Raw genomic sequence first — 72089 nt, 5'->3', positions numbered from 1 at the left:
TCTGTGCTCTGACCTTCATATCTTTTTGGTAGCCCAACTACACAAAGAATATTTTGGCAAGATCGCCCGTCTGTGCCTTTCACCTTATCCTGCAACTCATGCAATGTTCTTGGAAGCTCTATCAGTTGGTTTTGTAGTTTCTTTATGGTTGACCTTACAGTTTCCATCCAGGGGCGTAGCTTAGTCAGTAAGATTGGGGGAGTGTGAGCTTCAGATTTTACAACAATCATGCTGGCATATAATGTTTAAATACACTATACACCAAGCAGGGTGCATGAGAAAGGCCCAAGAGGCAGTAGAAAGGGAAAATATTTTGTATTGGTAGAGGTACTAAGAGAGACAACACAATATTTTGTAAAATGACCAATATTTTTGAGGACTTTCAAAACAGAGAGGGAGAGTGTGTGTGCGTTTTTGACTGTGTGTATGTAAAAAATTCTGGTGCAATCTAACAGACATCTCACAATACCCGACTGAAAGCACATGTACCCAACTATTTATTGAAAAATACATTTATTAGGGGGGTGTAACACCCCAAACATCCTCCCTGAAGCTACACCCCTGTTTCCAGCATGGCCTATGTAACCCTATCTGTCAACTTTTTATGGTCAATTCTCAGGAGCCCTACATCAATGATCACAGTGCCTAGCTTGCTTTCAAGTGTGGTTCTCATATTCATAATTGTTTGTAAGATCTGTTCAAATCTTTTGTGTGTTGTCAAAATCTTATCCATGCATTTCCAAGGGTTTCAGTCTGTCACTCTCTTTATCTGAGACGGTATCGTGACCTCACTCAAATTTGCATCTTGGTTGTCTTTACATTAACTATCTTGATTTGGAGAGTACCATCTTATGGCGCACCTCCTGAAACAGCAACAGCACTTGCACCACATAATTAGGCTTTTTTTTTTTTACTGTTGGTAATAATTTATTGCAAGAGAAATAATATTCTTTTAACTGTGGACATATAATAATGTTGTTTTGTTTTAATGTATCTTGTATTAAATTCATACATGACAGTGGAAATCATGAAGGCTCATATAACATGCTGATATGAGTTTAGATATTTTGTCTCACTGTGAATGCTCTTGAAAATTGCTTTAATGGTTCCTTTCAGAATTTATTAAAACATTTTTGAAGTTATTGAGTTGGGACATGTTGAATAATGTCAGCAATTTCTTTCTTGAAGTAATCTGACTTCATGGTAAATTAAGGTATTGTATTTACCATTGTTTTGAGGTAACCAACCCTCATTTTCTTTAAAGGGCCCAGCTCCATTTTGTGTGAATTTATAATTTCTATGGGCTTTCAAGACAAACATAAGGGGTTGTTTATGATTATATTAAAATAGTTTTGCGTTTAAGCCATATTTCTGTCTTAGACCATAAAAGTCAAGCATCAGAAAGAAAAGTACAGTACATGAGCCCACTAAGAGCACAATTAATAATAAAACACAGCAACATAAACAGATAACCATACAATATGAAAATCATACAGACAAAACAAAATTGCAAGAACATTAAAAAGTGTCCATGAAATTACACCAATCGATACTGGACATATTTATATCACGTTAAGAACATAAACACAAACCAAGTTTTTTTTTTTTTTTTTTTTTTTTTTTTTTTTTTAGAAGGACGAAAGTATAATGTAAAAGCTGTCTGTAAATTTATCTGGCTCTTAGATACTTGAGCGAAACAAATAAGTGAACTTAATCAGGATTTATGGACACTGGAAAGTAAAAGAGAGAAAAAACAGAGAAATAAAAAGAAAATACATTATGAAAAATAGATAGATACAGAGTCATGTAAGTGTTTAAAAGGAAGAAAAAAGGGAAGAAGAGCAATCCAATCTCTTAAAGTGAGCATACCTTGAATCAATATGTAAACTTCCGTAAGAGGACAAGTTTAAAAATATCCACGAAGTCAAGTACTTCAAGTTTCTGAAAGGAAGCATAGTGACCCAGTTCATATTATCTGGCAGTCCAAGACAGATGAGAATAATAATAACTATAATTAGACTCTATACGAACACTCCAGGTTCCCAACAGACATATCTCCAGGTAAGATCACTATATGTCGTCCGTGTGACAACCTAGAGGCTATTTGAGCAATAATTAACACGATATATATGTCAGTTCAAAAAGCGCTGGTGGATTGGGTGTACATGACAAGAATCGGGGACCCTTCTATCTACTGGGCGCATACCCGTTCTAGAAACAACAGTAGCACATTCCAAAGGAATGAGCGGTGCCCTAATTACCGAGCATTAACAATACCAAGTCTGAGCTGCCACAGCCGTGTTGGACATTAGGAATGGAGGGATATGGGCCTGATCAGTGAACAGGAATACAGATATCTCAAGACGGAGAATCCCAGATTCCCTTGTATTTACATCCTCCCCAAAGTACACAAAAAGGGTAACTTCCCTCCAGGGAGACCGATTATTTCAGGCATTGGGTCTGTCACTGAGAAAATATCTGAATTCATTGACCTCAGAATTAACAAACATGTTTTAGATCTCCCATCCTATGTCCAGGACAGTAAGGACATTTTGAACAAATTCCAAGATTTTGAGTGGTCCGATGAACTCCTATTTGTCACCTTCGATGTCATCAGTCTCTACACGTGCATCCAACATGAATATGGCCTAAAGGCTGTTGAATTCTACTTGGACAGGGAGAATGCTGATCAGTTTGACCAAAATCAAATGATCATGGAGATGCTGAGGTTGGTCCTAAACAGGAACTACTTTCTCTATGACAGCGTCTGGTACCATCAGAGGAGAGGTACGGCCATGGGGTCCAGGTTTGCCCCCTCTTATGCCTGTCTTTTTATGGGATGGTATGAGAGGGGGCATGCATGGGGTAGATGTGCCTCCCCCTGGACCGAACACATCGTGTTCTGGGGGAGGTACATCGATGATATCATCTGCCTCTGGTCGGGTTCCATCTTACAACTTCAGGAGTATTTTGAGTTTCTTAATGCAAATCCATTTAATGTTAAATTGACAATGGAATTTAGTAGTGAGAAAATCAATTTTTTGGACTTACAATTCTACATACGAGATGGGCACATTCATAGCACCTTATATCGCAAAGACACTGCGTGTAATGCTGTTTTACACCCAGAAAGTGCACATGCCAGCTCTACTATTAAAAATATTCCTTACGGGGAGATGGTACGTGTCAGACGTAATTGTAGTGAGGAATCCAATTTTGACATGAATCTCCAACAAGTAAAGAGAAGATTTCTATCTAGGGGATACCAAAAAGAGACTGTGGAAAAGGCAGAAAAGAGAGCACGTGTATTAACTAGAGAGGCTACTTTAACATCAACAAAAAAACGGAACAGGAGTACAAACAAGAACTTTGACACTAACATTAGGTTCGTGACTCAATATACCTCACACAGCAGTGCGATTTTTAAGTTGCTGAAGAAACATTGGAATCTCCTATGTGAGGTACCAGGCCTACAAAAAGCGGTCCACTCGAATCCATCAGTAACGTACAGGCGTGGAAAAACGTTAAGGAATGAGTTATGCCCCAGTTATATCAGTAAAGGTAGTAACAATCAATTAACTTGGTTACCACCTAAGCCTGAAGGTTTTTTTACATGTACAATGTGTAACATTTGTGAACTAGGGATCAACAAAATTAAGAACTTCTCCTATAATGGCTCCCGTAATTATAACATCTACAATTTTATTAACTGCAACACTGAGTTTGTTGTCTACGTGATTGGATGCCCCTGTGGAACCATTTACGTAGGCAGCACTAAACGTAGCCTAAAAATCAGAATTCAAGAACATAGGAGGGCTATACTTAAACGTGATTCCAGATATCCTATGATGGAGCACTTTGTTAACAAACATGAGGGTCTTGCAAACTTTTGGTTCCATGCTATTGAACATGTGAAAAATGCAGTAAGAGGAGGTGAACGTGAACTGCAGCTAAGGCAATGTGAAGCAAAATGGATTTGCAGATTACGCAGTGCTATCCAAGGATTTAATAGTGACAATGAAATGCATTATTTTCTGGAGAATGACTAAAGTCCAGCTCCGAATGGTCAGGGATTATTTACATTTTGTTCGTATTGGTCAGGAATGGTACAAATATGATCAGTTACTAATCAGATATGGGGTCAGCGATAGGATTGATGTGACCAAATCGGTGACTATAGCCACCACCTGTTACCTATCTTCCTCTTGCTTTCCACTATATATATTTTTATCTTTGTTTCCTTATGAACACGCAGTGATGGTCTGTGAATCATGGGGTATACATCTTCAATGTTAGCCCCTTAACTCTTATCCTCAGCACACTTACTCGTGCCAGCTATGATCTCATCATGACAGGTATAAGTGTGGATTGTTGGTGTTGTTAATTCGTTTGGATAAATGAATTTACCATTTTTTAACTTGCATATGAATACTTGATGTGAAGTGGCATTTTTCTCCTTTCATGCCACACCGGGTATGACTTAGTCTTCATGTGCATATACATTCGAACCCTCTACATTTGAGAGAGAACATTTTATCATTTCTCCGGGTTGTCTGAATAAATTATGAGCTATATTTTTTTTCTTCTTATCATTTCTTCTCACCCTCTCTGTTTTGTGTCTGTCATTGCACTTTAGGGCTATATATTATTAATTGGGTATTTGTTTGTATCTTTTCAACAAAGTTTTTAGACACTGTGAACATTCTGTCCAATCCAAAATGGTGCTCATTTTCCGGTTTCCGTGCTCACACGCACAGTCCGATTGTAACTTACGACTTCTCGCATTCTTAAAACATTTCAGGACAGATGTACATTTCCTGTACACTATCATCCCTTGCGAGGTGTGATTTAATTCATTCATATATTGCTAATAGCACTTTGAACATTCTGCCCAATTCAAAATGGTGCTCACTTTCCGGTTTCCGTGCTTACAAGCAAAGTCCGATTTTAACTTATGACTTCCCGCAATTTTAAAAAAACATTTCAGGACAGATGCAACATTGCCTGTACACTATTATCCCTTGCTAGGTGCGATTCAATTTATTTATATATTGCTAATGGCACATGTTCCTCTTAGTTACTTATATGTTCTGGCAATCTCGGAATACACACATTTTCAAGTATTTATGTTGCTCTAATAATATTGGTGGACTCGAACAAAGTGTATTACTAGTTCGCTAGTATGCCCTTCACCTCTTAATAATGGCCGCCGATTTAGATCAGGAACTTAGGGGCCACCATTCTGACCTCCCCGCAACTCAATTGGCCGGATACTACCTCGCGGGAGGAGTTACGTATATTTAATTATAATGGCGGGCTGTGTAGCTGACAACGAGGAAGACGCCGCCGTACGGATCACTACGCTGAGGTTACTGCCGGTGAGTGTGCTTGGGGTGTTACGTTGGTATGCCCGTGATAATGGATCACAGTCTGTATTTGTAGGTGTTAGCTATTGTTCACCTATTAAGTTCTCACCACGGAAAAGTTAATTACCGATGTGTGTACACGACCCACACACGGTCATGCTCGCGGCATTGGATTATAGCCTATACTTGTAACTGTTAGACATTATCTATGCCTGTGTTACAACAGTTCTCGTGATAGGGAGAAGCAATTTACTTTCTTGTCCGCTGTGGTTGTAGTTTCGAAATTGGGGGGCGGAGTCACGTGTTTTTGTCCGCCAACACTTGATGGGGAGGTTTCCGCCGTATTAGTTACTCGGACCTGACGATTGCCGATTAAACTCGATGCTTAGAATGATTAAATTAATTGTATAAGCTTACTACTATTTTCACCAATGGCAATATAATATTACTTGTCCTGGGTTTAGAAATGCCAGATTTGAAATGACTGTACACTTGATGCCGGGTCAGGAGCACCTAATGTCCAACACGATAAGCTTACTATTTTTTTCACCAATGGCAATACAATATTACTTGTCCTGGATTTAGAAATACAAGATTTGAAATGACTGTACACTTGATGCCGGGTCAGGAGCGCCTAATGTCCAACACGGCTGTGGCAGCTCAGACTTGGTATTGTTAATGCTCGGTAATTAGGGCACCGCTCATTCCTTTGGAATGTGCTACTGTTGTTTCTAGAACGGGTATGCGCCCAGTAGATAGAAGGGTCCCCGATTCTTGTCATGTACACCCAATCCACCAGCGCTTTTTGAACTGACATATATATCGTGTTAATTATTGCTCAAATAGCCTCTAGGTTGTCACACGGACGACATATAGTGATCTTACCTGGAGATATGTCTGTTGGGAACCTGGAGTGTTCGTATAGAGTCTAATTATAGTTATTATTATTCTCATCTGTCTTGGACTGCCAGATAATATGAACTGGGTCACTATGCTTCCTTTCAGAAACTTGAAGTACTTGACTTCGTGGATATTTTTAAACTTGTCCTCTTACGGAAGTTTACATATTGATTCAAGGTATGCTCACTTTAAGAGATTGGATTGCTCTTCTTCCCTTTTTTCTTCCTTTTAAACACTTACATGACTCTGTATCTATCTATTTTTCATAATGTATTTTCTTTTTATTTCTCTGTTTTTTCTCTCTTTTACTTTCCAGTGTCCATAAATCCTGATTAAGTTCACTTATTTGTTTCGCTAAAGTATCTAAGAGCCAGATAAATTTACAGACAGCTTTTACATTATACTTTCGTCCTTCTAAAAAAAAAAAAAAAAAAAAAAAAAAAATTTGTGTTTATGTTCTTAACGTGATATAAATATGTCCAGTATCGATTGGTGTAATTTCATGGACACTTTTTAATGTTGTTGCAATTTTGTTTTGTCTGTATGATTTTCATATTGTATGGTTATCTGTTTATGTTGTAAGTCCTGTGCCTTTTGATTTATTGGTAATATCTATGTCACTTTTATCATGTTACAGCCCTGATGAAGTTCCCGTTGAGGGAATGAAACGCGTTGGCTGACCAACCTTTTAAATACAAAACTTAAATGAAAATTAAAGTGGACACCTAACTTAAAGAATCCTTTTCGGACTTATCTTTTTCGTGCACCCCCGTTTCTCATTTTCTATTTGACATTTGATCTGGAGCACAGTAGCGCCACACAGCGGCTGGCGTTTTGGGGTAGTTTGCACGATAACCACTACAATTATCGCAGGAACTGGTGTGAGGTGCGGCAAGAGGGGCCCGCCGCTGTTTTCAGTTCGAACACAATAAAACACAGCAGTTTTCTTTTTTTTTTAAAAGGAGATAAGAAAATTACATGGCTCACTTGTGACAGCAGGACAAATACCATGAATTTATTTTGTAACCACAATATAAAAATAGTAATAAAAAACAATAAAAGAGAAGATTTCTCATTACTTATAATCACAGAAAACATTAGCACATATACTACCATTAAACCATTCTACATACAAGAGGAATGGTTCAATTAAGCATAGTTTTGCAACAAAAAAGATTTCTCAGCCCTGGTGATTGGTGTGAGGTGATCTTGCTCCAGATCGGCCAAACACTCTCTAAAAACTTGGCGATTGAAAACACGATAATGGACCAGGTGTCAGCTCTACAGATTCTCAGGACAACCCTATACTGACAAACTCCTAGCGAATGTAGAAGGGGTACAATCCAGCGTTTGCACTGCTTCAAGTAAAAGGGGCAGAAGAACAACAGATGTCGTCAGTTTCATCACGCCCATTGTATGCTGGGCAGGGACTTCTCCCCCCACCCCGGAACTGCATTTTCTATTTAGATTTAAATGAACTGAGGGGGGGTGCCCTATCTAAACCTTATAGAAAGTGCTTTGGTAGGGGGAGGGTCAATCTGGTTCATATAGGCCTCAAGAGCCGAAAAGGGCAGAAACCCTGTAAATGGATCGCTAAGGGACCACAGAATTGGCTGATTGATGAGCTTCATCTCCTCATGTTCCCAATAAAAAGATTTACATTTTTTAATTGAGGAAGATGTGATGGCGGAAGTGTTTATCTAGAGCTCTTGCATCCCCAAAAAGTTGAAGGCCTGCTTAATATAGCTCAGCCATGGTATCAAAGTCCTACTTTTTTGTTTACCCAAGATGTCGCTCAAACCCGCCATGTAGTGAGACAGCTCGTAAATATATAAAAACAGTTTTCTTTCTACATAGAATGGCCACTTTTCCCTCCAACATATCACAGCTGTGCATTCCATCCAAAGTAGAGTAATGCTCCCAGCAGACATATTTTTTCATATATCTGGGTGGTGTAAATACACGCTGCAGCTCCACATGACACTTAACTTTCCTGCCATAGTTGCATTTTCTATGCCACCTTCAATGGTATTACATGACAATCTAATTGACCAATTAGACAAAATCAATGGTACCAATCCTAGGTTAAGGCCTAAGCACACACATTGAGTCACCAAATAGCAGTGTTAATGTGCACAGAATTCTTGTGCCTACACAAATCGGGTCCAGAAAAAAAGAGAAAATCTAGAGTGAACATGCAGAAAAGGCAAATTTGGTTGAGGCAGACTTTTTGTTCCTGAGAATTAATCATACTAATATTACAAATAAATCTAGCAACAGTCCCTCTGATCATTACATAACTGGGTGAGCTTTTCAGACTTCTTGTTCCTAATGTAGCTTTAATTATCATTCACTATTGTAAAGCACTCTTAACATGAAGGTATCAGCGTGTTGTGCATAATATAAGGCGAAGTCAGGCTTCAACATTACAGAGAGAGAGTAACAGCCCAACACTAACCTAAATAACAAGTTTGTAGGATAAGTTACAAACCAGGGACACACAGTGGTGATTTTGGAAAAAGAGTTAGGGTGAAAGTACAAATAATTGGCAAGAAATAAAGGACTAGAAAGTGAAGTGAAAATCTTGTTGGTGTAGATCTTTAGAATGACGACATTGTCAAGTTTAATAGAAAATGTTGGGTATAGATAAGTGGAAGATGAATAAGTGTAGTTAAGAATGATGGCTGAGAAAAGAGAATAATTGTAAGGAGGAGTCAAATGTGGGTGCAGGGCAGGAGAGGTGGAAGGGAAGTTATGCAAGGAGTAGAGCGAAGGAAGTAAGCATGAGAAGTGGAAGGGTCATCCATCTGTATGGTACTGATAAGTGGAAAGGTTCAGATCGCATTGTTTAGATGTAGATCACATAATACATTTTCCATTTCTTTCTGAAAGGTAAGTAAGGATTCGGATAGTCTGAGTCTGCAAGTGAGTTCAAAATAAATGCCACACATCAGAGAAGTTTTGTATGGCCACGTTTTGAGTACTGAATTTCTTAGACTCTAGAGTTTAATTCTATAAGTTTTTCAAGCTATTGGTAAATTCACAGCTTTTGATGGTTGAGAGTGGGTTAACCAGTTTGTAATGAAGGTGGTCTTCAAGGTATCAAATGTGAGTTCATATTTTATTATGGCTTCAAGCAGGGACCCTGTATAAGTTTTTTAATACAGGGGCGATACATCCAAATTATTTGTGGCAGAAATAAGGCTGGATGCTGAGTGAATGACTGCTGTGATAGGGCTTAAATGAGATGTAGGAGTGCCAGTAAGGTTAGAGACGGGAGAGAACTAATGATTGAATTAGAAATCTGAATTAATTTTCCCGGAGAAAGAGTTTACGCTTCTTCAGTGCAAACAAGATTGTTCAGGCCATAGAAAATTTGAGTCAAGCTAAAGTCCACAACATTTCACCACAGTGGCCATGACTGGGAGAAATCACATTGCATTTTTAATTCAGAAAGTCACTCTTAAGTTGTTTTAGAATCTTATTTGAGAATACCAACAAATATTCAACTTTTTACTTTCTAAATGCAAATGTTGATTCTGTTCCTTTAAGTGTTTCATTTTCTATTTGTGGAATGTCCTTAATGGAACAAGGTGGCTATGAGATTCTTCCTGCCCTCAATAAAGCTATTCTTGATGGAAACAACCTGGAACATCAGACACGTTTCCAACTCCCCTGTTTAGACTCTTGCCTTGCCCACTTCCCCATACCTGCATGAATGAGGCTTTCTGTAGATTCCATAGTGGTCTAAAATATTCAGGAGTTTAAGAGTAATTCTTTATGAAAAAATAAATGCTTTAGTTGTTCACAGAATGGTATCTCCATGTCAACTGTGTTCTTATAGTTGGTGACTGGTTGAATGGGTATGGGTGAGTTTTAGTACAATCAAATAAAGGACTGTGACCCTGCACTTGCTTAACTCCCATAACCAGAGCGATCTTTGCTGGCCTCAAAAATACACCAAAAAGAAAGATGAAAACTGATTTGGAAAATGTTACTCCCAGGTCTGGGTGATGGATAGAGGCACACACTTTCAGATTTGCCAGACGCTGCTTTTCATTTTTCTTGGGCATAAAAATCTGGCAAATGTAGGAAAACTGGTTAACATAACATTGGACTATATCGGTGCACTGAGAGTTCAGATGATTTTGTTTTGAGTCCTGGGAGATTAAATGATTTGCCTCGAATCACAGGATGTTAAGTAACACCAAGACTCAAACCTTATTCCTCAGCTCCAAAGTCAGCAGCTCTAACGATTGGGCCACACCTCCTTACACAGATTGTTCTGGAACACCAAATGAATCTTTATTTTGTGGCATGCCCTATTGGTATAGCTCTCTTTGCAAAATCAAAGTTCTTCTGGTCGCAAAATGCCAGTGTGCAATTTTAGACAACTTTTTCTAAATGTTCATACCGCTACAGCATCGCCCCACAGGAAAAATAAAATGATAATAAAACCATGCTATCATAATTTTATTTTTCGATACTGTCTCTGTGGTGTTTCTTTTAGGTGCAGGGCAGGGCTGGGCTGCCTGCAGAGCAGGGGGAGGAGTGATGGGCACTTTCTAAATGTGCATTACTCTTTGGCTGGCCATCTTCGGCCAGCCAGACATGCAGACTTAGCATGTAAATGTAAATGTGCAGATATTTATATAGCGCAAATCACAAACCGTTCTCTAAGCGCTTGCTTAGGGAACCCATCCTGGTATTCCCCTGTGAGATAACCCAGCAGGGCATCCACAAGGTGAAAGCCAGGCATCCCGCCGTGAGGGGCCATTGTGGAGATTAAGCAAGCTATTGCCCAGAGTCGCAGAGTGTGAACCCATGAATCGAGTATGCACTGGAGCGAGAATTATCAAGTCCATGGACAATTTTTATGGACTCAAGACCCAGCCGAGCCGGGAATTGAACCCTGGTCCCGGGCTGACCTCTGCTTCCAGGTCTGCCTACTCTAACCAGTGAACCACACTTCTCCACACCTGGCTGTATTGCACAGCTGGGTGGAGAACGTGCACAGGTTTCAACTACCTGTCTGAGTGCCGAACCAGGCTGCTCAGACCAATCACAATGCTGCTGTCATGCTGATGACAGTAGAGCCGTGATTGACTTAGGGGAGTCTTCGAGCTTGTGCGCTTCCGGCATCGACCGAAGAGGACGGAAGAGAGGCGACGGCCGGCAGGTAAGTGACATTTTATTTTTTTACTTTTTTTTAACCCCCGCCGCACCACTACTGCCCCGTAGCTGCTGCTACTGCAAAGTACTTCTGACTCATGGTCCCATCATGGGAATCTGACGCAGGTGTTGATTTGGACCTGCCATATCTATTACAATTTCAAAAGATGTTAAACACCGTTCTTTTTCATTAAATATCTTGTCTTTCAAAGCACTTCCTGGTAGATAGAGATTATTTTCTAACATATGAATTAAGTATAATTACAAAAGAAAAAAAAAACAACGAGCAAGAAAAACTTGGTCAGGCAAGCAAGGATGTTGGTTTCTGTTCTGGGCCAAAATGAGTTATTCCAGCAAACTAGATAACATTTTCTTAATTGGCAATCGTGCATTCGTTTGCGACTAAATATAGTTAATGTTTCTCAGCATGTTCCCTTCTTACATTTCTGTTTGCGGGCAGATGGAGCCTCTCTGATCATTAGAAATCGCCCTGAGTTATGCGCTCTCCAGTTTCCACTGCACTATATATTTAGGAACTTGAAACACATTTTAAACACAGTTGACAATTTCCTTCTCTGAACCCGTATCATTCTCTCGCATTTGAAACTTTAGCTCTACATGGAAGCCGGCCAGTCTTTTATTAAGCGACAGACGTTAGGTAAGCTGGACGCACGTTTTTTTATCTGCCCATAAAACATGTTCTGAAATGATGGTTTTTTAATTGCTAAATCAATAGGCTATGGGGTAATTGATCAAGAGATTGATCAGTTCATATTTTTTGATCACCCTTCCATTAGGCTGATATTATCCGTGCCTTTCCAAGCAGCGCCGGGTGAAGGATGCCGCATGCATTCATCACCGCTAAAACGACGAGTGCATAAAATCCCATTTAAAACCTTTTTTAAAGAGTAGGTTGCTGGATCTACTAGTCCCCCCCCCCCCCCCCCCCTTGCTGTTTCCTGGGATTGACAGACGAGAGGATCAGACGGAGGTCAGATCGTTTCTTTTTTTTTTTGCCGTCTTGGTAAAAGCACATAAGTAATACATTAAAAGGCTACCCTGGACAAGATCTAGAAATAAAAGCTGTCTCATTTCGAACCCCGGCACCCTCTCGGATTGCTGAGTGCATCCAGCGCCTCGGGAGCAGGCGCTAGATTGCATTCGAGCGCTGCAAGCCAACTTCACCCCATCCGGGCTCGGAAAGCGAGAGTCTGACACGAAGTCGGAGCACAAATTGCCTGGAATAAATCTTTGTATCCAATTCAATGGGTAATAATAACAATTTGCTCCCAATGTGCTGTCTGTTTTTCGGAATCCTGTTTTGAACAACAGCAGGAAGCTGGCAGCCTCCCCTGCAATTTCTCATTGTTATCATGGGCTGGAGAAGACCAGTGACAGGTCTTGGGCAGGGGGGTGTGTCCTCCTGTTGAAAGAAATTAGCAAGCACTAAGGGTGCGCCTCATTGTTGGGGAGCGGGTGTAGGGCGCACATAGCTGATGGATGTTTGCCTCATATGTCGGAGGCCTCTTAAGAAATGCTGCTTATTAAAATATGAGAGGAACTGGGCAGTGCAAACACCAGCAATGGTGTTACCATGACATTGCCACTCTAGCACTCTTCATTTGGGAAAATATATCAGGGAAATATAAGTTATTAAAATGAACATTTCCATCACTTTATAGACAGGGTTCAGCAATCATTTGAAAATAGATTGTACACACAAAAAATATGGATTGAAATAGTCAAGGTTAGGCCCAGGTAGAAATAATCTGTCAAAATGTGAAATGTGTAAAATTGCAAAGGGCAACATTCACCAGGAAAGGAAATTAACTTAGTGCATGGAACGGAATAGTTGCAGATTTCACGAAACGTCTGCATGGCAAATTTTCTCAAAATTCCATGCTTTCATTATTATGGAGTCTTTCCAGGAAACTTTTGGCTGTTTGTTGTGTTTCAAGTGGTTCACGAACTACCATAAAGCACCGAAAAATACATAAAATTGTATATTTCAGGGTTTTCCTTTTGCATTTTTCACTTATGCTTCACATTATGTTCCCTGGCACAAATAAATTAATTCGCAGCAGCCTTGCCAAGGTATTTGCACAAGCTGTTTTTGTTTCATAATTCATCTTCACATTTACCGTGGGAAACAGATTAAATTAGATGTAATTGAATACATTAATTAGGAAGGGAGTTTCAGCCACTGACCCAAATGGCTGTTAATGTCTTTTTTTTCCCCATGTGCCCAATTACGAGTTGCCCGGTGCGGCATTCCCATGACAAATATTGTTCTGGGCAACTATGTAGTGCCTGGTGTGTCTGGGCCTGAATCCTCGAGTCCACAAACCACAGACCAGATAATTCTGGGCACAGAGACATTGGGACTGAACTTCCCTGTAGAGCTAGATGAGCTCTGGTAAGCTGTTGTGTTTGGCCCCAACCCACGTGCATCCTTCACGAAGGGAGCAGAAGAAGCCCCTTCTATCCACCTCTTGGGCTAAAAAGCCCCTGCAACATTTAACACTTGTAAGAAGCAGATGGTAAATGTTGCAGATATGGGACCATTATTTCCCCCGGAAGGATGAAAATCATGTAGAACTGAACCCAGTATACTAAGTTCCACATGTTATTCTCCATACAGGGTCAAAGAGCATGTAAGTCACATTTACTTGCAGTGATAATGTTAATCCTAGCCCCGTATCTCCCTATGCATATAGTGTGGAGCTCATAATGGAGCCCTACGTGTGATCGATTTGTCCACCATAACCATCTCCTTGTCAATCTTACAGCTCTGAGAATGGGGTTATTAGGTCACTGAAGGTCGCCTGAATAAACTGATGTGATATTGCTACTGTTGATATTATTCCGTAGATATTCATTGTATTATTGTCACAATACTCTAGCCATCCCAACCTCCCTGTGGCCCAACTCCAATATCCATATACATACATAAACCCCTCATCCTGATTCCAAGCATCTAAAGTGTAAATATCAGTGTGATCCCAGCAGTCAAGAAACTAGCAAGACAATTAAAATACCCCCTACTTTGAACCAAAGCTCTTATGGCATCAAGCAATAAAAGCATGGCATTGTAAACCCCCCCTTCCGAGAAGAGCTCTCTTGTCTCTTCCATCCAGGCATCTATCCTTCATACTTTCATCCTTCAACCCAGCCATTAAAATCCACTATTTCACCTTTACATTTTGTTATCCATTCATTATTTCATCCATCATTCAGTCTTGAGCATTCCATCCATCCATCTTTCTGCCCATTGCATATACAAACCTATCCATCTCCAACCCTATCCATTCACATTTACTCATCCAGGCCCCATTCTATCCACCTATCCACCCTTGTACTCATACATCCATCATATCCACCTTTTCTCTCATCCATCCACCCTTTCACTCATCCATCTGTTCTTTCTCTCATCCCTCCATCCAACCTTTTACTCCACCCCTCCAACCTTTTAATCCATCCATCCATCCATCCATCCATCCATCCATCCATCCATCCATCCATCCATCCATCCATCCATCCATCCATCCATCCATCCTTCCACTCATCCATCCATCTATCCTTCCCTCATTCATCCAACCACCCTTTCACTCATCAGCCATCCTTTCCCTCATCCATCCACCCTTCCACCATTTATCTATCCATACATCCAATCATCAATACATCAATTTACACTTTCACTCATCCATCTATCCTTTCACTCACTCATCCATCCCTCCTTTCTCTCAACATCTGTCCACCGTTTCACTCATTCTCCATCCGCCCTTTCATTTGTCCATCCATTCACCCTTTCACTCATCCATCCATACACTCTTCTTTCCTCCATCCTTTCACGCTTCCTTTCACTCATCCTTCTTTACATCCATACTTTCACTCATCCATCCATCCATTTATCCATCCATCCATCATTTCACTCACCCGCCCACCCACCCTTTCATCCAGACCAATCCAGACACATCCATCCATTCCCTAACTCACCCACCCTTCCTTTCTCGTTAATTATGAGCCTTTGTCTGCCAAGTTGCAGATAGAAGAGGCCCATCAAGAATTCCACTCCGCTGTAGCTGTTAGGAGGGATCACAACAACCGTGCCCATAGCTTCAGCTAGCTGAAACATAGAAATTCTTTGAACAATGCTGCATCACAGCACAACAGGCACTTAATATAGCAGCATCTCTGTCACAAAATTTGGCACATAGAAGTTCGAGCAAACATCCATTCAGACCCCATTTTGCAAGACCTGTAACAAGGAGGAACAATGAGGTGGTAAAGAAATGACTACGAGGATTATCTAAACAGGTAAATGATGCTGCTCTAAGCGAAAGTACTATCCTCTTAACTAGGTCCACTTGAAAGCTCCCTCATGGTTAGTTCGTCATCAGAACACGCACATGGAAGGCCTTCCTCACATCCTGTAGCATTCCCCTTTTCCCATGAAGTTCCAATAGGGGCAAATCAGTGTGTAGGTAAAAAGAGATTGCACAAACAATTTAGGAATCAAGGCTCTCACGAAGTTTTAGTTTGACAAATAGAGTTCCACACAAAATTAGTTCTACAAACAATCCTAGAGCGATACTTTATTCTTTACTTTTTATTTTGCACTTGGGACCAACATCGTCTTGCACTCGAGTGTCCAGTGTAAGGGCTATTTCAAGCCTTTTATAAGTAAAGAAAACAAGCATCTACGTGACATTTGTGGACTATTTACCCATAAGGGGACATCATTGTTGTAACACAGATTTGATTCCTTGTTTGACTGGGTTTTTAATAACAACCTATGGCTTTAAATTTGTGGCATTTGCATGGAAGGAATGGCTGTCAGTGAGGGAAGTAGATGATGATGGGTGTTTTAGTGGCTGGTGTTAGATCTGGCCCTTTCTGCAGGGTTATCGTCAAAATTTTTGCCCTCTGTCGCATTTTTTTATGACCTTTTGTTTGTGGGCTTTAGGACTCTGGGCATTGTACCACTGCTAATCAGTACTAAAGCGCATGTGCTCTCGCCTCTAAGCATTGTATGCTTGGTTTACACCCATTTGGCATATTTGATTTATTTATAAGTCCCTTGTAAAGTGGTATACCATATACCCAGGGCTTGTAAATGAAATGCTACAAGTGGGCCTGCAGCTCTGACTGTACCACCCACAGAAGTAGCCTTTCAAACCAGCACACAGACCTGCCACTGCAAGACTTATGTGTGCAGTTTGCTGCCTCTTTGAATTGGCATTTAAAACTACTTGCCAAGCCTTAAACTCCCCTTTTATTACACATAGATAACCCCTAAGGTAGGCCCTTCATAAGTGTAAGTAAGAACTTGTACCTTTATGTTTTACATGTCCTGCTACTGACAGTCTATTTCGTTTTCACCTGTTGTGAGGCCTACTCCTCTCATAGGCTAACATTGGGAATTCCCTTTTATACTTTTAAGTGGTAATTCCTGATCCAAAAGGAGTGGCATTGCCATACCTGGTATGTATAGAATAGTAGTGGGAAATCCTACTTACTAGTGAAGTTGGATTTCACATTATTATTTTAGAAATGCCATTTTTAGAAGTGAGCATGTCTCTGTGCTGATATCTCTTTGTGCTGAGCAGCCTGTCTCCAATACACATCTGGGCTGAGTGACAGCTACACTTTGTGCGTTCTCTCCAGAAAGCCACAACACCGGAAGTGGTGTGACAGTGGATACATCTACATTCATCTGCAGACTGCTTGTCTCCCTGGGCAGGGAAAGGTGGTTTACACTTACATCTGAATAAGTTGTGTCCTGCCCTCATACAAAGGGCTGATTTACCCCCTATTGATCGTCTGGAGCTAAGGCTGGGCTTAAAGGGATTGTTGTGCACTTCTAAGGGTTCCTTTGGAGTCACCCCCTACATCAAAGCCATTTTTAGTACTGGGTCTCTGACCCCATATCTTTGGATACTGCTTGTGGTTGTAACCAGATGCTGCTGGCTCTACATCTGCACATTGCCAGTAGAATTTCTGTGCTGCCAGGAGGAACTGTCATTTTGCTAACTGCTTTGCTATGTTGGCTGACTGCTGGGCTGCAGGAGGGACTGCCACTTTGCAACCAGACTTTATGTGCTGGCCTGCTGCCTGCCACCTTCCTTTGTGCCCCCGAAATTTTCTCCAAGGGCTTGCTGGTTTGCCCCCTGTTTTTGCAATCTAAGGCCATCTAAGATTGTGTTTAAGCACCTCTGTTGTGGGACTCTGTCTCTTGTGAATCTGGCAGCAGCGTGCTGATTAAGGAGCCATGATTGATTGCTCCTTGTTTTACTTTTCACACCCCGTGCATGTTGAGCACTTCATGTTTACCCTAGGTCACCAGGATCAGTGTATGTGGACATTGTTGTCACACCAGCACATGTTGAGCGCTTTGCTCCTGTGAAGAGCAGCACATGTGGAGCGCTTTGCTCTGCTCAAGCCTAAAGTGTGGGCACATTCATCAGGACTAAGCCCCTTGAGCTGTGAACCCAGCACCACAAGTGGAAGTGCTGCACTCAGGATATAGTACCTACTTCCCAGACTGACCTGAGTGGTCGGTTGCCATACTGCCCTCCAGCGGGAGAGCCCAGGGAGACAGGCTTACCCTGCAGCAAAAGGTACTGTACTTTTGCAGCTGCACCGCATGCTCGCAGGCAGCTGAATTTGTGAGCAGAAGCAAGGGACCAAGCGAAGTCTTTTGCATGCCCCTTGAGTTTGTGTCCCCCTTCTCCTTTGGAACTGACCTTAGGGGCACTGTTTTCGCTCTACTTGGTGGGGTGAAATCTCTGTGGAGGGCCCCAAGAACAGCGTAGAGCCACTGCTAGAGACAGAGCTACTAGATGACTCTAGCTCCCAGAAATTATCGTATAAAGTTCAGGAGGCGCGCAGGTACCCCTTTGCACTATGATTTAAAGATGCGTCTCATGTTCTACTTTAAAAATGGCATACCTTGGAAAGTACTGGGGTGTTTCTTGCCTTTAAAGCAATAATTTTATACCTTGGAACTACGTAGGTGTTTCATGCAGTGCAAGTGATATTAGCATATCTCTGCAAGTATTTATTAATACATGGCTTTTTGGTCTTCTTGTGCTATTTACAATATAGAACCCCTATTTATATAAGCCTGTGTGGAGTCTTTTTTGTGGTGTATTCAGTGTGTTACTGTGTGAGTGTGTTGCACGAATGCTTTATACATTGTCTCTGATGATAAGCCTTCCTGCTCTGCACCAAGATATCAGAGGGTGAGCACAAGTTATCTTGGTGAGCATCTGACCTACCCTGACTACAGTGGTGGGTTCTGACTGTCTTAGGTGTATACCCTAGCCAACCAGAAACCCAATTTTTAACAGATTGCTGTCACATAAAGGACACATATTACAGAATACATATATGTTTGTTTTCTTTTCAATCAAAGTGGCTGTGTTATACTTTTAACATCTGTTCCTTGTCTTGTTCCCAAAGACGTCCTTCCTTGCAGACATTGGAGCTGTTAGACCTGGCTTTTTCAGTGGGTTTCCCCAGACATTTTGCTTCTTGGCCTCCTGTGGTGGACCCTGTTTTGTTGGTTTTAGGACTCTGGGCACTTTACTACTGCTATTCAGTGCTAAAGTGAATATGCTCTTCATGTAAATTGTTTTATGGATTGGTGTTTCGATGATTGGCTTATCTGGTGTACTACAAAGTCCCTAGTATAGTGCACTGTGTGTGCCCAGGGCCTGTAAATCTAATGCTGTTAGTGGGCCTGCAGCACTGATTATGCCACCCAAACAAGCAGCCTTTCAGAGGGTTCTCAGACCTGCCACTGCATTGTCTGTGCACAGTTTTAACTGCCATGTCGACCTAGCAAGTCCTAACCTTCCATTTTCTTACATGTAAGACAGACCTCTGGTAGGCCTAAGGTACCCCAATGGGCAGGGTGCAGTTTATTTGAAAGGTAGGAAATGTACTGGTGTGTGTGACAAGTCCTGATGGTGAAATACTGTGTATTTCATTTTTCACTATTAAAAGGCTATCTGTCCCATAGAGTAACATTGGAGTTTATTTGGAACATTTTACAGGTATAATCTTCCATTGGGACAAGATAAATGAATGAAGTTTAGGCTCTTTAAACTCAGAATTTAATAACACATCATTTATTAAAGATTGTTTTTAAATTGTGTGTTTGAAAATGCTACTTTTTGAAAGTAGGCATTTTCTTGTTTAACCTTTCTGTGTGCCTCTGGTGAGTTGTGTATTGACTGTCTGGTGTTTGAGAGACAGGGGTGGGGATGTGCATTCACTGAAAACAGCCACTGGGGGGGGGGGGGGTTTGATGTGTGTCCTGCCTTTCCTGGATGAGTCAGGGCTGAGCTGAATAGACCTGGGTTGCATTTGGTGGGAGGAGATTTCCTTGCACCTGAATAGGCCCTGTCTGCCTTACACAAGGCTGTTTCCACCTCTTTCCAGGAAGCTGGACCAGAGAGGACAGAACTGGTTTGGACTGAGCTACGAGACTCTCTGCCACAAGCGAACAAAGGAAAATGTGGTTTAAATTGGGGCCAAGACCTACAATTTATTTGATTCATTATGCACTGTTCTCTTGGCCAAGGGATCCGGATAGATGTATGTTGTTTGTTCTTCCTATTCTTTGACTTTATGCTCCAGGATGATTTGATGTGTCAACCTCCTGCATGGCCTAGCTCAGTGGTTCCCAAACTTTTGACTCCTGAGGACCCCACTGAGTCACCACTGGAAGTCGGGGACCCCCAAGCAATTTGCATGATTTAAATTTCAAACGTGGAAACAGTAATTCGAAAAAAATAAACACATGTGTGCACACAAAACAAATACTCTAATTACTAAGGATTTTAGGAGCATATTTACAAACCCCTACCACCATGGAAACATCACTTTTTGCAACGTTCTTACAAGGCAGCGGTAAGCCACTTAACATGACTTAACGCTGCCTTGTAAATAAGGCCCCCTTTCGCGCAATGCTTAGCGTGAAAGGGGTGGGTTGTGGGTTTTGCAGTGGGTGTTCCACCGCAAAACCCATTGATTTTGATGCTGCCCCCTATTCACAGGGGCAGCGTAAATAGAAGGCAGCGAAAAAATTAACACCAGGGAAAACCAGATCTTAACTTCGCGAAACGAGGAGGAATGCTTTATCTCTCCTCATGTTTGCTTTTTCCATGTGTGCTGCCTTGTGCAGCACACATGGAAAAACCAAAACGCCTCGCATTATTTATGTTCAGGAAGGTGACCCTTCCTGCACAAAACAATCATTTAAAAAAATGGCATTTTGTAACTTCCATGTGTGCTGCATTAAGCAGCACACATACAAGTGACAAACCCCATTTCAAGATTGTTTATGTGCAGGAAGGGGGGACCTTCCTTTATATAAACAATCTTCCCCTTCACGCAGACACCCTTGCACTGTGTTGCAAGGGTGCCTGCATTGGCGCTACACTGCTAAGTGTAGCACCAGCACAGGGCGAAATGTAGGGCTGCACTATATTCTTGTAAATATGGTGCAGCACAGCGTTTCTGAAGTGGCGGCACGTGTTGTTAAGCCACAGAGGCTAACGACACGCTCCACCACTTCTTTTGTAAATATCCCCCTTAGTATTTTATATTGAAAGAATTTGCAAAAAACTAATATTTTAATGGGAAGGTTGGTGCTGCATCTCTGTGACTAACTTTTAAATGGTTGGTTTTATTTCACAGTACGAGGCTCCTACTCCTGCCAGGGCCAGACTGGGATCCCAAAGCAGCCCTGGCAAATGTTTTCAGACCAGTCCCCATACGGTGCACACCAAGTGCATTGAGTGTGCCTGACCACTACAAAGGGGGCTTTGGGAGGCTCTACCCCCAAAGAAATTTAGGAAACAATGCTGCAGTCTACAACACGTTTATCACTTTACATCACACACATATAGAGACAATTAATCATAAGTGTAACTCAGTGTATAGAAAATGTTACATAAGGCAAAGGGGACTACAAGGTGAGGATTCACATGTCATTTATACTGGTAGGCATTTTTAAAGAGTGCTTGGTATGGAGAAGCACAAAAAACCTGGGATTCAGAACATAAGACAGTGGTTAGCATTGACTTTAACAATAAAAATGTATTTCCACCCTGGTAAACCTTTTAAGCAGCATCGGGATAATGAAAGACAGGGAAAAAACATAAATTACTAACTTGTACCATGCAGTTTGCAAGCAGCTCTTTGATGACAGTTTATAGGTCACTGTGCTAGATTATGATTGTCACTTGTGTACTGCACAGTAACAAAATAATCTTTGTGACAAAAGCCGTAACCCACTCACCTATGCACATAAAATACTGTATTTAAAATGCATGGTACACATTCTTTGCAATAGGCATATTAACCCTCTGTGCTACATTAGATAACTCAAAGCTGCCACAGGACAAAACTCATCTCTCTCAACATGATGTTATCTTGACACTTTTATTGTTGCTGGAAAACTGCTAATTATACAAGTGCAGTGCTTTTTAAACTGCTGCCTGCGGACCCCCTGGGAAAGTGTCAGGGACCCCTGGGGGTCCCCGGACCACAGTTTGGGAAACACTGGTGCCCTAGCTCAAGGGAATTCTTTATTTGTCTCTTCCCAATCTTTTTGTTTTGTGTTTGTTTTTTATGCACACTTCTGTCACTGCTTTCTTAGAATTGCCATGGCCCAAAAGCATCCTCCCTGAGCTCACTATTGGGAAAGGTGGTCTTCAGGGCCCTATGGGGCGAGTCAAGATATAGTGTTTTTTTGTTTATCAGGTTTAGTGTATGTCTTATGGGATGATTCACAACAAATGTGTGTCCTTTGCTGTATTTTGCCAGTCTATGATGTGGTTAGCAACAAGTATATTCCTTGATCTTTGGGTTGGGAACTTAACTCTCATAGTGAGGTCATTTGGAGTCAGAGGTTAGTATACTTCTTGACATATCCTCAACTTATAAAGACTCTAACAAGGAAGGAGGACGAGGTGGTAATGTCCTAGTTACTTACTGTCAAACTTCATTACTCTGAGTCCAAGTTCTTTCATTCCAAAAAAAAACAATCTGGCCATAAAAGGACTTTGTCTGTTTTGGTTCCTCCTCTTCCTGTTCCAATGGACTGACCAGATATCTTGTTCAATGAAATCTTGAAGATTTTGAAACTTGTCCTTAAGTAAGGGATGGAGCTCAAGGACTTTGGCAAGTAAAATGTAAACTCATAATTATAAAGATTACTGGTAGGTAATCGGGACATTATGCAAAAGTCATTTACCATATGCAGCAGGTTTCACCTTGTCCAAACCTTTTCTAAAACATAGGCATTGGCAAGTCCTAGACTGCTGAGAGAGTGTTGTCTAGGGATCCACATCAGCATGCAAATTGCATATGTTCGCTGTAAGAAATTGGGGTTATTGGTTCGGAGGGGTGTATAAGCCCAACTCAGAAAAAACCGCAGTCCTTGTCGAAGTGAACCACAAAAGCCACTAACGTAACCTGTGCTTAACCCTCTGATAGCTTAAAAAGTAAAAAAAATGCAGTCAGGCTTAACTTGAAGGCAATATGTAAAGTATTTATGCAGAATACACACAGTAATGCAAAGAAAAACACAACACAGGAAGAATCCCAATTCAGAAAAAAGGTAGTGCATTTTAATGAATAAAATGATACCAGAGTGACAGAAATCCAGTTAGTAGAACCAGAGATATTCAATTTTAAAGTTTTAAAGTGAAAATAGTATCTGAAAGCACAAAGCGCCACTCGCGGTCAGCTGGTCACACTAGAGTGGGAGAAAGTCAGAAGTTCAGGCTGACCGCAATGAAGCGTGGGTCGGATACAAGGACTAGTTTAGTTCTGCTGAAGTGTTACCTTCAAAGTTTGACACAAAGAGTTTTGTTTGCGGTGGAGAGGGCCACCAAGAGCATGCTGAGTGTCACGGAGAGCACTTTGGCGATTGTCACAAGTTGTTGTAGCTGTAGCGCAAATTGCGGGTCTCAGGTTGCCAGTTGCAGCTAGCAGTTGTTGGTAACACAAAGAGCAGGTCTCACCGGAGCTTTGCATTGATGGCCATCGGTGGCGGTAGAGTCTTGGCATGAACTAGCCCATTCATGGTCAAGAGGAGCTCGATCTTCAGGACTTTCCCATTTTATTGAGCTGCACTCTTAAGCCCACTAACGGTCCAAGGCCAAGGGGAAGCACCTCTTGGGGACAAGGGGTTCACTACAGCAAAGACCCGCAGGGCTCAGGCAGGTCCAGTTGCTGGTCCATGTATAGGGCCTACCTTAGGGGTGGATGATAAGTATTAAAAAGAAAGGTTTAGACCTCATAAAAGGTTTATTTTGCCAGGTTGAAATGGCTGTTTAATTCTGCACTACAATCTGCAGTGGCAGGCCTGAGACATGTTTTATTAGGCTACTTAAATGGAGGGCGCAATGAGTGCTGCATGCCCTCAGTACATGTCGTACCATCTAGTATTGGGACTTAAAACCAACAATCTTTTGTTAAGCAAAAAGGGGGAGTTAAGGCAAACAGTTTGGAGGAATATCATGCCACGGTGCCAGCTCAAACATTCACCTAAATTGGCTCCTCTCTTTTTTGAGACTTCTTAACATTTTATGTGTTCCAAATTATTAAAAATTTTCATTTGGCACCACATACAATGGCTGACCAGAACGACCTAGGTGATTTCTTTAAATGCTTTTGTATCTCGTGTAAATCAAACCTTTGTGAAATTTTTAACATCTAAAGATCTTACCATTTCCTTTTTTGTGATTTTTACCTACAGGGGACTGGAGTGAGTAGAAAATATCTCAGTCAGAGAGTGTTTCCTCAAAAGAGATATTTTCTAGGCCTGGGCCAAAATTCCGTTCCGTTCGCGGAAATTGCGATAATTTGGCATTTTTGCGTTCCGCGGAAAGCGCGAGAATGTCAAAATTTCCACATTCCGCAGCTTAGCGATAATTTGTTTCTTGCTCACGCTGTAAAATAATACATTCTCATGTGCGCGCGATCGCCTTACCTGAATCCCCGCGTTTGCCGACAAGTTTTCCCGATCCGGTCGCGTTCTCCACGAGATGTTGGATTGTTGGTAGTCATTTGCGCTGTCTCGCGACAGTTCGCGCCCGCAGTAACGTCATGCGTCGTGCAATCACGTCTTTCTTCTCGCGATCATGCACCGCGAGACAAGTGAAAACAAGATGGCCGCGCCCACGAGCAACCGCATGGGTAAGTTGGCGAGCCGCGACCATGCAGAAAATACCGCGAACGGGCGGGAAAAAAACTTCCGCATCTTCACGATATTTCCGCGTGTTTGCGGAAATTTTTAACATTTTCGCGATAATTTGCGAAAGTGAATTTCGCAAATTTCGGCCACCCCTAATATTTTCTCCTCCAACCAGTCTCCTGTCTGTGCTTCGTTGTGCTGATTTTTGTGTGAAAGATTTACCCTAACAGAGAAGACTAACTTGAGACATAAATGAACTGTATTTTGCTCTATAAGTGTAATTCCTCAAGAATTATGCTTATTTAATGAAGACTATGCAAATTTTGCACACTTCAATTAAGCCAGTACTACCATTATACAAGGTCAACATTTTGCCACACATGGCCATAGTGTTTCGTTAATAAAACTATTAATCAGTGTTCAGCTATATAAAAGGTGTGGTTATCATGGATTCCTGCAATATAACATTATTTACCATAATACTGATAGAGCCTTGCTGATGCGAAAATTGTAGGGGTGCACCACATTCATTGTTAGTCAGCACCCGCATATAACTGAGCATGTTATCCAAGTATAATGGAAATGTATTCATTGAAATAGAAAAGTAGAAAAGTAAACAGGCCTCGAGAGAAGAGAAAGGCCACCTGTTATTCTGAAATGCATTGGTATATTTGTAATGCTTAGTATAAAATGTCGTGCATTAAGAGACATTAAGTCATGTTAGAAGAATGAAGAAGGTAGTTCTCTTACGTATGAGACGAATAATTAGAATTGGTAATTGTAGTGTGTTTAGTTTTAGGCCTAACCACATATGTAAAGTGAAGGCCTTCGTTTATATTAGCCATGCTTTATTAAGACGACAGGATGTTCGCAAAGCTTAAATTGCAGAGAGTTGTGAAACCTCATGATGTTAGGGTTTTTTCGTTCAGCATTTGGCTGCAGGTACAAGGCCATGTAGCTCGTTAGTTAGAATGAGTCTTTGTTTGAAAGGAATGGAGACAGAAGGAGTAAACATGAAGGGAGTGGATTGGAATGTAAAGTTGCAACTCCTGGTACAGAAAAGGCCTGGGACCCAAGGTCGAATTCGTGGAAAGGAAGATGAAAGGATCCAAATGGAAATCTACAGAAGGAAGAAGCTGCCTGGAGGGGAGTGATGAAGGGCGTATACAGCTGTTTGGGGTTTTGTATTAGGGTCAGAGCCCCGTGGGTTGAGCAGACGAGACTTAGGGGAGGGACGGAAAGGAGCATCACGGATCGAGCTCTCATGGTGGAGATTTCTTAGGAAGTTTCACTGCTGACACCTTTTATGCGATCCTCACCTGGAAGGGAATGTTGAGTAGGGATGTCACCATAGAATAGAGTAGGGACAGAATGATTTGATTCATGACTTTGAACTTTGATATCACAATTGCTATAGGGTACTTGATGCTTTTGGAAGCTGTAATCCTGTTTATCTTTAGTCGTATGCGGATACTTCGTAGACTGGCATTTGTATTAGTCCCCATTTGTCTTTTGTGCCTTGTATTGAGGTGCCTATATATTCAGATGTTTTTGCTGATAATAAAAGGTCAACCTCCGAGATCATGAGTCTTCCTTTCTGAAATGTCAAATTGCGGTAAATACGATCTGATAATTATCTTTCTTCACCCTACGCTATTAGGCAAGTAAAAAGATCCTGGCGACCTGAGTGGGTTCTTGTAGGTAATTAGATGAGAACAAGAACCGGCGTTCCCAGTTGGTAGCAGAGGATGGTTTCTTTCTGATAGCGAGGGAAGATTGAGATTAGGATAAGTGATCCTTGAGGCCCATCAATGATAAGTGAGGTTGAATCATCGGAGGGTGAACGGCAGACGACCAGGCGGACGGACATAGATGGCGAATAGCAGTGCGGCAGCAAGCAGAAGCTCGAAGAGTGAGTATGAACAAGATACGATGTTGTAGATTGCGGTGTTGTGTTATGTGAGATGTTTTGCGGAGTTAGTGTGAATGTTGTGTGATTGTGAGATCAGGCTGTGAGCGCGCGCAGCCCGGGAAAGTCTTAGGCGATGAGAAGCTTAAGCGAGAGGGTGTAGAAGACACCCCTGGTAGATTTTGTTGACCATTGATCGTGAGGTACCATCGATCACCTGGACCGAGATAGGGGGAGTGAATGTATGAGTGGGTGCCAACCTGACGCTGGTCGTGGGTTGTTGTATGTGGAATTGAGTATTTGTAACCTATCAGAGGCGATCTGTCTGCCCGACAGGGACAGACAGTAACCAACCGAGGTCGACAATTTCGAGAGACTGCGGACGGACAGTCAGAGACTGTGGACGGACAGTCAGAGGCTGTGGACGGACAGCCAGAGGAGTAACTTGTTTGGGATCAAATGGTTATTTCAGCGTGTGAATGGGACGAATGCAAGGGTGAGACGAGCGGTGTGCAGGAGGGGAACTGCTGCGAGTGGAGGAACAGTGACGTCAGAAGGTGTCGCGCTGCGATAGGCTGGTTGGTGTAGTTCGCGCTGCCATTGGCGGACAGATACCAGGAAGTAAACAGAGATCGTGTGTGTTTAGCATTTGGTCATTATAAAATGTTTTAAAGTTTTTCGAGAATTGTGTCGAGGGGATGAACATGTGGTTACTCAAGAGGGTGCGGAGGCCCCTCCGGAGGACATGCCAGCACACTACATGGCAAGAAATGTAGGGTTGCATACCATAGTATGGCTTGAGAATTGGCATAAAATGACTCAAGGAGAAGGAGAGTTTCCACGGTATGGTTCATTCAGATTAGCAGTGTTGTATCAGCTGAAGACTGTGATGGCAGCTTTGCGACCTATGCCGAGGCCCACACAGTTTGAAGCACTACATGCGTGGATTAGAGCAGCGCATGATAAGGAGAGAGGCAGAAATCAGGAAAGGGTGAAAAGGTCAGTTCAGGCGTTCCAAGATGCTAGATGGAATGCAGCGGAGAAAAGATGGAGAATGCAAGCAATAGAGGGACATAAATTATATCCCTTATTAGAGACGACAGGAAAATCAAAGGAAAAGACAGTAGACGGGGAGGAAGATAGTGACACGGATGATAGCCTGGTAGAAAGGTTGTTATCCGAGAGACCACCTCCGTACAATCCGGATGCCTCAGAAGGCAATGAGACAAAGGAAGAAGAGAGTAGGGGAGCAGTACCCCGATCAGAAGTAAGAGTAGAAGGAAAGATTTCTATGGGGACCGAGAATATCAGGTATGTCTGTGGGGAACTCGGAGGTGGAGAGGGGTAAGGTTACCAGATGCGCTGAAAATACCAGTTATCATCGGACCTATTGAGTCGATGTATGAGCTTGAACCAGAAACGGCAGGGAGTTTAGAACAAACAGAGAGCAGGACGAGAAATGGGGTAGAGGAAAATGGATTGATGAGGAGAATGGAGCGGATTCCGAAGCCTATAGAATGGAGTACGCCGATGCCAGCTACCGCTGACTCCTCTGGAGGACAGGGAGAATCGAGACCTACTAGACCAAGGTCTTTAGTGGAGTCAAGATCAGATTTGAGAATGTGGACACCACCGGTGAGAACACAGAGTCAAGGTGTTTTAGACGCGGAGAGGGATAGAGGGACGATTGTAAATCGCTCTGTTCCCATGGGCAGATCAGGAGAGGGTAGGCCACAAGAAAGAGAATGTGAGTACAGTGACAGAGATGATACAGAATGCCGAGAAGTGCTGAGGGGAGCTTTGAGAGGGAAAATGTTGGATGTCGTAAGGCTAAAGGCAGAAATGGATGAGATAATAGGTGGAAATCTACCCCTGGAAAGAATACTAACTTACGAACAAGATGAGTTACTATTTTTAGCGAAAGATGTGACTCGTAAAGCACGCACAGCTCATGAGAAATTGTCAGAGTTGGCAAAAAGATATGGGGTGGATTTGTCGAAAACTAAAGCGTTGCAAGGTGATCACCGGCTACAGTATAGTGATCAGGAACTGGAAGACAAGAGACTCATGGGACTGCGAACCCATATCAAGGATTTGATAATAGCAATGCGGGCATGGATCATGCTCGATAAGTGGGAAGAAAGATGGTCCAAGAAGAAAAGTGCTAGAGGAGTAGTGGGAGAAACGCCACCTCCGGGTGGAGGGACGACGGCAATAGGGAGTTTCCCTTTAAGGGAGGTACAGAATGGAGGGTACGTACATGTACCCTGGAGTAGAGGGGACTTAGCTGCCTTCACAAATGATTTTCCCCGGCTAAGGGAAAAGCCTGTGGAGTGGTACAAGCAAGTTGATCGCTTTGTCAAAATCTCGAAGGTACTGTGGATTGATTTGAATACTTTGTTTGACATTGTGATCCCGGGGGATCTGTGGTCGGCATGTAAAGTTGCGATTGAATGGCCAGCCTCAGAGCCCGACAGGGATTTGATTACACATGGTCCGTCGCCGATAGTGATGAAAAAGTTCGAACAGGTAATCACGGAAGATAGATAGGACTGTACAAGAGCCTAAGGAGACGGTGCATGAATTTTACGAGAGGCTTTTGCAGGCTTTTAAACAGTACAGTGGTTTGGAGGCATTGGATACCAAAGACATGGGACAGTTTGTGTCCAAGTTTGTGCTGGGGTTGAGGCCAGAGGTTAGTCTAATGATACAGCAACATTTGATCTGTTGGCAGAACAAGCCTGTGGATGAGATTCTCCGATATGCAAGATATTGCAGTGATGAGATTGAATCAAAGCACAAGAAACTGAAGGATAATCTGCTATTAGTACAGATGCAGACCGCAGTTCAGGGACAGTCTACTGGAGGAACGTTGGGAAGGAGGCAAGGAAATTATCAAGGAGGAGCACAGAATGCTCAAGGACAGGCGAGGCCGAGAGGAGTAGATCCTAAGACCGGAATAGATGTGGCAGTGTTGAAAAAGACCACAGCTTGTCACCTTTGCCACCAGATTTGACACTGGAGACGCGAGTGTCCTTTTAATCCGTTAAATCAAATACAACAGGAAGAAGAGATGACCCATGTTCCAGTGGCAGACGCACTCCCTGTAGTGACGCAACCTAGAATGACAAAAGGGGGGACGAATGTTCCACAGGTACAGGTTCCCCGACCGCCTAGAATACAGAATATGCAGCAGGGAGCTCGGACATATGTACAGATGCCCCTATTCGAAGTTAATGGGGAAGATGATTCCGATCCAGCAACAAGATCTTGCTGGGGAGGAGACGATGATTGTGCGCTTAGAGCGGTCCTAGAAGTAGATCAGAAGGGACCCTTTGTAGAAGCAGAGATCGATGGCCACCCTACGACCTTTTTGGTTGACACGGGGGCTACAAGATCGACTGTAAGATCTGCAGTGATCCCGTATCTACCCCTTTCTGGCCAGACAATCCAAGTTGTTGGGGTAGCGAACAAGCAATTGACTAGCCCACTGACGGAACCAATACCGATTAGGATCGGGAACTTCAGTGACAGACACCAGTTCGTGTTGTGCGATTCTAGTCCGGTCTGTTTGTTAGGAAGAGATCTATTGTGTAAGCTTAATTGTACTATCTATTGCACCCCGAATGGAGTGGAAGTCCAGACAAGAGACGATGATGCGACCTTTAAGGTTGCGAACCAGCGTTGGTGCGTGGAAATGTATCCTGCACTCACAGTGGAGGAACTCCCTTTAGACTTGAGGGAGTCTGTGTCAGTTGATGTATGGGATCTTAGTGGGGAAGAGATCGGACTAGTTAACGGCGTAGATCCAGTGAAAATAAGAGTCAAAACGAATGTAGAATACCCAAGAACTCCCCAGTATAAATTGTCACAGGAAACTATTGAGGGGATCAGACCCGTAATTGAGTCCATGCTTAGGCAAGGGATTTTGAGAGAAATCAGGGGTAGTCCGTGTAACTCGCCCATAATGGGATTGCAGAAACCCAGCGGGAAGTTTAGGATTGTACAAGATTTGCGAAGAATTAATGAGATTGTAATCCCTTGTTGTCCCGTGGTACCGAATCCATCCGTGATCCTGTTCCAAATCCCATGTGATGCGGAATGGTTCACCGTGATTGACCTGTGTCAAGCCTTTTTCTCGATTCCTCTGCATGAGGAGAGCCAATTTCTTTTTGCGTTTAGGCTGGAAAATCGTGTGTTAGCTTGGTGTCGTATCCCACAGGGGTACACTGAGAGCCCGTCTATTTTCAATCAGATTTTGAAAAAGAACCTTGAAGGTCTGGTGCTTCCCCAAGAGTCTGTTCTCGTCCAGTACATTGATGATTTGCTAGTGGCGTCAAAAACTGAGGACGCCTGCAGGATTGATACGGTAGCACTGTTGAATTTCCTTGGAGAGAATGGACATAAGGTGTCTCCAAATAAATTGCAGTACTGTCTGAGTGAAGTACAGTATTTGGGTCATCGGATTGAGAAAGGCAAAAGAAAGAATCTCCAGATCGCATAGATGCGATTTTGAGAATACCCGTCCCTACGACTCAGAGGGCAGTTCGAATGTTCTTGGGAATGGTTGGCTACTGTCGCTAATGGATCCCGAACTTCTCCTTTGAAGCGAAGCCCTCACAGCGGCTGACGCGCAAGGATGTGAGTGATCCGGTACCATGGGATGATGACTGTTTAAGGTCCTTTCTGAAACTAAGAGAAGCCTTGTGCTGTGCGCCAGCGTTGGGAATGCCTGATTACAAGAAGGCATTCGCATTGTTTTCTGTGAGAAAGAAGGTTGCGCATTGGCAGTGTTAACTCAGGTTCATGGGAATGTCCGTAGACCAGTTGCCTATTTTTCGGCTACATTAGATCCAGTAGCCTCCGCGTTGCCCGGATGTCTCAGATCCGTTGCTGCAACAGGTGTCAGTATCGAGAGATGCGAGAGCATTGTAATGGGTCATCCACTTACTGTGCATGTGCCACATTCTGTTGAACTGTTGATGACTAGGACTAAGACACAACACCTCACGAATAATAGATTGACACGTTATGAACAAGTCATCTTAGCTGCTGAGAATATAACGTTGAAGAGGTGTTCTGTTTTAAATCCTGCCACATTGTTGCCAATCCCGAATATAAATGATGAAGATTGTGAGGATCATGACTGCCTCGATGTGACTGAATTGTGCACCAAACCCAGACCTGATATTGTGGATGAACCGCTTTCTGAGCCAGATGAAATATTCTTTGTGGACAGTTCATGTTTAAGAGACAATACGGGTCAGTTGAGAGCAGCCTTTGCAGTTTGTACCATCACCGGAGTGGTCGAAGCCGCTTGTCTAGAGGGAGTATACTCCGCACAGGTGGCTGAGCTAATTGCTTTGACTCGTGCCTGTGTGGCCGCTAACCAGATCCGTATAACGATTTATACGGACAGCCAGTACGGGTTTGGTGTCGTTCACGACTTCGGACAGTTATGGTCCCAGAGGGGGTTCATGACATCATCTGGGTCACCCATTAGGAATGGAGAATACGTGAGACAACTGTTGGAGGCGTTGCAAGGCCCAGATGAGATTGCAGTAGTGAAGTGTTCTGCTCATACGAAAGGAAATGATTTTGTATCCCTTGGAAATAATTATGCTGACGAAGTGGCCCGATTTTGTGCAGAACAGGGGTGCGATTTTACAGACCGACACATAAGGGGAAATGAAGAAACAACTGATCTCAGTGTGATGTTGGCGATGGCAGATACATGGGAGGAGTTAAAACAGTTGCAAGATGAGGTGTCTGACGAGGAACGGGATAGTTGGGTGCGAGCTGGATGTGAGAAGGGAGATGTGGATGTCTGGGTCTCGAGTGATGGAAGAGCGGTGTTACCGGAATGTCTGTTGAATCCAATGGCACGACTGATACATGGTGCTGTGCATCTTGGCAGGGATGCGATGGTGCGAGTGTTTCGTCAGACATGGTACAATACGAAGTTTCGGGCAGCAGCCGAAGCTGTATGTCAGAGATGTGTCACCTGTCAGCAAATGAATGTAGGGAAAAGGACAGCAGTGACAATGAGTCACATAGGGAGGTCGGGTGGCCCTTTCAACAGGATGCAGTTAGATTTTATTGAGATGCCAAGGTGTATTGGGTTGAGATACATATTAGTTGTAGTGTGTGTCTTTTCCAGATGGGTGGAGGCTTACCCAACACGCAGGTGTGATACTCTAACTGTAGCTAAGTTACTGTTGAGGGAGCTCATCCCGAGGTTCGGGTTCCCGACCTCTTTGGAATCGGACAGAGGAACGCATTTCCACAGTGAACTGATGAAGTTGCTTTGTGCTGCCCTGAGCATAGACCAAAGGTTACATTGTAGTTATCGACCAGAGGCTTCTGGGATAGTAGAACAAGTTAATGGGACATTGAAGGCCCGAATGGCAAAGGTGTGCTCCTCAACTCCCCTGAAGTGGCCAGATGCCTTACCTCTGGTTCTTATGAGTCTCCGAAGTGTGCCAGATATGAGAACTGGATTGTCGCCCCATGAGATATTGATGGGGAGAGCGATGCGTGTGCCAGCAATACCAGCCTCTGCATTGATAAATATCACTGATGATGTAATTCTCGACTACTGTAAAGGCCTGGCTGATGTAGTTCATTCTGTGTCCCAGCAGGTGCAGGCGGTAGCTGTTCCAGCCGCAAGTGACCTGTGCCACGACCTGTGCCCAGGGGACTGGGTGTTGGTGCGAAAGCACGTGAGGAAGAGTTGCTTGGACGTTCGCTGGAGAGGCCCTTACCAGATTATTCTGGTTACAAATACTGCAGTGAAGTGTGGGGGACTACCGAACTGGGTGCAAGCCTCCCATACCCGTAGAGTTCCAGCACCCTTGGAAGATACAGCCCCTCTCGTGAACGAAAACCCAGCTGAGGTGGCAGGGCCATCTGAGAGGGCAAGTCAAGCTGTAAGGGTGGCTGACGCAGCTGGTTGTGCACTGGAACAAGCTGAAAGCGAGGGAGAGAGAAACTCCGAATCAGAACCAGAAGCAGAAGAAGGTGCATTCGGCGGAGTGGAGCCCAATACTCCCGGAGAAGAAAGTAGTGCACAGGGTATCGGAAGGGAGAGCAGGGGTCTCTCGGAAGCAGAAAGAGTTTGGCCCGTGAGGCTGAGACGGGAAAATTCGAGAGGGACACCGAGAAGAGATCTTGCCCCAGTATCGGAGGTGGCCGAGTCGGAACAGAGTGAGGAAGATCAAGATCCGGAGGCTCCGAGAAGGTCGAGGAGAGCCAGAGTGCCGTATCACAGGTACGCTTCACCTGAGTGGACGTACGTAGCAACGAATGCTAGGACCGATGAGTACGGGGAGGCTGAGGTCGATTACTTTTGTCAGCGGTCCACCGCGGAAGTATTGCTGAAGATCCCAGGATTAGAGATCGACGGAGTACTGACTCTCCATATTCCAGATCCGCCACTCCTGAGTAACATTCGTGGTCTGATTTTGGATACATTGGCTTTCCCGAACTTTGCAGTTGTACCTTCTCCTCTATAACTGAAAACTCTCAAACTTGAAATTTTGCAAGGAGTCCTGGAGCTGTTGGGACCTGCAGTTATTTTGGATTAGAGATGAACTTTGTCGAGAAGGAGCAAAAACAAGGGAGCCTTTGCTGATCTGAAAGAAAGCATAGAATTGAACATTAGAAAGTAGAGAACTTAGCTACAGAGGATAATTGTTGCATTGATACACAAGCTTGAATGAGGAAGAGACTCTCGCCCATTGTTATCGAACTGGATTCTGAGCGTGGGGGAAAAATGGCAGAGCCTAGAAATTCACACCGTAGGGCGAAGACAGTGATAGGTACACTTTTAGGGTAGTCATAGCTGTGATATTTGCAGTAGTCATAACTTCGTATGCAGTGGCCCATAGGGAAGAGGGGAAGATGCTGGGAACACCTGCACCTGTCACTCCCAGTACCCAGAAGGATATTTCAGGAGATAAAAGGGCTATGATGCTAGAAGAGAGTCGTAGGTTACACATGGATTTGTCGAAAGGTGATTTCAAGCTCAATGCATATGCGAAATTGTTGTATGAGTACGTTGATGCGATGGATGCGAAGGATTGCTATGTATGCATGCAGTTGCCTGCTTCTGTAGATGAGGGTATCAGATACCATCACCTTCCATTGACTTATGGGATTTCTTGCAGTCTATTGCTTAGTCTGTTTTACGAAAGGAAACAGTTTGAGTACTATTTCTCTAATTATGATACTTCCTGACGTACCAGCGTTTAAGCATTTGAATAAGTATGATTATTATAAGTCACATGAAAGACTTCGGACTTATTTCATACCGACTCAAAGTTTGGATACTGCGTATGCTCATAGAAATAATTTGACATGTTCAGTGTCAGACACTGAAAAGAAATTTATTGGCCAAGTTGAAGACAGATATAGAAAATTAACCCAAGATAAGGATGGGGGAAAGAAATCAACAGATTGGACAGAGGAAGAGAAACTGCATAAGTCAAGGGGAAGTTATGGACCCATAGCTTTAGACCAAGTGCAAAAGGGAAATTTGTGTGTTGCTCGTCCTCAGTCGGACAAGGACAAAATCTGGGTTGGACACAGCACATGTGCCCATACCTTTACTATGGAAGATTCAGCTAAGAACTTTTTGCAGAGTCAGATACAGGTCATCCCGATAGTGTATTATGTGTGTGGAAGGAATGCATATGTAAGGTTGCCTGAGCAGTGGTACGGGACTTGTTATTTGGCTGTTATTTTCCCGAAGATATATCATGCCGAGGATTTGACTCTGCTGGAGATAGGACAACACTCTAGAGTACGGAGAGATGCAAGTGCAGGAGCTGTGATTGGTGATATCTTTGGGGCAATCATACCTGGACTGGGTGTGATTTTGAATGATGTGAAGATACGAAAATTAGCAACTGTGGTTGATGAGCTGTCAATGAACACAGCGAAGTCATTGTTGTTGGTGGATGGAGAGATGTTATCGATTAGGACAATGGTTTTACAAAATCGTCTTGCATTAGACGTATTATTGGCAAAAGAGGGCGGAGTCTGTAAATTGTTGAAGGTTCAAGAATGTTGCACGTATATTCCAGACAACAGCAAAGAGCTGAGGAAATATATAGTCAACATTACCACACTTCATGAAGAAGCTGCAGTATTGGCAGAAGAGAATGTGTGGGAGAAGATTGGGAAAGGATTTGGACATGTGAGAAGCTGGTTTGCAGATTTTGGGAAGGGAATCCTTGGATATGTGTTGAAACCAATCCTGATTGTGGTGGTTTGTGTGATCTGTTTGTGGGGACTTGTGAGAGCGTACAAGTGGTACCGAGGAAACAGAGCTGAGAGGATTCTCAGGGGGTATGAAAGACGAATGGCGCATATGCAAGATAACCAGTATCAAGACCTAAAAAGAATGGAGGGTTTCCGACAAAATGCGTTGGTTACCACCTCTGTATGAATGGATTTGTGTGATGACAAGTTGTCATCAAAGGGGGGAACTGATAGAGCGTTGCTGATGCGAAAATTGTAGGGGTGCACCATATTCATTGTTAGTCAGCACCCGCATATAACTGAGCATGTTATCCAAGTATAATGGAAATGTATTCACTGAAATAGAAAAGTAGAAAATTAAACAGGCCTCGAGAGAAGAGAAAGGCCACCTGTTATTCTGAAATGCATTGGTATATTTGTAATGCTTAGTATAAAATGTCGTGCATTAAGAGACATTAAGTCATGTTAGAAGAATGAAGAAGGTAGTTCTCTTACGTATGAGATGAATAATTAGAATTGGTAATTGTAGTGTGTTTAGTTTTAGGCCTAACCACATATGTAAAGTGAAGGCCCTCGTTTATATTAGCCATGCTTTATTAAGACGACAGGATGTTAGCAAAGCTTAAATTGCAGAGAGTTGTGAAACCTCATGATGTTAGGGTTTTTTCGTTCAGCATTTGGCTGCAGGTACAAGGCCATGTAGCTCGTTAGTTAGAATGAGTCTTTGTTTGAATGGAATGGAGACAGAAGGAGTAGACATGAAGGGAGTGGATTGGAATGTAAAGTTGCAACTCCTGGTACAGAAAAGGCCTGTGACCCAAGGTCGAATTTGTGGAAAGGAAGATGAAAGGATCCAAATGGAAATCTACAGAAGGAAGAAGCTGCCTGGAGGGGAGTGATGAAGGGCGTATACAGCTTTTTGGGGTTTTGTATTAGGGTCAGAGCCCCGTGGGTTGAGCAGACGAGACTTAGGAGAGGGACCGAAAGGAGCATCACGGATCGAGCTCTCATGGTGAAGACTTCTTAGGAAGTTTCACTGCTGACACCTTTTATGCGATCCTCACCTGGAAGGGAATGTTGAGTAGGGATGTCACCATAGAATAGAGTAGGGACAGAATGATTTGATTCATGACTTTGAACTTTGATATCACAATTGCTATAGGGTACTTGATGCTTTTGGAAGCTGTAATCCTGTTTATCTTTAGTCGTATGCAGATACTTCGTAGACTGGCATTTGTATTAGTCCCCATTTATCTTTTGTGCCTTGTATTGAGGTGCCTATATATTCAGATGTTTTTGCTGATAATAAAAGGTCAACCTCCGAGATCATGAGTCTTCCTTTCTGAAATGTCAAATTGCGGTAAATACGATCTGATAATTATCTTTCTTCCCCCTACGCTATTAGGGAAGTAAAAAGATCCTGGCGACCTGAGTGGGTTCTTGTAGGTAATTAGATGAGAACAAGAACCGGCGTTCCAAATACTGACAGAAGATGACTGTTCCACAGATGCCCACCATGTTCCAGAAATTACTGTCATTGGTTCAGGATGAATGGTATGCCATGACTAAGCACCACTGTGCAATGAATACCCGCAATGTTCAATGAACTTCCAGTATGCCTTGGATGGGCACTACTCTGCCTTGATGCTCACAGTATAGCAAGAATGACCAGCATTCTATATTGGTTAGTAATAAAAGTTCACAAAACGGAGCATGGAGGGATGGAAGGCACTTTTTGCTCCTATTGAAATTCATCGACCAGCGTTCTTAAAGTGTCAGCATGTGTCATTGCCCTACAAATGTATGGCAGTTTCTTCAGGACAAGAAGAGAACCAGGCCCCCCATTCACTTTTCCTGAACACTATGGGAAGTGTGAATGCCTTCAGGGGCAAAGACTTATATTTTTCCACTAAGAGGACAATATCTGTGTACGAAGGACCTTTGTACGCTTGAACATCAGCCTTTCCCCTGCATAGGTGCTGGGGGCCTCACAGCTCATATCCACTGAAGTAATAGATTTTTCCTTGAGAACGAAGTTCCTGTATGTGCACCAAGTTCTTGGTAACCCAGTAGGACCATCTTCAAGGGGATCCATGAGCACTACTGAGATATGGAAATGTCGATTATACCATCGGAATCTTGCATAATTTCTAGCACTTTGCAATTCCGTTGCTATGTTAAATGATTGAGATTATGCCACGTTCTGTATGTGAGATTGAGATCAGGTAAATATCCTATAGCAGAATCACATGAACAACACAAAGGAACAGAATGTGAAAAGCTGTTGTCCATGTCACATACGATTTTGCTCCATTTTTATCACAATATGTTTTAGAGTGAAATGAATCCTTGAGTCTATTTTGGATATTGTGATGCATTTCGCTTAAAAAAATATGGCACAAAATGACAATCGCCTTTTTGTGTAATTTTGTATACTTTTTCTGGAATTTAGTGTAATTTCTGAAAAAGACACTACCCACCTTTTGCCTTTGGCCATCTTTCAAATTTGGCCCTGGGTATTTGGCAAAGAAATTGCATCAATGGTGTTTAGAGCCCGATTTTGAGTTCGGACGGGTTACACTTTCACATCCATGGCAGATGTCCCATCCTCTGTTTCACATGTGCATTATATCCAATGGCTCTTGTAATACGGCCGACAGGATATCCGTCACGTTTTTGACGGAGTAATCTACCTTCCGAACTCTAAATCAGCCCTTAGTTGTCATACGTGGCCTGCATTGTATTTACACCACCCACATATGACTATTGTGTATGGCACTAGAGAACTCCATTGTGCTTTGGGTGGGATGCAGTTTTAAAATCGCCGCAGTGAGGCGTGGCAAGGGAAAGAGTTTTACTATGTATGAAACCTATCTTCCTATATTATTTATGCCACCTCAAAGAGTAGATTGCAAACATGCATGGCTGGTCCTTAATATATTACAGTATGAAAGGCTAAGCATTAAGGCAAACTATGTCCCAAGAGTGAATAGGGGCAAAAAAGTGATTGTCACTTGTAGGTATTTTGTTTTTTGATCATGAACAAGCCTGATTGTAAACAGAAATAGAATTTCATAATACAGTCGGAGAAGGTGATAGGGAAACAGTTCAAAGGCATGTTTTCACTTGTTATAAAACATGTAATTCTAATACCCAGGGTCCCTAATCCAGCAACTGGAATACTAGATTTGGTGTCCCCGATTGTCTTCCTGGAGGATAAGGGAACTGCCTTTTGGAGAAGGAAGAGTGACGTGGTATTAACAGTGACCACTTAGCAACGATGAGTTTTCTATGCGTGATACAGTGACCTATGGCAACCCAGGGGACGACCACAGCAGAAGTTCCCTTGAAGTACAGATGTAAAATGTGGTTCTCAGGAATTGAACCATTCATTTCCAGAACCAACGTAGCCTTTCGCCTGAACTCCCAGCACAAGGAAAACCTGTTCAATCATTGTGAGGGGGTACCTCATCATAATAGGGGATTGTCTGAGCTGGCCGAGAATGCCAGGTTCTTGTAGCAGAAAGATTGCTAGGGCCATCTTGAGTGAGGGACTCTGAAAGGTTTTCAGCACATCGGGAATGGAACTGCTGAAAAAGCAGGTTGGTTTTCTCTGGGATAGGATGAAAGCAATTCTAAAATCACTGGCTTTTGCACAGAATGATCATGGCACCTCAGAATAGGTGCTGAGAGAGACCTGGCACTAGAGACTTGGGGGCAGATTTACAAGCCCCTTGCGCCACTTTTGCGTCACTTCTCCCATGTTAAAAGTGACGCAAAAGTGGCGCAAGGGGCTTGTAAATCTGCCCCTTTGTGACCTGAGGACTGCAGGGGAGCCCAGTAGTGACTTTCTGTGCATAAGCGATCTTGGGAGACAGTCATTTTCTTTGACATCCAGAGGACCGGGAGAGGGCGCTGAGGCTACCTTAAAGAGGGGTCACCCTAAGCTGACAAGACTTCAAGGTTTCATTCCTGCTCAAAAGCGATTTTTTCTGCAAAGAAAACAGTCTAATTGGGACTATGTTTGATGGTGCCAGGCCTCGATGAGCCCACCCTCAATACAACTTCCAATCTTGCCCCAATGGAGGACTTCCTAAACCTAGAAAGTGAAATGTCAGAAGGTACATTTTGGTTCCATACTGAGATGCCAACGTTACCCCAGCATAAAAACAAATTCTGTGGTTTTTAAACCTGTCTATGCCACCACGTGAAACTGAAAGCTTCAGTGGGAGATTGAGAATGACATATCTGGATTTGATGGAAGTTTATTGACTTCTACATTCTGTCCTGCTCCACTAGAGGATTTTGAGAACCAGTGCAGTAATAAGGTCCAAGGTAAAAACCTTGACAAGTATCATTCACAACACTTACCTGAGCCCTGCACTATCGTGCTTGACTTGAAATTCTATTTGTATCCCATTCTACAATGAACATTGAATTTCAATGTTCCAACTTTTATTAGCTTGCGTGCCTTTTGGATTATTTAATTTTTCCTCAGTTTTGCTAATTGGTCTGGGTATTTTCTTGTTTAGGCTCTTAACTTTAATATGACTGGTTACTGCTTAAGCGAAATAATTATTTCTCTAAGGAATTGCCTGCTGCTTGTTCCATTGTTACCTTGGTTTCAGTAGATATAACTTAAAAATGTGCTGTGATTAATCAGAGTTTAGTTATGTTGATAGTGGCATTTCTCTCCCAGATTCTTAATCCACTTTATAACACTGGGAATGCCCACAAGTTGCCAAGAAATACTACCATTATGTGCTGGCCAGAATTTTACTAGAGGTGGCCAATGACTATTCTCCCTTAAATAGGCATAGAGTGTTAAGAATAATCACTTTTTTTGTCTGGGCAAGCATTTTATCTTGATGAGAATGGATAATTTGCCATGCACGTCAACAAGTTGGCAAGATTTCTGATTATTGTGTTAGGGCAAAATATTACCAAGGTCTTCATCATGCCATAGATATTTTCAGATTGGCAATGGGCACCTTCCCATAGATGCCCACACATTGTCAAAAAATATCACCATTGAGTCAGCATTTTACCATGGTGAAAATATGCACCATGCCCAGAAGCTATCAATAATTTTCACCATTGTGCCAGGGACACTATTTTACCACAGTGGGAAATGCATATCATCTCAGGTATCCCTAGCAGCTGCCACAAATTACAACCATTATTCAAAGATCATAATTTTATCAGAAATATAACATGGGTACCATCCCAAGGATGCCCACAAGATGGTAAGAATTACCACCATTGTGCCAGGAGATCCATTTATAGGGGTTGGCAATTTCCATAACGTCTACACACTCTTCATTTATGTATGCACACCAACAGACACTCAGACACATGTAAACACACATCCAAAGACTCGTAAACACATATAAACACGTCTGAACACACACAGACATACACTTGTACCCACAAACACAGACTCCACATTAAGAAAAAAAAGTATATATATATGCTTCATTTGGTACTGCCATCCTAACTCCTTCTGGTGCTCTAGGTTGCTGTTTTTCTCCCTCACACAACCAGTTCCAAGAGGATGAAGAGGTAGATACAGTGCATAAGGAGGTCTGGAAAGGAGGCAGCCGGAACTGCCTAAGAGGAGGGAGCAAGTGGGACGACATAAAGGGGATGTGGGAAAAGAACAAGAGGGATAGCCTGTTATGCAAAAGCAAGCAAATACAAAAACCTGAGGAATAGGGATGGAGTAGTCTGGGGAAACGACAGTGCAGGCTATGATGAACCACAAGACCTACAGGGTAAGTCTCAACAACAGGTAATGTGGACAACTAGATCATGTAATAAGGTGCAGGCAGCTATTCCCAGCACTCCATGGCACTGTTTGCAGGCTAAAGGGTAGTATGTTGTCTCATCTACCGTTAAACATCAAATAAATGTAACTGTCACGGACCAGTTACATGTTGCACAGCTCTGTCCAGCATAGACCCAATCCCTCTGTCTGTGCAATGGCACACCTTACAAGAGGAGAGCAGTGTGCTAAATAAGTAAGTTCACCCAATTACTTGCTTGTGCTTTCCCCAGGACTTACACAAACTTGCACTGCCATGGTGTCAACGCACCCACATATAAGACAGTGCAGACTTTTGGTAATCTGGTCTGTGCACCACAGTGTAGGAGGCAAGCTGTCGGGCACCTTTGGTGGGTTGACATTTTCCCTTGCAGGCAAGTACTGTGATTGGCTGCATCTACCTGGGAGGGGGTGTACGCATGGGGCCCTGAGAATGACTTTGCCCCTGGCTTCACATATTACATGTCCATTGTCCACTAGTGACACTTCTATCATATAGCACATGATGTGAACACTGTGGCACATAAAGTGCCATTTTCTCATTGACTAGCATGTAAACATGCCCATTGGGTGAAAGGGGAGACAACTCAGGACATCCAGCCAAGCTGATGTGCTGTGTTGCTTGAAAAGGCACCTAGGTGCTTGTGTGATGGCATCACAAGGAGATTGGTTTATGTACAGGTAGGAATACATTCCAGCACATAGGCAAACTATAACGGGATTTCCCTAGTTCTATGTGTGCTGTAGATTGCAGCGCACATTGGTTGTTGAAATGACAAACTCACTAACATATTTATTTCATCGTTCTAGCATGCTCGGTGATGGATAGTGACAACGACCAAATCCCTAGGTTACAAACTAGGGGACTCTGGGATTGCATGTAATCCATGGGTGGAAGAATGGGAACGGGCGTGCACAACCCATTGGACCGGGTTACATTCAGAAGTGTTACGCAATGCAGCACAAGACACTGACTTGCGCGACCTTTGTTTCTATTCCATATAGAGCAGTACAGATTTGCCCTTGTCTGGGTTTAGATTTGATTGATGTAAATCTATGTCATGGATGGGGAACAACAGTGATGCAAACATTGCAGGATTTGGTATTAAATATAGATGTGAGTGCTCTTTAGTGGTTGACTATAAGGCATTGATCTACCAGGCTCCTACCACATAGGAAAATAACACTTTCCACATATGGGGGGCATAGGATTATCACTGATGTTGATGGTGCAATGCTAGACCACCATGTATGCCTTGAAGTGCCCTACTAAATATTGAGGCCAGCAGGCCAGCATAAAACACACCATTACTACACTCTGCATCAAGGAGGTATTGCATGTCATTAACTGTGGGTGTTCACATGCAACACCCATGTAGTTTGACACTGAGACAGGCAATGAGACTCCCTTGGACCTGGCACAGCCCCAGACTTGTCAGGCATCCCCAGTAGAGCAAGAACAAGGATGTATAAATTGACATCACCTTGGCTCATCTGTTTCCATGTGTCCTGCATTCTACTGCTCACATTGACAGGGAAGTATTGACAGAACTGAAATGCAAGTTGACAACAGATTGGGGAAAGGTATAGGGCTTCAATACATGCCCAGATTGACATCCATACGTTTTCATGAGTCATCCTGATTATCCATGGGGTTGACCAGCAAGACTGCACCCACAATGTCCCACAATGCATACATTACACAGAGTAAGACTTGGCAGCCTCTTGCAGTGCCTTCATTTACTCCATAGCAATGTGTCCGGAATGAGCCACATGGGTTGAGTTTGCATTGATTAATTGATATTGTTGAGAGGCTTCTGCCTTCGTCCAAGAGCGGTGTGACACCAGTGTCACTGGCCTATTCCTCATTTTGAACATACAAGACAGGGCGAGAAATTGGAACTCCTCTTAGCAGATTGGAACCTTTATGAGTCAGCTTGCGGGGAGGTTGAAAACAGGATCCCAACTTTTAAGGGGAAAGACAAAGGTACAACCATTGATTATGTATTTTTGAGTTCTTTAATGTTAGCTCAAGTTGTACGATATTTTACGGAGGTTTCTATTTTTAGTGATCACAACCCGGTGATTCTGGAATTGATTCCGGGGGATCGATTATTATCCTTTAGGCACACTTTACAAAAGGTAGTGAAAGAGGTTACCTTAATGGACCAGGGGAGAAAATTGAAATGGACAAAAGTGGTCCCAGAAACTTTTTTATCTGAAATCCTATCCAAAGCCGAGGTAGAGTTTAATATCTGTTTAGATACTGAGGCTCAAGGCCCTGACATTATTAATGTTTTTAATAGTATTTGTGTACAAATAAACCATAGTTTACTAGTTAAAGGGAATCAAAAACCCCAGATGGGTAAAAGATGGTTTAATAAAAAATGCTCACAGTCCCATGCTGCCCTTTTGAAGGCCTTGAAGATCACCCCTAGGGATAGGGAACTTATAGTCACTTGTAGGTCAGTATACAAACAGGCCTTAGCCGAAAGAAAACAGGAGTTGAGGGATGAAGCCTGGACAAAACTTTTGTCAACTTAAGTATTGAAAGACAGTGGGAAATTTTGGGCAACTATAAACCAACCTCTGTTTAATAATGATGATGAAAATCACCCTTTGGACTGTAATATTATGGACGAGGTTTGGATAGCCCACTTCGAAAAAATATACAGTCGAAAGGGCTATAGGGGAAATGTCAAAAAATAAAGCTCCTGGACCGGACGAGGTCCCCGCGGATCTGTTCAGAGCTGACCTATATTTTTGGTCAAAAATGTTTACTAACGTTTTCAACATGATTGGGCAAGATAGTTTTCCAGCATCATGGGCCACCTTAATTATCATCCCGGTATTTAAAAAAGGTGCTAGACAGGATCCCTCTTGTTATAGACCTATCTCTTTAATTGACTCCTCAGTAAAAATACTAGGTAGAGTGGTCCTGCACAGACTGAGTGAATGGCTGGAGGAGAGAGGGACACTGTCCAATGCTCAATATGGTTTTAGACCAAAGCGGAGCACTATCGATCAGTGCCTGAATTTGCATCTTTTAATAAGCAAATATACGGTGGCAAAGGAGGGGTCTCTATATATGGGGTTCATGGACCTCTCCTCTGCTTTTGATCTTGTAAATAGATCAAAGCTTTGGAATATTCTTTTAGACGTGGGAATTGAAGTATCCCTTGTACACTTTCTAGCAGACCTACACTCGGACCTCTCGGCTAAAATTAGAGTTAATACTGAGGGGCGATGCACTAGACACTTTAGGTCAGAAAGGGGTGTCAGACAGGGATACATTCTGGCCCCCCTGCTGTTTACATTATATATAAATGCTCTTGAATCCCAATTGGGAGAGGCATCTTTGGATATTCCGCGTATAGGGGAACTGGTTATACCGGTTCTCCTCTACGCGGATGATGCTGTCCTCCTGGCTTGTACTGGGGTAGGACTACAAAAGTTGTTGGATGCCTTTGGAAATTTTATGGAGAACCTGGACTTAAAAATAAATGCAAAAAAATCCCAGGTTCTGATTGCAGGGAGGGGAAAGCGGAAACCCAAGGTTAAAACCTTTTTCTGTAGTGGAGAAGTGGTTTGCAGGGTATCAACATTCCCCTATTTGGGGATTGTCTTTGATGAAAAGGGAACTTGGAACACACAAAATAACAGTCGTAGTGCGGCGTTTGCAAGGACAGTCTCAGGGCTTAGTGGGTTTATCAAAAGGTTGGGGGCCAGACCAGTTGAAGCCCTCTTAAAGGTTTATAAAGCAAAATGTCTGGCTGTTGCAACGTATGGTTGTCAAATATGGGGTTATACCAACCACAATAAAATTCAGCTAATAGAGAACAAGTTTTTGAGAGATGTTCTCTCTGTTCCTCAGTCCACCCCCACTTTTTCTACACACACAGAAGTGGGGGTCGGATTTGTTACTGATCAAATCAAAATTGCACCTTTGATATATTGGCTAAAGATATGGTTGAACGAAGAAATTACCCTAAACCATACAATACTGAAAAACTGCCTAAAGTTGGACAACGCTAATAAAATTCCATGGCTGGCTTACATAAAATCTGGATTCCAAAAAATAGGGCGCGAGGCCCTTTACTCATAACAAGAAAGGACCTTGCACTGACAAGAAATGCCCTATTGGCTTTGTTATCCCTAGAGAGAGAAGAGACAGAACTGAAAAAAAACAAAAGTAAGAGCTAATTATGCCTTGGTTAGCTGTCCAGGCCCTGAGCCATACTTGATCACTGTGAATGTCCCATACCATCGGTATCTTTTAACCAGATTTAGGCTTAACCTGGTACATTTCTCTCTGGGTTCTTTCCGAACATGGTGCACTATGGAACGTGCTGACCCCTGTAAATGTGATAATTTTTCAAGACAGGATACCCTTCACTTTTTTATGTTTTGTAAATATTATAATGATTGTAGAAGGAAGTTTTTGCTCCCAATTCTGAGGGAGGCGGGATTTACGCAGGTTAGGCCAGCACTTGTGTACCTACAGCAACTAAATTCCCCACGAATAATGTTTCATGTTGCTAGCTTTCTGGTTGCTGCTAGTTGTGTTAGAAAAAAAATAGATATCATATCGCCGGATTTAAGTGGTTTTAATTAGAATATTTCTGGAATTTTAAAGATGTTCTTGACGCATAATTTTATGGTAGTGGGTTTTAGATCATACCTATTTATGTTTGTGTTAGATTGGGCTATATAGTTCATGATAAGCACAATATGAATTTTGTATATATCACGTTTTTATCCATATTTATGAAATTAACTGTGATTGTTTATGATTGTATAAATGTCTTTTATGATATTGATTTATCGAATAAAGGAATTTGACTGACTGACTGACACCAGTGTCACTGGCCTATTGTACCTACACCCATATATGTATAAATGGCTGTCCTAGGATGTCTTGTGGTTGCATTATACCCACTCAGGGAGTGACCAACATTGTCTGGTTCAGCCACTCTACAGTGTAAGTGGCATGCAGAGGTGAAATGGCGGCCTACATTTTTCTATCTAGGTGTGGTTGCTTTAATGACCCATGTTGATATGTGCATACCAACTATTACCAGAGAGCCTTCACAAACACCCATCATATCTTGTAGTACACAAACATCAGCCATATGGCCTGATGTCTTGAAGGATACCTGTGGCACATTCACACTGCAAATGCACATTGTATTTACCCACAAGCTTAGCCTATGATTTGGTGATCACAAGGCCAACTTATCTTGCCACAAGTAGTCAGGTTTAGTCAAATCATAAATATGTATGCCATTGGCACCCATCACAATATGTTTCTATATCGTGTGGCTACTTGAAGTATGGCTTTGGGCATGCATTCACACACAATGCTTACCTGTGAATTTCTTGCCAGATTTTGCCACTATGTCTTGGCACGCATCAGTGCATGGCACCTTGGCTGTACTGACCTTGCTTTACGTGATTTCTGATGGTCAATTGCTTCACATTCTGAAATCTTGGTGTTGTGTCTTCACATTCGCACTAAGACTGTGCTCATAGGAGTGAAGCAATTGTTTGTGTCTAAGTGCAACAAGCCAACACAGTAGGCTGCATCATTGCTTGTTCCATTGGCATCTTAGCCTAGTGGGACAAGTGTGGGTAGCCACATTATTACTAGGTAGACACTCAAGCACTGTTAAATTACAGTATTTAGCATTTATATATGAGATAGAAGTTCTCCTAATGGATATAATATGTGCTAGCAGATTTGGAAGTAGCATATGTTGATTGTAAGCGTTGGACTGTGTTCCCATGCACATACTATGTCTAGCTGTGCGAGACACATACAGAGTCATAGCACACCATCTACTTTAGCATACCATGTATTTGTGGTTAGCAATGGAGGACAATTTCACAAAGGTTTTTTCCATGTTCACTATTTTAGGTGTGTAAAATGTTGTTCCGCGCTGTTTGTTACACATAGCTACACATCTTTTTTTATGTGGTAATTTCTAGCATATGCAATGTGAGTGTTTCGATGTTTACTGTAACTATGTAATAAAATTGCTTACAAACTAGTAGTACTCATATACTTATTTTCATATATGTACACTGTGTTTATTAGTCATTATTTTCATACATCCTCAAAGTCGATCATGCATTTTAAACATATTTTTGGACAATATGGTCTCTCCACCTTGTTGCTTCGAGTGATGGGACATTTTGATGTTGGTCCTCTTCTACCTCCTCCTCATCCTGCGGCACTTCATGCTCCTCATTGGCATCGCCCCATTGGACATTCGGCCAAACACAGATATTGTGCAAAATGCAGCACACTAGTATGATTTTACATACCATCAGTGGGGAGTACAGCTATCATCCCCCAGGCATGTCCAAACTCCTAAAGCGAGACTTTAGGGCTCCCAAAGTCCGCCTTCCTATGGACCAGGTCTAGTTTGGGGCATGATTGTAGCTTCGCTGGGTCTCCGTCTGGGGGTGTTTATAAGGAGTCATCATACATAGCTGCAGACCATTTCCTTGGTCAGCTGCAAAAAATTAGTAAATGGTCATGACAGGTGATGGCCCCCCATTCTTATACATTCTGTTATGTACCCTGAATGACTCATACACTTTGCCAACGGTATGATACATGCTCTGACATTATTTAGCATACACGCAATTTGAATTTTGACATGCCTGACACTGTACTACAGATACAAGTGCAACACTTACTATTTGTCATACTTGTGAGTACCAATGCCGTGAAGGTGCTGATTTTTCACCAATAAGAAGAGTCAGTTAGCCTTTGAGAACACCATTCTCTCAGACTCCTCTATTGTGTCTACTCTTGATTACTGTTCTCATTTCTGAACTGATACATGTCTGAATTGTCTACTTGTAACTGGAGCAGGTGGTGTTGTGTACTTCATTCACACATATTTGTCAGTGAGAGTTGGAATCACTGTTGTTCAATATCTACTACCATGGGGAGGGTAGTAAGGGGATGCCAATGTAGGGCACAATAGTGTACACATGGCATTGCACTATGTCCACTCTGTTGACAGTAGGGGTGGGCGGAATTTGCGAAATTCACTTTCGCAAACTATCGTGAAAATGTTAAAAATCTCCGCAAACACGTGGAAATATCGCGAAGACGCGGAAGTTTTTTCCCGCCCGTTTGCGGTATTTTCTGCGTGATCGCTGCTCGCCAATTTACCCATGCGGTTGCTCACGGGCGCGAGATCTCAATCATCTCATACTCTCGCGGTGCATGATCGCGAGAAGAAAGACATGATCGCGCGATGAATGACGTGATTGCGTGACAAATGACGTTATTGAGGGCGCGAACTGTCGCGAGACAGCGCAAATGGCTACCAACAATCCAACATCTCGTGGAGAACGTGACTGGATCCTGAAAACGTGTCGGCGAATGCGGGGATTCAGGTAAGGCGATCGCGCGCACGCGAGAATGTATATTTTTACAGTGCGAGCACGAAGAAAATTTCCGGTAAGATGCGGATTGTGGAAATTTTGACATTTTCTCGCTCTCCGCGGAACGCGAAAATGTCAAATTATCGCAATTTCCACGAGCGGAACGGAATTTTAGCCCAGGCCTAGTTGACAGGACACAAACTGTTTGAGATATGTGTTAATCTTGCGCTGTACAGTGCAACCAGTACACTAACCACACTACACTGCCGCACTGATTGGGGACAAAGTAGGGCATATTTTCCACATGATGTAGTATCCAGGGTTTGCAGCCTGTGCTGGCAATTGTGTGTCATTTGCAGACAGTAAAAACAAGCAACAATATCACAGCCGGTATTATTGAGAAGACTAGTTATCAAGCATGCACAAAACATTGCAAGAAAGGAAACTAGGGAGACTTAGAGGGGTTCTCAAATGTGCCAAAGGCATCATATATTTAAGAGAGTACAGGTCATTAGAAAAACAATTGAAACAGGGGTTGTAGAAAAATTGGAAACATTTGTATCAGCACTGTGAGCAATTATTGCCTAAGTAACCCGAAAACTTTGTGTACGCAGGTGCTCGTGACACTCAAAGGTGGACGGCGCAAGTGAAAAGTGAAAAAACGGCAACGGCGCAGATTGGAGAAGTGACAAAAATATATACAAGTTAATTATTTACATTAATTTGACAAATGGACAGCCTTTTTAGTGAACCACAGTGAAGAGGAGCCGGACATTGCGCTGATATGTCAATGGCGTTTTGATCCTTGCGATTGAGGATCATCATCAAGACCAGATTACTGAATGGAGGTGCTGTACATGAGAGGGTGAAAAAGGGAAAAATCAGGTCTGGGAGAGGGAGGATGGGACAGGGAGGTGTAAAGCAAAGCTGAGGTGGAAGAATACCTAAAGGTTTGGGAGGAGGGAAGAAGGGTGGCAGCGGGTCAGTCAAGCTGGGGCCATGGGGGGGTGAAAGATCACTTAAGAGGGAGGGGGCTGTGATGGAAAGGAAGGAGTGTAAGGCAAAAGTGAATAGGCAAGGCAACAAGAGTCTGTGCCTGGCAACGCACTTACCAGGGGTGAAGTGCGGCCAAGAGAGATTAATCAGTAATTGTGGATCGTCATCATTGGATAATAAAAAAGAAGTGAGCCCGGTTGGGTTGTAATCCGGATGCGGCAGAGCCTGAAACAGGAAGGGGGCTGTATTAATGGAGGAATGCATAGAGGTCTGGCACCCAAACCAGCATGAGGGACAATAAGAAAATACAGCAGGGGAAGGTCTGCAGTGATCTTTCCCTCCCCGGTGACCCTAGCTTGGATGACCCGCCGTCACCCTTCTTCCCTCCCACACCTTTAGGTATTCTTCCACCTCAGCTTTACTTTACACCTCCCTCTCCCCTCCCCCCTCTCCCAGACCTGATTTTTCCCTTTTTAACCTTCTCATGTACAGCACCTTCATTCAGTAACCTGGTCCCGATGAGGATCCTCAATCGCTAGGATCTAAACGCCATCAAATTGATGTAAATAATTAACTGTAAACCACAACTCCCTTTGTATATATTTTTGGCACTTCTCCACTCTGCGCCTTTGCTGTTTTTTCACTTGTCACCTGCGCGGTACACCTTTGAGTGTCACGAGCACCTGCGTGCACAAAGTTTCTTACGCAACAATTGCTCACAGTGCTGATACAAGTGTTCCCAATTTTTCTACAAACCCTATTTCAATTGTTTTTCTAATAACCTGTACTCTCTTAAGTATATGATGCCTTTGGCACATTTGAAATAACCTCTCAGTCTCCCTACGTTCCTTTCTTGCAATGTCTTGTCAATGCTTGATAATTAGTCTCCTCAATAATACCGGTTGAGATATTGTTCCTTCTTTGTACTTCCTCACCCAGATCTCAACCTGGTCTATGGGTTTAATCCTGTTGTGTAAACCTTTATTTTGCAGACAGTCTGCAGCATTGCCCCAAGAAAGGCACATTATTTACAAGGTGGCTGGGTGGCTACCTGTCCTTTGAGGTGTACTTTGTGCATGAGGTTGTACCTTGCTGCATAGTCTGAACCCTTGGTGGAAAGATAGAGTAGGTTTGTGGGCCATGAAATAGTGGACACATGGGATGGGAGGTGTGCATATGCTGACTAATGCGTTTATGCATGGTACACATGAGCTTGAGAGGTAAATATAGGACTGCATTTCTCTGTTTACCAGGTATTGGATACATCACATGCCTCATGACCATGGGAGTTACCTATGGACACACACAGCAGAAAGGGAGTCCCTTCCTTCAGCATGGTGTTGTGACACAGCATTTTACATAATGTAGCAATACTGAGGATCTTTTAACCATTTGGATGCACACACAGGGCCTCATTTACCAGTTTTTCACAGACGCATCATCCCAGCAGGCAGATACTACACCATGGCCAACAAATGGATATGGTCCATTTCTCTGTTTGGATCAGACCTCTGTCCCCAGCCCAAGGAAAACTCTGCCCATAAGGACAGCAACCAACAGAGATCACTGATTTCTTTCAGTGTCAAGATCCAAGCGCCGGCGTACCCACTGCGAGGTGGAGGCTCAAGCAGGGGCATTGGGAAGGCTTTCCTTCCAGCCTTGGGGTTGGCAAGGAGTTCCCTAATTGCTCCAGAGGGATCTCTGACCTCTGAGGGTTTTCAGATTGGGGGGCAACAGCCCCAGGTGTTAGACATTCTACTTCCACAATCCTTCCCACTTGTCCAGGAGGGTTAGCCTGCAGCTGGCCATTCAATCCAGGGTTTGTACCCTGAGCCTGGACAGGTGCCTGGCAAGCCAGGACATCCAAGGTGGAACCACCACCCCGTCAAGGGTGGCATGCTCTGTCTTTGTCATGCAGGGGTCTGCCTGGTCTGCAGTATCTCTGAAAGACCAGGAAGTATCTCCAGGTTAGAAGTGGCCTCAACAGGGTCAGTATTGGGGTGCACTATTCTTCGAGCTGGCAACCCCTGATCCATTAGTTTTCTCACTGTGCACTGTTTCCACCTCCTGCTCTTCCATCTGGCCCTCTGTACTCTCCTTTTCGATTTAGGGAACCCACAAACTAGAGCTTTTAGGGCACCCTGGGGAGGTGCTCCTCCCAGCACTTCTCACTCTGGTAGTAATTCATTTCCCAGAATGCAGTCCATGGGCATCTGGGGACTAACTATGACCCTCCTCTGGGCCAATTTCCCTTCCCAATAGAGGGACACCTGCACCATAGGGCTGAATAAATTCTGCAGACGGGCCTGAGTTACCCTGCACACCTATCTGGTGTATTGTCCTGGGGAAACCAGCATTCCCACCACTATGATCTGACTGGCACAGGTATCTCTTAAGGCAATGACAGATATCCCATTAACTGTTACCTGATTGAAGTGATATCTCCCACCCTCACGGATCACAAGTTTACCCTTGGAATTCAACTCCTAGACAAGAGACACCTGGGCATGCTCCACCCTCTTCTCCTTAGTACCACCTACCACTAAGGCCACACTGGCCACACCTATGTATCTCCCATTAGTGGTACAGACCAGATCCCCTCTCTTGTGCACCAATTGGGAGCAATCAAAGCACCAGGGTTGGGAATGGGGTGCTCTGTACCACCGCTCACCAGAACCTACCTCCCTATTCTTCGAAAGTGCATGGTAACCCTTCCCCGCACACTAATTTATCACCCGTCTGGGTTACTGTGGACCTACTCCTCACTCTGATGGAGGAAACCTGAACCACCCTCCTCAGGGTTACTTCTAGGGACTTTCTTATGGACCCTGGTGCTGAGTCAGAGGTCTGCTTCCTTGGCAAACACCTTGGGCCAGTGAGCTTGTAAACTATCAGGTGTTTGAGCAGCTCTGGAAAACAGTTACTGGGCATCTGCTCTCCTGTGCTCTAACAAAATCCGATTGTACCGCTCTTGATATCTAATCACTTTACCATACTTCACCCAACCATCCAGTGCCTTGTTGGAGAAGTCCATATTGTCTAGCCAAGACTGATCAGACAGTTTGTAACTCTCCCTAAACACTAAGCGGTATTCCTCTGGGGTGAGGCCAAAGTTTGTAGTAAGGGCTACTTTGATGGGGGTGTAGGACATCTGGTCAGCCACCTCTGAAAACAAACAGGTATCCCTCCCAAAAGCTGGCATGTTCCTGCACACATTTGCCCCCAAAACTCCTCTGGGTTCCTAAGCATTCTTAGGGCTACCTCACAGGGTGAGAACCACTTAGCAAGATCATTCCCTACCTCAAAGCTAGGCATCTGGTTTTGGGGAATGTGGACACTCATATCTCCACTAGACACTGTATTGCTGCCACCATTACCTCTGGACTCTTAGATGTACTTGGCTTTTAGGTACAGCTCATATTTACTTATCGTATATGCCAGGCTTTCTTTTTTCTCCCAAGGCCATTTTGTTTTCCTCTGAGGCCCTGGCAGCCTCAACTTTTTCTTTCTCCAAGGCCTGCTGGGCAGCAGCCTCCTTCATTTTGAGGGTGGCCAACAGTAGCTGTTACTCCCTCTCAGCCTCCCTATCCCTCAACTCCTCAGCGGAAAGCTCTGGAAAGACATCCTTCTTCCTGCCCTAGCAGGGAGCCTCACCCCTGTGGGTAAGTGGCCCTTTTTTCCTGCTTTTGCAGCTCAGAGCTTGTGGCCAATACATTTCCTCCTCCTCATTCTCCAAGTCCATCTCCTCTCCCTCCTCAAGACCATCCTCTTCCTTCTACTCTCGGGTTGTCTGTAGCCTTCTGCCTTTCTCAAAGGCTGAGAGGGCTACTTGGAGGTCCAAATGTGTTGCCTTATTTCTCTTAATCAGCCTCCCCTTCCTTGCAAACCATCTTCAGCTCTACCTTGCTGAGGTTATCAACGTTGATCAGATCCATAGCCATTGTAGCAGAAAGGATATGAGGCAAGACTTAAATTTGGAAAAAGAAATAATAATGAAACCATAATTGATGGAATCTAGACAAAATTTGAATTTAGAATAATAATATTTTTGGTATTTTACTGTTTTGCAAAATCACTGAGTGACACTGCACAAATACTGGATCCCACCACTATCACCAATATAAGTAATCGTTTTTTTGGTGGAGGGGGGTAAAAACCCTACTCAAGCAACAACCATAATCCTCGTCAGCGTGATCCACAAAAGGCATTCAATTAACCTGTACTTAACCCTCCGGTAGCTTAGCACAAAAGCAGTCATGCTTCACTTAGAGGCACAATACAAAGTATTTGTGCAGCGCACAAACTGTAATAAAATGAAAACACAGTGCAATAAAACTACCAAACCAATTAAAAATAGAGTAAATTTGAATAAATATGATGAAAGCAGAACAAACAAGAATTCAATCAGTATACGTGAAGATATGCAGTGTTAAAGTTTAAGGTAAGCATAGCAGCTATGAGCACAAAATGTCACTCGCAGTCATCTGGTCTTGTTATACCGGAAGAAAGTCACAAGTTCAGGCCAACCGCTAATGAGTGTGGGCCATATGCAGGGACCAGTATTGTCCCACTGAAAAAGTCTGGTGCAAAGAGTTCTGTTCACTGTGGAGGAAGCCACGAGGAGCAGGGGGAGTGTTGTGTAAGGTCATCACTGTAGTACAAAGATCAAGTTGGGTGTTGAAGACGGTCATTTGTTTAGCTTTGTGTAGGCGGTCACCACAGGCTGTCGTTGGTGTAGCATGAAGTGAAGATCTTGTGATTAGGGTGTCTCTGGCAGTCGTTTTAGTAAGAAGAGTCAGGTTCACAAAAACGTCACGTTGACGGTCATCTCAGGTACAGAGTCTCGGCAAGAATGGGCCCAATCATGAAGAGCCCAAATCGTAATGCGTTCTTCTTTTCTTGTAGAGGAGTGCACTCTGAAGCCATGTAAGGGTCCAGAAGCTGTGGAGGCATTTCTTGGGGGTCTTCTTCTGTAGTCTCCACAGGTCCAGAATGTACTGATGAGTGGCTCTGGAGGACCAATATTTATACCTAGAGGCAGCATTCAAAGTGGGAGAATGCCTATATCACCCTACATCTGGTTCTGGATAGCTATTCCTTTGCTCTGTCAAGGCTCCAAGGCTGGGGTAACAAAAGATTAGTGCCAGGTTCCTTTGCATGTGTTTGAGGCATGCCCCTTGAACTTTTCCCACTGGCCAATCTGGTAGGATGGCCCTTCCTGTCCACATCTAATCTCCTTTGTGGCACTGTTTGGAAGAAATAAACAAACCCTGACAGCACAGCCATTCACAGTCACATGACCCAGGAAAATAGCAGAATCCACAAATGTTTAGGGGAAGAAAAGGCCAACTTTCTAAAAGTGTAATTTTCAGAATTGCGACTTAAAATCCAACTTTGCCATTACCCCTTCGCTGCCAGGCCTTTTCCCCCTCCTGTGCCAAGCCTTTTTTTTGGCTATTTGGGGTAGTGCGCGATGAGGCCCCTGTAACTTTTTGACCACATAAGGTATCCACGCCAAATTTGCGTCCTTTTCTTCCAACATCATGGGGATTCTAAAGGTACTCAGGGTTTGTGGATTCCCCTGGAGGGATCACAGAAATGAGCCAAAATACAGCAAAATGTTGTTTTTTTTCGGAAAAATGGGAAAAACGGGCTGCAAATGAAAGCATCTGGGTTTTTCCCTGCAAATGTTATCAAAAAAGGGTTTGTGGGGTTGAAATCAACATTTTCCCAGATTTTCGGGGATACCAGACTTTTGTCAGAAACCCAACATTTTTTACACAGTTTTGGTATTTTTCTGGGACATAGCCTATTTTTGCTATTTTTTGTGCTTTTGACCTCCTTCCAGTTAATGGTAGAAATGGGTACAAAAGCAATAATGGATCCTGGAAAGCTATACATTTTCGAGAAGTAGACACAATTCTGAATTCAGCAAGGGGTCATTTGTGTAGATCCATCAAGGTTTCTTTATAGAAACTAACAGTTAAATATAGGATAAATTGAAAATTAGTTGAAAAAAACAGCCTTTTGTGTCAATGTTTTCACCTGTAACTTCTTCTAATTATGACAGCTTTTTAAAAGCAATATACCATTACATCCGCTGGACATTACTGGTTGTGGGGATATATAGGACTTGTAGGTTCACCAAGAACCCGACGAACCCAGAGCCAAAAACTGAGCAGCAACTTGCAATGGTTTTTTATTATGTACCGGGTATATAGTAATTAGTCTATAAAAATGTGTACATGGAAAAATCGGTATGAAAGACACCTATGTATTTCTGAAATGGGAACAAAATATAGAGTTTAGAAACAGTAGATATTTGCACATTTCTGAAATTGGGACTCATACTAGCATGAGAATTATCAGTCATTTTTTAGAATGACTTCTTTTTTACACAATATCTTTCATTTGGAAGGCAAAAATGCATCGAAAGTCAATATAATAACAGTTCCTTTACAAATCTGAATTACCCTAAGTCTCCCGATAAAAATGGTACCTCACTTGTGTGGGTAGGCATAGTGCCCGCGACAGGAATCGACGCAAAAAGCAACGTGGTCACAACTCAATATTGCAGTGAAAAATTACCCTTTTTTGGCAAAGTGCCTAGCTCTAGTTTTTGAACCCTAGCTCTTCGGGCACCCTAGGAAACCTAGCAAACCTATACATTTTTGAAAGCTAGACACCCAGGGGATTCCAGGATGGGGTGACTTGACTGCCTCCCACCAGGGTCTGTTACCCAGAATCCCTTGCAAACCTAAAAAATTGTCAAAAAAAGCATATTTTCCCCACATTTCTGTCGTGGAAAGTTCCGGAATCTGCCTGGATCCACAAATTTCCACCCACCCCGCATTCCCCAAAGTCTTATGAGAAAAACGGCACCTCACTTGTGTGGGTCGGCCTAGTGCCCGCGACAGGAAACGGCGCAAAACGCAACGTGGTCACACCTCAATTTCGCAGTGAAAAATGACCCTTTTTTGGCAAACTGTCTAGCTGTAGTTTTTGAACCCTAGCTCTGCGGGCACCTTGGGAAACCTAGCAAATCTATACATTTTTGAAAACTAGACACCGAAGGGAATCCAGGATGGCGTGACTTGCCTGCCTCCCACAAGGGTCTGTTACCCAGAATCCCTTGCAAACCTAAAAAATTGTCAAAAAAACCACATATTCCCCATATGTCTGTCGTGGAAAGTACCGGAATCTGTGTGGATCCACAAATTTCCACCCACCCCGCGTTCCCCAAACTCTTATGAGAAAAACGGTACCTCACTTGTGTGGGTCGGCCTAGTGCCTGCGACAGGAAACGGCGCAAAACGCAACGTGGTCACACCTCAATTTCGCAGTGAAAAATGACCCTTTTTTGGCAAAATGACTAGCTGTAGTTTTTGAACCCTAGCTCTGCGGGCACCTTGGGAAACCTAGCAAACCTATAAATGTTTGAAAACTAGACACCCAGGGGAATCCAGGATGGGGTGACTTGACTGCCTCCCACCAGGGTCTGTTACCCAGAATCCCTTGCAAACCTGAAAAATTGTCAAAAAAAACACATTTTCCCCACATTTCTGTCGTGGAAAGTTCCGGAATCTGTGTGGATCCACAAATTTCCACCCACCCCGCGTTCCCCAAAGTCTTACGAGAAAAACGGTACCTCACTTGAGTGGGTCGGCCTAGTGCCCGCGACAGGAAACGGCGCAAAACGCAACGTGGTTACACCTCAATTTCGTAAGTGAAAAATGACCCTTTTTTGGCAAAATGTCTAGCTGTAGTTTTTGAAACCTAGCTCTGCGGGCACCTTGGGAAACCTAGCAAACCTATACATTTTTGAAAACTAGACACCCAGGGGAATCCAGGATATGGTGACTTGACTGCCTCCCACCAGGGTCTGTTACCCAGAATCCCTTGCAAACCTAAAAATTTGTCAAAAAAAACACATTTTCCCCACATTTCTGTCATGGAAAGTTCCGGAATCTGTGTGGATCCACAAATTTCCACCCACCCCGCGTTCCCCAAAGACTTACGAGAAAAACGGTACCTCACTTGTGTGGGTCAGCCTGGTGCCCATGACTGGAAACGGCGCAAAACGCAACGTGGTCACACCTCAATTTCGCTGTGAAAAATGACCCTTTTTTGGCAAAATGTGTAGCTGTAGTTTTTGAACCCTAGCTCTGTGGGCACCTTGGGAAACCTAGCAAACCTATACATTTTTGAAAACTAGACACCCAGGGGAATCCAGGATGGGGTGACTTGACTGCCTCCCACCAGGGTCTGTTACCCAGAATCCCTTGCAAACCTAAAAAATTGTCAAAAAAACACCTTTTCCCCACATTTCTGTGGTGGAAAGTTCCGGAATCTGTGTGGATCCACAAATTTTCAACCCCCCCGCGTTCCCCAAAGTCCTACGAGAAAAACGGTACCTCACTTGTGTGGGTCGGCCTAGTACCCGCGACAGGAAACGGCGCAAAACGCAACGTGGTCACACCTCAATTTCGGAGTCAAAAATGACCCTTTTTTGGCAAAATTTCTAGCTATAGTTTATGAACCCTAGCTCTGCGGGCACCTTGGGAAACATAGCAAACCTATACATTTTTGAAAACTAGACACCCAGGGGAATCCAGGATGGGGTGACTTGACTGCCTCCCACCAGGGTCTGTTACCCAGAATCCCTTGCAAACCTAAAGAATTGTAAAAAAAAACACATTTTCCCCACATTTCTGTCGTGGAAAGTTCCGAAATCTGCCTGGATCCACATATTTCCACCCACCCCGCGTTCCCCAAAGTCTTACGAGAAAAACGGTACCTCACTTGTGTGGGTCGGCCAAGTGCCCGCGACAGGAAACGGCGCAAAACGCAACATGGTCACACCTCAATTTCGCAGTGAAAAATGACCCTTTTTCGGCAAAGTGCCTAGCTCTACTTTTTTAACCCTAGCTCTGCGGGCACCTTGGGAAACCTAGCAAAGCCATACATTTCTCAAAACTAGACACCCGCGTGCTTCCAGGGCGGCATGGCTTGCGTGGATCCCCCAACGTTTCCTTACCCAGAATCCCCTGCAAACCTCAATTTTAGCTGAAAAAATCACATTTTTCACACATTTTTGTGTGGGAAAGTTGTGGCATCACCAGGCTCACTCAAATTTCCCACCACCCACCGTTCCCCCGGGTCTCCCGGTAAAAATGGTGCCTCACTTGTGTGGGAGGCCCAAGTACCCGCGACAGGCAAGGGCCTAAAACGCAGTGAGGCGACATCAAAATTGCCTATCTCAAAACCACCTGGTTTTGCAAGGGGGGGTCACTTGGGTTTTTGGCACCGTGCTCGGCGGCCATCTAGGGAAACCTACCAAACCCATACATTTCTGAAAACTAGACACCCGGGGGCTTCCAGGGAGGTATGGCTTGCGTGGATGCCCCAAAGTTTCCTTACCCAGAATCCCCTACAAACCTCAATTTTAGCTGAAAAAATCAAATTTTTCACACATTTTTGTGTGGGAAAGTTGTGGCATCACCGGGCTCACTCAAATTTCCCACCACCCAGCGTTCCCCCGGGTCTCCTGGTAAAAATGGTGCCTCACTTGTGTGGAAGGCCCAAGTACCCGCTACAGGCAAGGGCCCAAAATGCAGTGAGGCGACATCAAAATTGCCTATCTCAAAACCACCTGGTTTTGCAAGGGGGGTCACTTGGCTTTTTGGCCCGGTGCTCGGCGGCCATCAAGGGAAACCTACCAAACCCATACATTTCTGAAAACTAGACACTGGGGCTTCCAGAGAGGTATGGCGTGCGTGGATCCCCCAACGTTTCCTTACCCAGAATCCCCTGCAAACCTCAATTTTAGCTGAAAAAATCACATTTCTCACACATTTTTGTGTGGGAAAGTTGTGGCATCACTGGGCTCACTCAAATTTCCCACCACCCAGCGTTCCCCCGGGTCTCCCGGTAAAAATGGTGCCTCACTTGTGTGGAAGGCCCAAGTACCCGCTACAGGCAAGGGCCCAAAATGCAGTGAGGCGACATCAAAATTGCCTATCTCAAAACCACCTGGTTTTACAAGGGGGGTCACTTGGGTTTTTGGCCCGGTGCTCGGCGCCCATCTAGGGAAACCTACCAAACCCATACATTTCTGAAAACTAGACACCTGGGGGCTTCCAGGGAGGTATGGCGTGCGTGGATCCCCCAACGTTTCCTTACCCAGAATCCTCTGCAAACATCAATTTTAGCTGAAAAAATCACATTTTTCACACATTTTTGTGTGGGAAAGTTGTGGCATCACCGGGCTCACTCAAATTTCCCACCACCCAGCGTTCCCTCGGGTCTCCCGGTAAAAATGGTGCCTCATTTGTGTGGGAGGCCCAAGTACCCGCGACAGGCAAGGGCCCAAAACGTAGTGATGCGACATCAACATTGCCTATCCCCAAAAACTTTTGGGCCCTTGCCTGTCGCGGGTACTTGGGCCTCCCACACAAGTGAGGCACAATTTTTACCGGGAGTCCCGGGGGAACGCTGGGTGGTGGGAAATTTGAGTGAGCCCGGTGATGCCACAACTTTCCCACACAAAAATGTGCGAAAAAAGTGCTTTTTTCAGCTAAAATTGAGGTTTGCAGGGGATTCTGGGTAAGGAAACGTTAGGGGATCCACGCAAGCCATACCTCCCTGGAAGCCCCCGGGTGTCTAGTTTTCAGAAATGTATGGGTTTGGTAGGTTTCCCTAGATGGCCGCCGAGCACCAGGCCAAAAACCCAGGTGACCCCCTTGCAAAACCAGGTGGTTTTGAGATAGGCAATTTTGATGTCACCTCACTACGTTTTGGGCCCTTGCCTGTCGCGGGTACTTGGGCCTCCCACACAAGTGAGGCAGCATTTTTACCGGGAGACCCGGGGGAACGCTGGGTGGTAGGAAATTTGAGTGAGCCCGGTGATGCCACAACTTTCCCACACAAAAATGTGTGAAAACAGTGATTGTTTTTCAGCTAACATTGAGGTTTGCGGGGGATTCTGGGTAAGGAAACGTTGGGGGATCCACGCAAGCCATACCTCCCTGGAAGCCCCCCGGTGTCTAGTTTTCAGAAATGGATGGGTTTGGTAGGTTTCCCTAGATGGCCGCCGAGCACCGGGCCAAAAACCCAGGTGACCCCCCTTGCAAAACCAGGTGGTTTTGAGATAGGCAATTTTGATGTCACCTCACTACGGTTTGGGCCCTTGCCTGTCGCGGGTACTTGGGCGTCCCACACAAGTGTGGCACCCATTTTTACCGGGAGACCCAGGGGAACGCTGGGTGGTGGGAAATTTGATTGAGCCCAGTGATGCCACAACTTTCCCACACAAAAATGTGTGAAAAAAGTGATTTTTTTCAGCTAAAATTGAGGTTTGCAGGGGGTTCTGGGTAAGGAAACGTTGGGGGATCCACGCAAGCCATACCTCCCTGGAAGCCCCCGGGTGTCTAGTTTTCAGAAATGTATGGGTTTGGTAGGTTTCCCTAGATGGCCGCCGAGCACCAGGCCAAAAACCCAGGTGACCCCCTTGCAAAACCAGGTGGTTTTGAGATAGGCAATTTTGATGTCACCTCACTACGTTTTGGGCCCTTGCCTGTCGCGGGTACTTGGGCCTCCCACACAAGTGAGGCAGCATTTTTACCGGGAGACCCGGGGGAACACTGGGTGGTAGGAAATTTGAGTGAGCCCGGTGATGCCACAACTTTCCCACACAAAAATGTGTGAAAACAGTGATTTTTTTTCAGCTAAAATTGAGGTTTGCGGGGGATTCTGGGTAAGGAAACGTTGGGGGATCCATGCAAGCCATACCTCCCTGGAAGCCCCCGGGTGTCTAGTTTTCAGAAATGTATGGGTTTGGTAGGTTTCCCTAGATGGCCGCCGAGCACCGGGCCAAAAACCCAGGTGACCCCCCTTGCAAAACCAGGTGGTTTTGAGATAGCCAATTTTGATGTCACCTCACTACGGTTTGGGCCCTTGCCTGTCGCGGGTACTTGGGCCTCCCACACAAGTGTGGCACCCATTTTTACCGGGAGACCCAGGGGAACGCTGGGTGGTGGGAAATTTGATTGAGCCCGGTGATGCCACAACTTTCCCACACAAAAATGTGTGAAAAAAGTGATTTTTTTCAGCTAAAATTGAGGTTTGCAGGGGGTTCTGGGTAAGGAAACGTTGGGGGATCCACGCAAGCCATACCTCCCTGGAAGCCCCCGGGTGTCTAGTTTTCAGAAATGTATGGGTTTGGTAGGTTTACCTAGATGGCCGCCAAGCACGGGCCAAAAAGACAGTTGACCCCTTGCAAAACCAGATCGTTTTGGCATAATTAGTTGTTTGTTTCTACAGTGTGAGAATTTCAGCACAATATTGCAAGGAAAATGTGACAGACATTTTGAGGTTTGCAGGACATTGTGGATAAAATAACTTTTTGGAATTCACAAGAGAGACATCACCATGAACTCCCGTGGGTTTAAGACAATATCTACAGTTGGTGGGTTATTCTTACATGGAACATACACCTTGGCAGAGAAACTAAAAAGACAAAGATTCCTGCACAGCCATCTATTCCTCAAACGCACACACATACTGGTTGGATTTGGCACGAGGGCGAGTGATGGTTCAGTATATTAAATTTTATTAACAAGAGATTTCACAAAAATGAAATGCACTGTCAATAATTAAATGGAGAAAAAACTGAACCTATGATTCGCAGCTCGTGAGCTGTAAAGCCACGGCAAGGCACCAACCGCTTTACAGGCCATTCACACACCTTACATACGTGATACACACAAGACTATTCGCACCACCAGGCACAAAAACAACACATTACAAAATTCACAAAAAGGGACAAGGTACACCCTGCTTCAGAAAGGCAAATATTACTGCACAGCCATCTAATCCTCAAGCACACACACATACTGGTTGGATTTGGCACGAGGGTGAGTGATGGTTCAGTACATACAATTGTATTAGCAAGTGATTTCACAAAAATTAAATGCACTGTTAATAATTGAAAGGGCGAGAAACTGAACCATTGACTCACAGCTCGTGAGCTGTAAAGCCACGACAAGGCACCAACCTCTTTACAGGCCATTCATACACCTTTCATACGTGTGACACATACAAAACCATTCACACCGCCAGCCGCGGGCCCATCACATAACAACACTCACACCAGCAGACAGCGCCATTCAAGGGCCCAATCACTTTCACACGCCCACATTCCTGACACAGCAACTACACAAGCTGATGGATTGCGTGGAGTGGCACTCAGCTAGCAGTGTGTGTAGTGACCAGCAGCAAGTCACTACTCACACACAGCTAGCCGAGCGCCAGTCCACGCACACCGCTAGCTGAGCGCCAGTCCACGCACACCGCTAGCCAAACATCAGTCCACGCACACCGCTAGCCAAGCGCCAGTCCAGGCACACAGCCAGCCAATTGCCAGTCCAGGCACACCGGCAGCCAATCGCCAATCCAAGCACAAGTCCAGCCAAGCGCCAGTCCACGCACACCACCAGCCAAGCGCCAGTCCACGCACACTGCCAGTGCACGCACACCGCCAGCCAAGTACCAGTCCACGCACACCGCCAGCCAAGCACCATTTCACGCACACCGCCAACCAAGTGCTAGTCCACACACACCACCAACACATTTAGGATTTTTTTAGACAAAAATAAAAACACAAACAAATCGCAAATAGATACAAATCTACAAACACAAAATCAGAAACTAAATACATTGCACTAACGCCAACCTTGAAACAGAATCAAATTTTTCAAAGAATACAGATCAGGCAGTTCACTTTACCACTCATGAATGCTCCCAAAAATTATTTTGCGTGTGGTACACTCTAAAACAAGCAGGGACACACAGCCCAGGTTTAGAAGGACAGTCGGGGCAGTACATACGAATCTCCTTCCGCGTACCTCTTCGCCAACAGACTCTGCATCTCCTAGTGGGAAAATCTTTTGACGGTGTGGGAGGGATGAAATCAGGAAAGTGGCGATATTTCAATCGAAGCACATCCTCCACCACTCCAAATCTAGGAACACTTGCCTGTTCCACAACAACAAGGCTAGCTATCACAGAGTGCTGAAACTGAAGAAATGTCAACTTTGACACAGGAGAACACTCCTTGAACACAATAAAAGCATTGAAATTTGCTAATTCGAAGAAATGGATGGCCAACTTTTTATACCAAACATAAGCCTTCCGAATAGCAGAGTAAGGTTCCAACCTCTGATCTATTCTGTCAACACCACCCATGTGCTTATTGTAGTCTAGAATGCACACAGGTTTGCGCACTTCAGCAACCTGACCCCAAACAGCCACAGGTGAAGTACTCTCATCATGGATGGTAGTCAGCATGTACACATCCCTCCTGTCCACAAATTTGACAGCTAGTAGTTCATCACTACGCAAGAAACTGCACTGCCCCCTCTGAAGTTTTTTGCAAACAAACTCTTTCGGATAACCTTTACGGTTAGAGCGGATTGTGCCACATGCAACAGTGTCCACTTTATACAATTCCTTAAATAATTGCACAGCAGTATAGAAGTTATCAAGGTACAAATGGTGGCCTCTGTTAAACAGTCTTCTAGCAAGATCCCACACAATTTTCTCTGAAACTCCAAAAGTGGACGGACAACCTGGGGGGTCAATAGTAGAATCTCTACCAGTGTACACACAAAAATTAAAAACATATCCTGTCCTACTCTCAGACAACATATACAGCTTAATTCCATAGCGTGCCCTCTTGCTAGGGATGTACTGCCTAAAAACCAAACGGCCCTTGAACAAGACCAAAGACTCCTCCACAGATATTTCTTTCCCTGGAGTATAGATCTCAGAAAATCGATCTACAAAGTGATCAAGAACGGGCTGAATCTTAAAAAGACGGTCTCAGTCAGGGTGATCTCGTGGCAACGCCATAGAATTATCAACAAAATGCAGCATACGTAGCAAAAGTAAATACCGATTACGAGTCATAACTGCAGGAAATATGGCAGTTGCCAACAAGGGGCTAGTAGACCAATATGAAGCCAAGGTTGGCTTCCTTACCACACCCATCAATAAAGTCAAACCGAAAAACTTCTTAATCTCTTCCAGATATGTGGGAGTCCACCGGGTAGCTCTAGACTGGGGCCTAAGTTTGTCACTGTTGTCCCTCAAAAACTGTTCAGCATACAAATTCGTCTGCTCAACAATCTCACCCAAAAATACATCATCCATAAACAACTGAAAAAACTGTATAGGCAAAAGGTGTTCACAATCCACTGTACACCCTGCATCACCGCTAAAGGCAGGCAACACTGGCTGCACCATGTTTGGATCAACCCAAAGTCCAGCACTTCCAGTAGGAAGCCTAGCAGCCTCAGACTGCAATCCAGATGCCTCTTGCACCATCAGCACAGCAGTTTCCTCCTCTAAGACAGGCACTTCATCCGCACTGAGAGTTGCTTCATCCACACCAAGAGTACCTTCCTCTGCACTGAGAGTACCTTCATCATCCGATGATTCCATGTTGAGAGAAAACTCACTGCCAGAATCTTCCCCTCCCTCCTCTCCCTCAGACGCACTGTCAGTCTCATAATCGTGCTCAGAGGAAGATTCAAGAAGCCTACCAACCACCTGTTGAGCAGTCATTCTACGGCTAGCCATAATGCATACTAATAAAGGTAACTTGTCAAACAAGTCAACAACAACAAACACTTTGTAAAATAAGTAATAAACAAAAAGCACCTTTATCAAAAACACATATATACTCCAAAACAATACCACTCACTTGCCAGAGGCAGCTAAACTACTCACCACCACCTACTCTGTACAGACACAGTATGGATCAACAATATCCCACTAAAAAAGAAAGAGAAAAGAAATTACACATAAGACTATGCAAAACACATCGCAAAGAATTTCATGCTCAAACCACTAACTAAATATGCCGCCATTATGACATCACTTACAAACAAAATTCATTCAAACATTACAATATTACTCATTTGGAGTAAATACAACAACAAAAAAATTCTTACCAAAACAATGCAACTACACAAAACTGTAGAACAACCACTGTTGAAACCGGAAATAGGAATCAAAAGCTTTAGTCTAGAATTAAAAAGAGAAAAAAAAATTAATGTCACATATGCATATAATGCTCCAGATCATCACGTACTGCGCAAAATTTATTGCTTGAACCTCCCACTTTCAAGAAGGAAAGATCGATGGCCCAATCCTTTACAAGCAACGCGGCGAGAATCTGGAACTCAGCCTCACCTCCGGACCACCCCCTCCCTCTTCCCAGTCCTTCAAAACTGACCTCAAAGTTCTCCTGCAAAGACACTTCCAAACTTAATTTACACCCTCTCTATTGTCTGAAGGAAGTCTTTACATTATAGGAAATTCTGTTCTCCATGCCCGTAGAAGTGCCTTCCCAGTGTGTTCCTGTGTTTTGAGTGTCTGCCATTTATTGCACTTTTATACCTCTACTTGTACTTTGTACTCTTTTGTAACTTGCACACATGTCACTTTTCCTCTTGTAACGTATTGTTTGCTACCTCTTGTATTTTGTTTGCTTTTGATACATGCACAATTACCACCATTGCCTCATGTAACATAACGTTTGCTCTTGTTTTCAGATTGTCTGCCATTTATTGCAGTATTTTACCTCTACTTGCATTTTGTACTCTTTTGTAACATGCACACATCACTGTTTCCTCTTGTAACGTATCGTCTGCTACCTCTTTGATTTTGTTTGCACTTTAAAATATTTAAAAAATAATGTGGCCATAAGGGGAGCGACCCTTGCCTAAAAAACGAGAAAAAAAAACCTGGTGCTGGTGGCCATTCCTGCTGCACGATCGTGCAGCAGGAATGCATAAAAGTGACATTGGGGGCAGAGGTGTAGCTAGAGCTTGTGGCGCCCGGGGCTATCTCTCAGATTGCCACCCCTGGGGAGGGGGTGTTGCTGGGGAAAAAAGACAGCGACCACTTGAAAGACGTCTGAGAGACAAGTAGTATCGCCACTAATAGTTACCTCGATCATGCAAGTTACATGCACATACATGACACGGTCCAAGGCTACACAGTTCAATACACCGGTGACTGGCAGTACAAAAGAGAACACACAGACTGCATGATCTATCTGGGGACTCAGAAAAACCACATGTGACATCCATCAGAGAGCTGCATGAATAATTACCTGGTAATCCCCTCATCACAATGCAAACAAGCACATACATGACACCGTTCAGGGATCTATCATCTACAGCTGACATTAAATGACCACTCATCATGGTCCCCCCATTAAAGCAGTGCACTTTGTGATCTGCATGGTACATGTTCTTTGCAGCAGGCACATTAACCCTCTGTGCTACCTTTCCAGGAGTCAACCCTTCCACTAGACAAAACTCCATCTCTCTCTAGGAAGAACATTAATCACCAAAGTTATCATGACATTTTAATTGTTTCTGAAAATTGCTGGAGGCCAGGAAGGAGGCAGCAAGTTTTTTTCAAACCATAATATACTTGCAAACACTACGCACCCACCCGAAATAGGTACCCAGTGAGGTCACACCTTTCGCATTGCCCTAACCGGCTCAAGGTTCATGTGACCTCAGTGACAGAGTCACAGCGACTGGATCACTGTTGCTCTAGGGTGTGCTGCTTCGTAGGCCTGCCCGCAAGACTGGAGATGAACTTCAGTATGGATTGTGGTGGACAGGCCTTCAAGGTTAACCCACAATTTACACCACTAGGGTACACCTGCTTGTGCTAAGACATCAAGCCTTTTAAGGTCTAGTGGGGCCTTCTACGGTCTAGCATGGGAATGTGCTCCCTCAGTACAGTGGTGTGGTGGACTGGTCATGAATGCTGAACCCGGTTCCCCAGTTCCAAATTCGACAGCTCTGGCCATAGTGCCACATTCCCACTGAACACCATACTTGCCCACTGAGAGAAACTCGCACCGCCTTCAGCTATAAACTAATTGTGCCCGCTATAAACACTTGGATGTGGCTCAATTCAAATTATGCACTTGATAAGAGTAATATGCTGCCTAAAAAAAAAACTAAAAGCAACCACTCATAGGGAATGCAAAGCATGTGAAATGTAAGCAGAAACAACATGGTTACCTTAACGATCTCTCATTCACTATTCAGAAATCAGCGAGTGGTTTCACCTGAAAAGTTATGGACATGACTAGAGGGCCCTGAAGGGAACCGTTTCACTGTCCATTGCTTATATCCTTACAAAACGTAAGCAGTATGGTATAAAAAGACCACATCCATAAACACAGAGCCATGGTACACATTGTGTTTTCCAATCCACCCATCAACCAGGTATTGCAGTACCTCCAGGAATGGTAAACTTTCCCACCTGGGGACAACAATGCTGTTCAAAGAAAGACGAGAAAACGAAAGTAGCGCTTCACTGGCAAACTCTGTGATGCTGGTGTATTTGGATGTAAATAAAACCAATCTGGCCACTTTGCAACCCCTCTGTCTTGCTTTATTTAGTTATGTATGTATTTTTCATATTTAAAACCTTCTATTTCTCTCCATCCTGCTGCACTTTGGAATAGAACATTTCAGAAACAGGGCATTTCTCGGATGCACGTTTTTCTTTTTTTGATCCATTTCACACGGAAGCAACTAAATGAAATAACTACAGCAAGCCCAGCCTTATCTGAATTCCTTTGTCCTCCCTCCCACCCTAATTATCCCACCGATCACGAAATCCCCCCCTCCCCAGCCCCAAAACTCACCTTTCCTCTCCGACGCGCAGGAAGCAAATGGCTTCCTGCGCGACGGAGAACAAAGGGGAAACCTCCAATGACGTCAGCGCGGCTCGCGTGCTGACGTCATTGATGATGCGGGGGTGGGGGGCGGGGGAAGGCAGGGGAAGGTCTTCCCTTGCCTTCCCAGTAAAAAAAAGGGATCGCCCACTCACTCACTTAGCGAAATACGTAGGAGCACTTTTTTTGTTTAAACTATGTGTAGTGATGTGCTGTGTGGAGTGAAAAGTGAAAAAAATGAATAAAAATTACCTAGATAGTGAGCCCTAACTTTATTCTGCTCCTATCTGGTAAATATATAATAAAAATGGGGCTAGTAACAGAGCACAGTAACCATTATGTGAAGCTGTCCCTATTTACTTGGTCGACATGTTTCGTGGTTACCCCAACCACTTCTTCAGGACTACGCAAGGACCAGCCTTGCGTGTACCAGCCCCATTTTTATTATATTTTTACCAGATAGGAGCAGAATAAAGTTTTTCACTTTTCACTCCACACAGCACATCACTACACATAGTTTAAACAAAAAAAGTGCTGCTACGTATTTCGCTAAGTTGTAGCACGCCCCAGATAGTAGATGCCTGGGAGGACCCCTATGATGAAGCATGTCACCCAGGGGAAACTCTAGGTGAGTGAGGGGACTCTAGAAAAACAAATGTCTTTTTCTAGCACATGACTCTAAAAAATTGTGGAATATACTATTTTTGGTAGGTTTTTATTAGGATCTTTGCGGATTCTTTTGGTAGATATATTGCAACAGGAGGCTAAAAACCTACCTCCCTATCCTCCAACTCCCTCTCTTTATTTAAGTAATATTTCAGCAACCAATATGTATGGAAAATGTGCTCCCTTATATGCAAACTAAAATGAATTCAGAACTACGCTGCAAAGTTTCTCCTTTGCCTACACCCTGTGAAACACATGACGTGAGTCTTTCAAGGCCTTTGTTTACAATCAATAGTCAAGGCAGAACTCTACATTGCTCACAGAGTCTTAAATAGAAACTAACCAATATAATAGCAGTTGAAGTTGTACCAATACTCACTTTCCATCTTATTTCTGGAGTACCATTTACACCACCATATTTAATATCGTGTTTTGTAGCACCAAGAAACTTAGGTTAACATGCGCTTGATAAGTCCTTAGCAAAACATACCAAACGCAATGCTATATTTTAGGCCAACACCATCGATCCTAATACCTTCTTGCAAACAAATGCGCAAAATGGTGTTGCATTCACAAATTGGCACACTGGTGGAAGTTCCTACCAACCAAAATAGAAAAGGATAGAGGACCACATTAAAACTGGATGCGAGGTGAAACCTGGCTGTTTTCTAAACAACCATCAGACTCTTAGCCATGGTGAACAGCCTGTAACTATAACCTTCCAATTGGACCATAGCAATCAAAACCCTTGACCAGCTACCAATGATACTATGACAGAAACAGATAATTTAGCACTACCCAAGGTATATTGTCACCCTCCAACTAAGAAATAACATTAACAATCTTTCTATTCCAAGTATGCTCGCATAGTCACTTATATGAGTGAGACATAATTAGCCAGACCGTTATAAGCAGGGAAGCTGGAATTATTCGACAGAAGAGAATCAATTTTTGCAGCAGAGTAGACTAAATTATGAGGGAAAAAAGGGAAATTATGTTGCATAATGTTGTACAATTTGTGACACAATTATTGCATTATTTTGTGTTTTGTACACATGTAAACACTGTCGTTTCAAAGGTTGCACTTCATTAGTTACACTTTAGCACTCAATTACAGCAATAGGAAATTAAATGGTGATCAGTTACTTTTGAGAAGAGCATCCACTGGACAGCAAGGCAAGAAGCTGGGTTTTTAGTAACTTCCGATTCACTTGAACTAAAGACAATATTTCTTTTGTTGTAAAATCTGAAAATCATCTAACAAATGATGGACTATGCGGCAAATATGGCCAATCCATAATGAAGTGGAAAATGCCATAATTCAGGTGGCCCTGACTCGAACTGACCACTCAATACTAATTAGACAAACATGTAATGTGTAAAGAGCTCTGCTAACCTACTGGCCGCCAGATCATTCTAACATGGTCTATTCCTGAATGTCCCAACTAGCCATATCATCTGATCACTGCCTAACCCATTATAATTGCGAACCTTTAATACTAATCATAGGAACGGTGCCTGGCAAATCTCAATCCCTGAAATCAGTCTCTCACTTCCATGTACATGCTACAACAGTCCCACTTCACCCCTGATCAATAAGATCACGTATTTAAATTTGGGTCCAGAATATAAATAAACCATAAAAATGATAATGGAACATGTGGAGGCCATCATAGATGTCAGCAGACTATTAATCACAATCTGTACATATATCTCTCATTCTCATACCCCCTCATCCACCACATCGCTAAGCGCAGTGGAAGTTATTATGGTGAAGCATTTTTTTACCTCCTCTTGCATTATTTACCCTTGCACAGATCTACACAACATTTAGCATTCCAGACATTAGTTGACTATGCTAGCCAAATTTGGTTCAGATCTATCCACAAGAGCCAACGTTATAGGAAAATCAAAAACTTTATTTTTAATACAAAGCGTGGCTGAACCATAATCCACAGTGATAACTGTCACAGTGCAGTATATAGATAGCTCTGGCTATAGCACCTTAACCTAAATTTAAAAAAAACTCAGAAATTCACTGTTAAGGTACAGTTATAGTTATGAACCGAAAACATACCAATCCAAAAATTCTTTATTTCGGCCATTTTAGGCCATAAAAGATGCAACAATAAAACCATTAACATAATATACAAATAAATATAGAATCACGTCAAAAAGGTCCATTGAGTTGCAAATTACAAATAAAAATAGTGTCCATATTTATAATTAGGAAAATAGTTTTCCCCAGTTTGCATTAACTAGACAGTAATTTACACCTTCTCGTCCACATGGCTGTCAAGAACTTGCTTACTGCAAACACAACTGAACTTGAGGTACTAGTCTTTAAAATTCTAAATGATTGTAGACAGTTTTTAAAACCTAAGTTTCTGCATAGCGGAATCAGCCAGTACTTTCTATGTTTACTGTAGGCGGGACAAAAGAAGAGCACATGCATTTCATCTTCCGTGCTACGATTGCAGCCTGGGCAGGTCTTGTCTAGTGAAGCAGACCATTTGCTTGTGAACACCTTGAGAGGGAGAGTACCATATCTCCATTGAATAAAAAGTTTTCTTGCTAAAACTGGAAAAACAATATCCATA

The sequence above is a fragment of the Triturus cristatus genome, chromosome 8, assembly GCF_964204655.1.
Source record: "Triturus cristatus chromosome 8, aTriCri1.1, whole genome shotgun sequence".
Classification (NCBI taxonomy): Eukaryota; Metazoa; Chordata; class Amphibia; order Caudata; family Salamandridae; genus Triturus; species Triturus cristatus.
Note: the sequence above shows the minus strand (reverse complement) of the source record.